The 63660-nt window shown below is 30.2% G+C and overlaps 2 protein-coding genes across 2 annotated transcripts; both read left to right on the forward strand.

The window, feature by feature from the left end:
* Positions 1 to 28167: 28167 nt before the first annotated feature.
* On the forward strand, positions 28168 to 30863 carry LOC150037377 (U-box domain-containing protein 16-like). The gene has a single exon (XM_090311518.1). It carries the CDS (start codon positions 28490 to 28492, stop codon positions 30548 to 30550), a length of 2061 nt encoding a protein of 686 aa, XP_090167644.1. The 5' UTR covers positions 28168 to 28489; the 3' UTR covers positions 30551 to 30863.
* Positions 30864 to 46551: 15688 nt separating this feature from the next.
* LOC120084808 (beta-glucosidase 18-like) lies at positions 46552 to 56349 on the forward strand. Its single transcript, XM_090312480.1, has 12 exons — positions 46552 to 46811; positions 46911 to 46977; positions 47071 to 47129; positions 47412 to 47487; positions 49225 to 49299; positions 49961 to 50048; positions 50771 to 51023; positions 51969 to 52084; positions 53939 to 54191; positions 54870 to 54972; positions 55069 to 55177; positions 56021 to 56349. The coding sequence occupies exons 1-12, from the start codon at positions 46644 to 46646 to the stop codon at positions 56253 to 56255; spliced, it is 1602 nt and encodes a 533-aa protein (XP_090168606.1). The 5' UTR covers positions 46552 to 46643; the 3' UTR covers positions 56256 to 56349.
* Positions 56350 to 63660: the final 7311 nt, after the last annotated feature.

Here is a 63660-nt window from a genome sequence, read left to right on the forward strand (position 1 = left end):
ATGAAATGAAACAATGATATTTTTTTTTTCATGTGGTGTTAGGGAAAAAAAAATCAAATTAAATATCAAACAAAACATTCCCTTAAATATCAATCTCAGATAAGATATTTTAGCTCTTGTTTTAGACCAAAAATAAAAAAGGAAAGAAAATTTTAATTTGAAAAGTGGTCCTTTAGGGTGCAAATTTTTTAATGGGAAATTAATGACCTATTAGCTGTTTGCTGTGACAATCATTTAATATATTTGCTTTCTTATAATAAGAGAGAATGACTTATATTTAAAGACAAAAAATCATGCACATTGCTCAATATAATGAAAATATATTTATTCTTTAAATATTAGAAATGATTAATATAGAATCTAATTCAACGGTAATTGATTTGAACTACTTCTCTAAAAGTTGGTAGTTCAATCTTTCATTCTCCTTAGTTTACTAAAAAATGGTTAATAAAAAATAACTATCCAATTTGTTAAAAAATTTGAACTATAATTTTTTTTTAATTAAATATAAATTTGACAATGCGTCAATGAGATATCCAACCATTAGAGTATTAAATTTTCATATTTAATAATACTAGTACCCACTCAAAAAATTAAACATTTAAAAAAAAAAAAACTAAACTAAACATTTTTATATCTTTTTATATTAAAAATTTTCATCTTCTTTTAATCTTTGAATTTCATGAATAAATTTAAATTATTTGTTTTTGTATATCTTATCCTTTCATTTTTAAGACAAATTTCACTACCAGGTATAATTAGGGATGAATACACAAATTCCATATATATATATATATATTTTGAGAGGATATACAAATTTCATAATTATAATCATCAAACTTAAAGTTTTTTTTTTTTTTTAATATCATGTAGAACAATCCTTTTATTTGTAAAATTCTCACACAACCTTCGAAAAATAAAAAGTGTGAAATAAGTTGTTGGCCTAGGATTTAAAATATTTAATTATTTATTTATGTTTTTATTCTTACATTATTAACTATTTTAAATAAATTCTAACAAACACGAAAGAAATAAAAAATAAATAGTTAAGAAATATTGTATATGCTTGTACCAATTCGTTATATTTTATATTTATAATGAGTTTTTATCATTTGCAAAGTGTACGATCAATGATTATTCAAGATTAATGATTAATCAATTGAAAATATATTATTAGATTAATACAAATTAGAAAAATACAAAAAATAAATAAATAAATTCATATATATCTTTACATCCCAACAAATGTTTTTTTTTTCAAATAACATTCCAACATTTAAGATTTCATTATAGTTTTTTTAACTTCTCAAATTCTCCATTTTTCCAAAATTATTTTGAAGCCTAAATGTAATTAATCACAAATGAATACTATAAAACTGAAAAAGTAAGTTCCTTTTAGTAACCATTTGGTTTTTTATTTTTGTTTTTTAAATTTAAGTCTATTTCATTTAAATTTCTTAATCTTTTTTAATTACAATGGTTGAATTTTTAGTCAAATTCTAAAAACAAAAATAACTTTTTTTAAAGCACATTTTTCTAGCTAAGAAATTTAGAAGTAAAAGTAGTATCAGACTTAATTTTCAAAAACAAAATGATTACCAAACGGGACCTATATAAATTGTGCAATGAGGTGCTGAAAGCTTTAATGGATTTCTTTTATGTTATAAAACTAAGAATTCAATATCAACTCATTATTTGTTTTCAAAATCGAATTTTTTAGTGTAAAAGGACAAAGTTGCCACTACCATAATAGTTTAAATGTGTTAATAAAAAGGTAAAAATGACAAAAATTTCCTCCTCATCTAAGCTCATATATACACTACATCGAAGGGAAAAAAAAAAAAGAAAATATTTATAAAAAGGGAAAAAAAAAAAAAGAAAAAAAAAAGCTTTAAGAGTTATAGCTGCTGTTTTGCGAAGCAGTTCTGGCCCAACATCAGAAAAGGCTGAAACTCATTATGTATAGAACACCCCAAGCCCAAAGGCCATCAGTGAAGTGTTCGCAGCCCATTTAATTGGGCCGCTTTCTCATTCATTGGGCTTAGAGAGAACATCGTTCACTTTTCTTTTTTAAATCAATAAATATGCCATTAAATAGTGATTTTTTTATTTTTGAAAGAAAAATATCGAAGTTGAATTGAATGTATCAATTAAAACGTCGATATAATTATATTATATTTACCACAACCCATCAGTTTAATCTTTAATTTTGATCAATTAAGTTATTTAACAACATCAAATATCATATTTAAAATATCTATTCAAACTAGATATTTTAAATTAAAGTCTTGGACGATGAAGTAAACGAATAAGTGAATGGACATAACAAATATAAATTATTGAATGAGGTATTTATGACATATTATATATTGTTGTAGACTTTTGGGATTGGGGAGATAACGTATGAATGGGATCAACATTTAATCTAAAAACACTTTCAAAGAAGAAACTTCTAAAAAAAATAGGGAAATTTGATTTGTTCTCTTTTCAAGATTATGACTAATCTAGATATTTTATTCAGTCAGTGCGTTTTCATATGACAACTGATTTTGGATTCCATACTTTTATTTTTCTTTCCATTTTATTGATTAGGATGAACTCAATTGATATTTGTATAATATTTATTTCAGATTCTAATTAAGTTGCTACCTCAATATGTGCTGCAATAAAGTTCATTTTGTGTCTTCAATAGTTTAATTAATTTTGTAAACTTTTTTAGGGGTGAAAAATGAATATATATCCTGAAAAGTACGTCGGAGTGTAGCAGTTAAAATTTTAAAATTATAAGTGTATTAGAAACCATTAAATAAATTTAGAATTTTTTTAAAAGACATTTATAGATATTTTCATATGTATTATTTGACATCTTACTTAAAAGAGATCATGGAGCTCGATAATTCAGAGAGAGGTAATAATCATAAGAATATATATTAAAAAATTCTCGTATATAATCTGGAAGTTGGTACAAGGCTGGAAAGAGAATCTCTTCTCTCTCAGTGATGAAGAGATTCTTATCAAGGTCATTGTCCAAGCAATTCCAAATTATACAATGAGTTGTTTCAAACTGCACTATGAGTTATGTGATGATATTAATAGGGCTTGTGCTCAGTTCTGGTGGGGTTCTTTGGAAGGAAAGGAAAAAAAAAAGTCCATTGGGTGAGCTGGAAAAAGGTATGTGTCAGTAAAGATGCGGGAAGACTTGGTGTTCAGGATCTTCAGTTATTTAACCATGCTATGCTTGCTAAACAAAAGTTGGAGGATCATTAGAAATCCCGATTGTCTGCTTCCGCAAGTGCTCAAAGGTAGAACTTCAAGGATGACGACTTTCATAATGCTTCATTAGGAAGCAACCTCTCTCTTACCTGAAGATTTATTCTATGGGGTAGGGAGCTGTTTCTTAAAGGTTATAAATGAAAGGTGAGAAACGGGGCCAGTGTGCATATCTTTCATGATCTGTGGCTCCCGAGTATCATCTTATGATGCCTATTTTCACAAATGGGAACTTGAATTCCTTGCGGGTCTAGGATATTATTAACATTGATGATAGGAATTGGAATTCTGACTTGATTAAAAGCATTTTCCTCCCCAGTGATGCAAAGTATATTCTTAGTGTTCCTCGGCAGGGACACGGGGGAGCGGATGAGATCATTTGGGGCCTTGATCCCAATGATTGTTTCTTTGTTAAGAGTGCATACACCTTAGTGGTGAATTTGAACACGGCGCTTCATTGTAGCTTTGACTTTCTGAAGAATAAGACCTTTTGGAAGTACATGTGGAGTTTGGGGTGCCCTCGAGGTTAAGTTTTCGGTGTGGAAGTCTATCTCAAACTCCCTGTCCACCCTTGAAAACATTATCAAGAGAGGAATTGTTACTAACTCCCTTTTATCTATTTTGCAGGAAATTTATTGAATCTTCAAGTCATGTGTCGTGGGAGGGTGCAAGTTTACCAAAAGTATTTAACTCTCTCTCTTTCGTTATTTACTTGGTTTTATGTCTGGTTTCTAGAAATATTGGAATCCGACAGATGCTGGATCATACTTTTTTTTTTAGCTTTCAAAATTTAGCTTAGTTTTTCAAAACATGGGAGGAAAGTAGATAACAAAACAAAAACTTATGAGTGGAAGTAACGTTTTTATAAGCTTAATATTCAAAATCAAAAAACCAAATAATTATCAAATGATTACCTACAAGGATCTTGGTTTTTAAAATGTATGCTTGTTTTTATAACAAATATTTAGAATAGTTTTCATCTTTCTAACGAATATATGGTTTTGAAAATTATTTTAGTTTTCAAAATTTAGTTTGATTTTTCTTAATGCATTTTCAAAAGTAGATTACATTGCAAAGAAACTCAGGTATAAATAGTGTATATAAACTTATTTTTCAAAAACCACATCGTTATAAAAAATGGTCCTAAAAATGTGTAAATTAATTTCATCACATCCAACCTAAGTATATGGATGAGTATTATAATAATAATTATTATTATTATTATTAGGTCTCGTTTGGTAATCATTTGGTTTTTTTGTTTTTATTTTTGAAAGTTACTTTTTCTAGTTCTCAAAATTTGACTTGACTTTTTAAACCATCTATGAAAAATAGATAATAAAAGAGAAATTAATTTAGAGATTGAACGAGTGTTCATAGACTTGATTTTCAAAAATAAAAGTAAAAAATAAAATAATCAACAAACGGAGACTTAACCATGAAAAATTAAAGATACAAATTTAGGAAACTGTAAGTTGCGTTTACACAGTGCTCTGAAAACAAAATTTAAACAAAAAAAAAAGAGAATCCATCCCATATGGATTTGTAGCAATAAATTTAAAAACTTGATCATAATTTAAGCCACTCGTCAAAATATGTGTAAAAGTATACTTATAAACGATACAAATAACCATACTTACCAACTAATTATTAGATGTCCAACTCATCTATTATTAATTAATAGTTTATCAAAGTTGAACCATGTTTTATTTTAGTTTTTAAACTTTTAGAAATATCTACTTTAGTATTTGAACTTTGTATATTATTTTATTTTGGTCTCTAAACTTTTAAAATTGTTCGCTTTAGTTCCTAAACTTCTAAAAAATATTTATTTTGCTCTCCATTTGTTAACTCTTTAACAAAATGACGAGGTGATTTGTATTTTTTTATGACTATGCTACTAAATAAGTTTGCTATGCTAAAAAATCTAGAGTTTCAATTTTGAACAAGGTGATAAAGTGAGAGAATTTAAAAGACATTTTTAGTTTATAATTTTGGTCCTTCAGTATTTTGGTGTGCTGTTATTGACATTTTACTTCACCTTCATCTTGTTCAACATGGTAGAACATAGTCATCCAAAATACAAATCTCTCACTTTTCTATTAAAGAGTTAACATAATTTTAATAGTAAAGACTAAAATAAACCATTTTTAAAAGTTTAGGGACTAAAATAAACGTTTCTTAAAATTTAGAGACCAAAATAGAACCAGATTCAAAATATAAGGATTAAAATATGATTTAAATCTTAATTACTTTATGAAATTTTTAATGATATAAATTTCGCATAGGTATTATTTTAGAGTATCATACAATTTATAATATATTATATTAGGCATATTTTAATTTAAGAAAAATATTTATAATAGAAAATACTATATTTATATTAGAAAAAAAATATCTAATTATGTTATTAGAATTTTCATTCAAAATTTTGATATAATAAATATATACCAATACTATTTTAAAAGTTTCTACTATTTAGATTTCGTTTAGAAAAAACAAACGAATATTCATTCAATCTATTTAACGTAGTGCATCTAAAAAAATTCAAAATTCTATATAGACCGTTTAATATGTTACATTTATACATATATATTTTCTTTTTAAATGTAAAGCAAATCCTTAGTGGACAATAGCCCCCTCATCCCACCTAATACATGCTCAAATTTAGCAAAAAAAATTTATGTTGAAAAATATAAAAATGAGGACAAATATCAATTTATATTCCTAAACTTTGAGTAGATGTGTTCAAATAATCCGATAATTCGAACTACCCAACCCAAAATGTAAGGATTGGGTTGGGCTAGTTTTGTTATTGTGTTGGGTTGTGTTGGATTAAATTTTTCTATTTTTTGGTTGGGTTATGGGTTGGCTAAAAAAATTTGGGTTGACCCAACCCAATCCAAATTTTATGTATGTGTGCGCGTATGTGCGTGTGTACATGTGTGCGTGTATTGATTAATTTGTGAATTTTTAATATTTTCTTTAAAATTGTTATAATATTTGTCTATGTTTAAAGTTTATAATAAATATCATAGATATTAAATATTTAACATTTGAATTTTATGAGATTTTAGTATTAGTCATATGTTGTATAATAAATTTACAAATTTTTCATTAAAAATAAAAAATAAGTTATAACTCGACAATCCAATTCAACCAACCGAGTTTTAAGGGTTGGGTTGGGTTGGGTTGGAAACTTTATTTGAATCATTTGGGTTGCCAATCCAACTCACCCGAATTTTCAGATTGGTCTAAAAAAAACACCCTCAACCCAACCCAACCCATTTACACCCCTAACTTTTGGGGTTGTATCAATTTAAACTCTCAATTAATAGTTGTATTGATTTAAATTTCAAACTTAGAGTAATATCCATTTAAACTCAAACTAATAATTGTATCAATTTAAATTCTAAATTATCATAAGTATATCAATTTAAACCTCAAGTTTTCATACATGTATCCAAATAAAACAAAATGGATGATTTAAATTTATATATTTATGAAAGTTCAAGATTTTAAATTGATATAATTATTAGTTTGAGGTTTAAATTGATACGATCTCAAAGTTAAGGATGTAAATTGATCGTAAGGAAAAAAAAAAGACTAAATATTTTAATTAAACCATTGAAAATTAAAGGAAGATATTATTTAGTATTATTATCAATTAAAAGAGTAACAAACTTCCAAAAATCAGCTCAACTGCTACAAAGGATAAAGATAACACATGAGATCATCAAAGGATAAGATATCACATCAGCATAATTAATTTTAATTAGGACAATACAACTTTATTGTTTACAATTTTAGTATAAAAATATAAACCACCCACTCTCTCCTCTCAACTACTACATCAGAATATTTCTCTCTTTCCATATCTTTAAATATAGAGAAACATAATTATTTGATGAAAAAAAATTATTATGCATTCAAAATTCTTACTTATTTGAAGAATTTTTGTAATAAAAAGTTAAAATTCTAAAATTATATTGCAAAATTAGTCTATCCCACAAGCCCATCTCTTAAAAATATATCATATTTTTCTTTGTATAAGTGGTGAAAAGAACAAACCACAAAAAAAAAAAAAAAAAAAAAAAAAACAAAAAAACAACTTTTTGAAGGGGAAAACCTTAGTATAAGTTTATTTTGCTAGCAAAATAGAAACAAAGCTTTATATTTAAGTGGGATAAATTTCAAATTTTTTAAAACTTATAAATTTATCGATGTAATTTTACATTTTTACCTTTATCTTGTATTAACGCATGTTCTTTTTTCCTTGTGGTTAAATTTTAAGTTTCGTGAATAAAGTTTGGATAAAGTATAATTTTCATTTAAAATCATACTATATACGGGAGTAACATAGAAGTTATTTGGAAAAAAATCAAAAGCACATTAAAGTGCTTATGTAACAAAGCACTTTTTTTATTTGTATTTTACAAGTAATAAAGCAATTTAGAACCAATTACCAAACATAAAAAGATTTAGTTTAATAATAGAGTATATAATTGGAAAAAAAAGTTAAAATGCCACTTCCATCCTCGTTTTTTTTTTCACTCATTCTATTTTAATCCTTATACTTCTGAAAAATGTCCAAAATGTATTCCATGAAAATTCAATAAATCTTAAAAATAATATCTACTGTTAATTTATTGTTGAATTACCTAAAGTATAGCTAGAAAGTCTCTATCGATTTTTTTCTCTATAAATTTGAAAGTCTCTATCGACATGTTATATATATTTGATAATGTTTCCTATTTTTGGTTTTTATTTATTGTTTATCAATGTTGAGAAGTAGAAGCATTTTGTAATCTTTTCTCTCTCTTTGTTTCCCTTTTTTTATTTTAGAAAGTTTGAAACAATAAAATAATCTTTTTTCAAACTTATAAATAATGATGGTTATTATTTAACCAATTTTAATTAAAAAAAAATACTTTCAAGAACCAATTTTAGAATTAATTGAAATTACATGGATTAATATAGAATAAAACCCAAATTATCCTGATCAGAATAATATTTTAACAAAAATATATATATGTATATTATGGAATCACATTCAGACACTATTTTTTAATTTCAATAAATTTAAAGACATGAGACTAAATTTCTAATTTCGGAGATATTTTAAGTACAATTAGGGATGTTGAGGAAATAGAATGAGAATAAGGTTGAAAATGTACCCATCCCCTTATTTACTACAAGTTTTGAAGCTTGAGATATGCGAATAAGTTATTCTCGTGCATTCCTTATACTTATGGATGATACTCATCTAAAAGTGTGAGTTTTCTTGATGCCCACTCTCTCTTTTCTTTTGATACATAAATTTATTCTTTTATTTTATATTATTAAAATTATTTAATATATGAATATTAAATTTATAATTTATAAAATTATATTCAAAGTTTAAATTATAATATTTGAATTTACTATTCCATATTCATAAATAAATAAATTAATTATATAATACACCATAAAGAACCGATGCATTAATACTATTAATTCATTAATAAATTATTTATGTTGTTAACTAATTATCATTATGATTAATATTTTATGAGATTATTTTTAATAATTATAATTAATTTATCATTGATTAATTATAATTCATTTTTTATCACAAGATATTATATTTATTTTTCAACCAATTTTGATTGTTTTATCAACTAATATATTATAATTATATAAATTCATCAAATTTATACATTAATTATGTAATTAAGTAACTTTAATTATAAATTACTCATTTTACAAATACTTGTAATTAATAATTTACTTAATTATTATTTGGCAGGTAAATAATTAATTTTGCTCAAGACTTTTAATTGAATTTATTGTTTATCAATTAATCTATCGATATTTTATAGAGTCATCCATGATTAATTTTATAAATTAAATACAAAGTTAATTTGTTACCATAAAATTCTGATAGCATTCTCATGTACAACCAAATACAGTCATCATTGATTCCTAGGAATTTTATTCTTAGACATCCTTAATTTCTAGGCATTTTAAAACCCTAAACCAAACGGCCCCTTAAGAGTAAGGGAGATTTGAACTTTAGATTTTGTGGTTACTAACACACTCATATGTCAATTGAATTAAGCTGTATATTCCTATTAACACCTTAAACATATTCATTAGTCTCCATTATATAAAAATTTGAAAGTAGGGAAAACAAAAATTTAGAATGAGTTAGGGAAGAGTTTGGGAGAAGGCCAATGATTGAAGTGGTTAGAACTAGACATGATAAGTGTGGGAAAAATATTTGGTGGTATCATAATCACTTTGTCTGAAAAAAAAAATGCATTAATAATTTTAATCCATGAGAAGGTGTTGGCCATTAATTAAAAAGCAAATTGCTGTTCACACTTCCCCCAATTTCCTATTCTTTAATTGATTCTTCCCACCAAAAAGGAGAGTTGTATTGTCCCTATCAATTCAAAAACTATTCATACATATTGTACCTATAGATACATTATTTATTATCATTTTGGATTCTTAATTTCATTAGGGTTTGTGTTATCTATCTAGGTCAAGTTATAAAAAATAAATAAAAAAATAAAAAATAATAATATGTTATATCCTTATTCTTTAAAAAGTTGAATATTACTCTCCGACTTTTTGTCTATATTTTGAAACTATCATTGAAAATTGAAACAAGTTTGATAGTGTTTGAGTTCCTATTTTCATTCTAGTTCATTGTGACATTGTGTTAAATTTTAATTTTAATTTAATAGTTTAATAAAATTGAATCATAATCTAATAGTAGTTTTAAAACATTTATGAAATGTGAAGGATAATATTACAACTTTTAAAAGAATAAAATGTCTTTTTGAAACAAAGTACAAAGTTTAAGAGCATTTTTTGTAATATACTTTTTTTCTATTTAAAAATGGATTTTGTATTTTCTAAATACTACTTAAAAATGGATTGAACATATTTATTATTATTATTATTATTTATTTTTTTATTTTTTGTTAGGATATAGAATTAAGACAAGAATTGGTTTGAAAAAAAATGAAAACAAATGTTGAATTAATGTAATTAATGTAATTTAAAGTTGATCTTAATCGTTTAATACATATTTTTATGGCAGTTGAACTAAGTTGATTATGTAAACCGAATAAATAAATAATTAGACTAATCTAAACCATTCCATTCTAAATATGTAGACTAAAGTATCGACAACAATGAATAATGGACTCAATTGGGTTTTATCTTTTTGCCCTTTGTCAATTTTTGAACTTTTATTTATACCCATATTTTGTACCAAGTATTTATGATGATGGGAAAAAAATAATTTTTCCTTTTTTAAATAATAATTATGCAAGTAGTTATTTTATGTTTAAAATCATCCGCTACAAAATCTCGAGTTTTTAACTCGAGAATATTTTTGTAGCTATCAATCATTTTATTAAAAAAAAATAATTATAATCGTTAAATAATTGTCAATAAAATGTTTTTAGATGGAAAAGAACAAAAAGGAAAGAAAAAAGACAAACGCAATGGAGGAAAGCGAGCTATATTTACCCTGAAAAAAATTTGAATTATTGAAATATGTAGATCCGTTTGGTAATTATTTTATTTTTTATTTTTGTTTTTGAAATTAAATCTATGAATTTCCAAATTTTTTCCTTTGTTATCTACATTTTACTAATGGTTTAAAAACCAAGTTAAAATTTGATAATTAAAAAAAATAGTTTTCAAAAAGTTATTTTTTGTATCGGAATTTGACTAAGAATTCAATTATTGTACTTAAAAATGCAAATCATAGTAAAAAAATATAGATGATATAGATTTAAATTGAAAATAAATAAATAAAAATCAAATGATTACCATAGTCTTAATTATTTATTGGGCGAATTTCTGATTGGTTATGAGTTTCCTATATTATCATACACAAGCAATATCTTTTCTAAAAAAAATTATACATTTATTTTCATGGTTTATTAGTTTTCTTTTCATGGAAAATAGAACAAGAAAATTAATTTGATGAACTAACCAATAAATGAATATAACTATTTTGTGCATTTAATTCGACTTATATGTCTACGGCCTTTTTATGGTACCCTTTTTTTCTATTAATAAATCTTATTCCTAACTACCTTATTTATTATTTATATATATTTTAAAATAAAATAAATGTGTATTGCATGCTTCATTATTTTTATTTTGTATTTACATATTCAATGAGATTTATATTTTATTCTTTCAAATACAAGTTTGTATTTCAAAGTAATCATCGTTCCATGTAAAAAATAATAACAACAATAATAAGTCAAAATATGACGTTTATTTTATTTTTTATGACTATAGATTGTATTTCTAAAAGTTAAATATATATTTAGATTTAAATTTTATTTTAGTACCTAAACCTTTAGAACTACTTTATTTTGGACTTTAAATTATGAATTAATTAAAAATAATTGCTAATATCATTATTTGTCCATTATTTAACACACACAAAGATAAGGTCGATATTCAGTGTCAAATAGGAACAAACTAGATAAGTTTTGATGATTAAAATATATGTTTTGAGAGGTTATAAACAAAAATAATCATTTTTTTCAAAAACTAGTTTTTTCTTTAAAAAAAAACATTTGGAAGTTTAAAATAGATCTATTAAGAAGTTCATAGCATTAAGATAAAAAAACCTAGCATTATTGAAACCAAAACGGTATAATTAATGAACACAAAATCTATTCAAAGTTTATTAAAAATTTAAACAGAATTGAAAACAAAAGTCGTTTCTCTTTTTTTCTTAATTCTTAAAAGCACCATCCTTAAAAGTATTATTGATAATATTATTATTTGTACGATTTTAAGTTAATTAGTAACCCAAGGAACCTAATAAAAAAAGTTAATAAATTAGGATAAGTTAGATATATAATCCAATCAAATCCCTTTTTAATACAATAAAAGTGTAGGTATTAGAATCATGTAAGGTTTTTTGGTCGCTAACACATTAATATATCAGTTGATTTATGCTCATTTTGCCATCACATAAACTAGATTTATATTGATATTAAAATTTAATTTAATTATTAAATTGGTGAAGTGAAATAATTCTAAAAAAGCTTATGAAAACCAACTCAAAACGTTAGGGTGTTGCCACACTGCATTTTCTAATTGTCAATTTTGTATAATTATCCAAAATTATAAAAAGCATAAAGACATATTTAAATAATAATACGTTTAGTTAAAATATGAGTTATGTATGTGGACTAATAATTTATTATATTGGTTTATTTTATTAGGTTGGATCATATTATATGATATAATTAATTAAGGCCCTAGATTCCTAATTGAGTAAGGCTTAATGGGTAGAAGCAATTCTTAGTTAATTACGGTTAAATGGGAACTATAATTGAACTACTATATAAAGAGACCTTAGGACTATCGTCTCCAACATATTAAAACAATTTGGCATGAATGATCCTAGGTTTATCTATTTAATATAGATATAAAGTAATTATGCTAATAAGTGGTATAAGAGCATAAATTTCATGTTAAATTGTTGGTTTATATTGGCTTTTCAATGATTTTGTGATTCAATTTTGGTTTGGCTTCATGGGTTTTCAATTAAAAGAAATATATATATGTTCCTATTTATTTTGTGAAAAACACATTCAGTGGCTTGCGGACGGTAATATAGGGGTGGAAAACCCATTTGATAGTTTTTTTGTAAGGGAATATTAATTTTAATTTGATGAAATTATGGTTTTCTGGATACTGGTCAAATGTCGAGTACTGTGCTGCTGGCATTATGTATTTACATTACCCATTAAGGGTTTGGAAAACCAATATGGCTATATCCACATATATGTAGCATGTGTTTCTGCATTATCCACATATATGGAACACCATTTGAAAAAAAAAAAATCTTTTAACAATTTGTGTTGTTACCTCTGTGTTCTTACCGGTGTTTCTTGGCAATTTTGTCACTAATTATTCTAATATGCCCATGAAAATTGAATCATATTGAACTAAATTCCAGTTCGAATGAAAAATCATAAGATGTGAGTGGTGGATTAAGGGATTGTTTAGTTGATAACTTCCGTTAGGTTTGATTGAAAATCTTGCATTCGTCAAGAATCAATCAATCCTATCATTAATTCCTATTTAATTAAGAATTAGTTGATAAATTAGGAATTAAATCAATCAAATTATGAAGTTAGTTTTAAAATTGATTAATCACATTGTAAATTTAAGTTTAAATTTGATTGATCATGTTGTGGATTCAAGATTAATTAATGATGTTGTGGTTTAAATTTAAATGTGATTGATGAAATTTGGTGATATTCACTATGTTGCTTTAAATGTATTATGTGTATGTAACGATTGGGTATTTTTTGGTAAAGATTATTTGTGTTATTTTCACATTTTTTTTTCAATAATATTATTATATTGTTATGTCTTATATTTTTAGATTAGATTGGTCAAAATAATATATTACCAATATCTAGATTAGTTTAATTCTAAAATATAAGATGTGCATATTCATGGATTTATGCAGATAATTATCAGCCCAAAGGAAGATAATTATTTGGCCAAATTGTAGGTATGCATGTGACAATGAGTATGTGACAATTATAAGGATTGCTTATGTGAAAAATAGGTGGTCCAAAGAAAGTCTATTTTTTGACAGAGTTTATTGTCAGTATTTTGATTACTGCATTGAAAGTACCATGTACAGTGGGTGTTTTTGTCCAAAGGCTGGACATCAATGTTATGCTAGGTATCTTGTTAAAGGGACTTGCCACATATATGAAATTATTTTGTTATATTTTAGTTGTGAGTATATGTTAAGTTGAATGGATCGAACTTCAAGATTTGGAAGGAAAGCCTAGAGATACTTCTCAGGTATATGGATTTGGACCTTGCATTAAGGACTGATAAACCTACTTCTACTAAGAAACAGCCGAATACAACTAATATAGAGAAGTGGGAACGGTCAAATCGTATGTGTCTAATGATCATTAGGCACTCCATTTTGGAGTCTTTTCAGGGTTCTATCACGGAAGTGAAAATGTCAATAAGTTCCTAGCTCAAATTGAGAAATAGTTTGCTAAAAATGAAAAAGGGGAAGCAAGTAATCTTTTGACTTTTTTAACTTCCATGAGGTATAAGAGCAATGGGAACATAAGGGAGTACATCATGGAAATGTTCAATCACGTAGGTAAATTAAAGTCACTTGATATCGAGATGAATGAAAATTTACTTGTACATCTTGTACTTATCTCTCTTCCTGCACAATTCACTCAGTTTAAGATTATCTATAATACTCAGAAGAGTAAATGGAGTATTAATGATTTTATCTCACAATGTGTGCAAAAAGAAGATAGAATTAGGAGAGAAAGGACAGAAAGTGCTCATTTGACAATTGGCTCTCATGATAAGAAGAAAAGGAAATCTGTGGATGCTGCAAAAGGGACATTTCTGCAGAATAAAAACAAGAAACAAGCTACTGAAAATCCTTGTTTTTTTTTTCTTATGCAGAAAAGAAGGTCGCGTCAAAAAAGATTGTCCCAAGTACGCCAAGTGGTGTGTAAAGAAGGGTAAACTTATTACTTAGGTTTTTTTCTGAAGTTAATTTAGCTTCTGTACCTACAGATACTTGGTGGATAGATTATTGTGCTACTACTCACATAAGTATATCTATGTTGGGTTGCCTGTAGAGTCGACCGTCAAGTGATGTTGAAAGATTTATCTATATGGGCGATGACAAAGCAGTTATTGGGAATTTTAGATAACGTTTAAAAACTTATTGTTATTTGAATTTGAATGAGACTTTTGTTATACCGTCATTTAAACGGAATTTAGTTTCTATTTCCAGTTTGGACAATTTTGGTTTTTCTTGTTCTTTTGAAAATAATAAATTTAGTCTCTTTCAAGATTCCAAGTTTATTAGTACCGGTTCTTTAATTGATAATCTATATATGCTTGATTCTTTTGCTTCATTTAACAATATCATGCTATCTAATTCATGTGGTACAAAGTGTAAATTAAATGAGAACTCCGCTATGTTATGGCACAAGCGTTTAGGTCACAACTTTGAATAGAGAATTCAGAGACTTGTGTCAGGTGGAATTCTTGATTCCCTTGATTTAAGCAACTTTGACATTTTTGTGGAATGTAGTAGGAGAAAATAGATAAACATAAGAAAATTAGGTGACAATAAATGCTCAGATGTCTTAAAACTAATACATATAGACATTTGTGGTCCATTCTCTATGACTTCTTGGAATGGACGACAATATTTTATTAAGTTTATAGAGGACTATTCAAGATATTGTTGGGTTTTATGTCCTAAAACTCGTGGTTTGTAAACATTAGAACTTATTCTGAGAATTCAATAAAGTTGTTGTTGAATATATTGTTTTTTTTAGAAATTCAATAAACCTAAGTCCCTTGACTATTATATGAGTACTTGAACTTTATGTGGAGACATACAAGTGGATCAGGTTCGAGTATAGTGAAAATAATATATAGCATATGAATAAGATTGGGTACCTTATTCTGGTAACACTATTGGATATGGCCTACTCTGCAATTGTTACAAAGAGTTGTAAAGTGCTACATACGAAGTAATCCTAATTCGTGCATGTTGAGACATGAGGAGTGGGGGTGTCCTATGCAAATGAGTTTTGTGCAAGATCGGACCATGAAACTTGTCACTCTTACTTTATAACGCTGTTTACTGTTTAAGACTGACAATTTCGAAGCAATAACCTAGGTAACTTTACTTTAATCCTGAGCTAACTATGAACTCCTGTTTGTTCGGGATTATCCTTTGATCTGCAAACTGTGAGAGTAGACCAATTGCCTTTGCTCAATAAGCTTACCATTTTGGGGATAAGACCGGATGAATAGTTGGGAACATAGGAAGTAAGAGGAAATTCACTCCTAACCAATTAAGGTTAGTAGAGAGGTTGTTCCCTAAGTGTTGATTCTGGGTCTTGAACAAGAGGCCTCACCCTCTCATTGGCCTGAAAGGGATTCGATTTGTTGATTGGATCACAAATCAATTGTTCATTAGGGGATCAGTGGAACTTAAAGAACAAGAAGTAATTTCGGGGGTAAAACATAGATTCGATCCAGCCGTTATTACAAGCAACTTGTGAAGGGTTAACTTACTAATCATGGTTATATCGAGTGGACATAATATATCTATGGATTTTAGTGTAATCACCCATTAGTTAACGAATGGGGGTTAGATTGGTCTAATGAATTTAGCCGATTAATCTCGGATCGTTGGAGCCCATGATCTGTAGGTCTGCGAGGTCCCCCTACTAGCTCGTAAATGAGTACGCTTTAGGGTAGCTTGAGAAATTAATTTGAAACGTTAAACAGAACAAGAGAATAAATATTTAAATATGATTTAAATATATAAAGATGATTATTGTGCAAAAATTAATTTAATATTTGATATTAAATTAATTAATTTTTTAAATTGATTTATGAAATTAATTTAAGAAAATAAAATTTTAAATTAAAATGATTTAAAAGTCATTTTGTATTTTAAAAATGAAATGGAAAAATCGTTTTTGCATGGCACATAATGGAAAAAGAGTATTTTCCATTATCATCATTTTTTATGCTCACACACAAAGCATGAACTTTTCTACCTTGATTCTCCAAGCATGAGTTGCAAGCCATGCACTCCATCTCTTTGCATGTTCATCTTGATATATATAAAGAAGATTGGAGTTGTTGGAGAAAGAGATGAATATAGATTTTTGAGAGAAAAATCGCGGTGAACAAGAAGCTGTCTTCTTCAACTTGCTGCTGTGAGCTTCCCTTATTTCTTCACATCTACAAGTTGTTCTTGAGTCCCATAACTCTGCCTAAAGCTCCAAGAATATAGTAGGGAAGGCTTTGAGGTGGTTCACTTGGTATCAAGTGAAGACAGCAGCTGTACAAACATTTTCTTGAAGAGTTATTCAAAGGCATGTTTTAAAAATCCATTTTTATGAACAACATGCTTTAGTTTTGTCAAAATTAGTCAATTAGAATGCTTATGGATCCTTGATACTTCCGCTGCATGTTGTTTAACTCTAACAGATATGAGTACCTATATTTAATTCATGAGAAGTCTTGACCTTTGGACGTTTTCAAGTCTTTCAAAGCTGAAGTTGAACTTCAACTTGGAAAGAAAATTAAGGTTGTCAAATCTGATCGCGGTGGTGAATACTACAGTAAATATGATGGATCAGATGAGCAATGTCCAGGGCCCTTTGGCAAATACCTAGAGGAATGTGGAATCTTCCCGTAATACACTATGCTGGACAAACCCAACATGAATGGTGTAGCGGAAAGGCGAAATAGAACACTTAAGGACATGGTAAGAAGTATAATTAGTCATTCTTCTTTATCAAAATCCCTTTGGACTGAGGCACTAAAGACTACAGCATATATCCTTAATAGGGTACCTAGTAAAATGGTAGCTAAAACCCCTTATGAGTTATGGACAGGAAAGAAGCCTAGTATTAAGCATCTTCACATTTGGGGTTGTCTAGCTGAGGCTAGGTCTTACAAGCCTAACAAAGAAAATTGCACTAAAAAACTATTAGCTACTATTTTGTTGGGTATTCTGAGTGCTCTCAGGATTTCAAGTTTTATGATCTCACTTTTAGATCATTGTTTGAGATGGAAAATGCTAGATTCCTTAAAGATGTTGAGTTTTAGGGGAGGGGGTATGGGGGAAGGAAGATAACATAAGGATGTTGGGGTTTGTGCCCTAAAGTCTCATGTCCAGTAGTTTGAAAACAACTTTGTATGAACACTTGTGATGTATAATAAAAATGATATTTACTTCACTACTTGACTTTACACATTTAGATTTTACCACAAACCAATAAATATAAAATCCCTGGTTATCTGTATGTGACTCAAGCATGTATGTGGTGACATACAAGTGGATCACGTCTTGAGTGATAACCAAAATGGTCTGTAGTATATGAATATAGGAGGGAAACCTTATCCTGGTAACGCTATGGATATGGCCCGCTTTGTGGAATGGTCACAAGTGTTATGACTTGTCACAGATGATCTGATCCTGATCATTCGTGTATGGGACATGCAAGCGAGGGCGCCCTATACAAAGAGTTTATATAAGACTTGACCACGAAGTATTAACGTCTCGTTATATAGCACTGTCATAACTAAGACTTCACTTCACTAGGATGACCATAGGTAACATGACCTTAATCCTGAGTAAGTTGAGAGCTCTTGTCATTGAGGGCGGTCCTTTGATTTGCATGGGTGCGAGTGACTAGAACGCCGACTCAAACCTACCTTTTGGAGATTCGTCTGATTTGGGAGCTAGGAACTCAACTACACAAGATGGAATTCACACCTTCCCCGAGGCAGGAGTAAGTAGATAGATAGCTCCTTTAAGGGTTGATTCCAGGGCTTGAACGATGTGGCGCCACGCACCTTCTCATGGCCCGAGAGGTGTTCACACATAGTAGGACTATGTTGTATTGTTCATTAGAGGAATCAGTGGTACTTAAGGAGAAGATGTAATTATAGGGCAAAACGGTAAATTAGCCTGTTGTAATTACGAGAATCTGTGGAAGGTCATCGTATTGATGATTAGTTATATCCAATTGACATAGAAATATATTTATGGCAAGAAGAGTTCGGTCTTTAGTGGAATGCCTAGCAGTTAACAGATGGTGGATATCGTGACTAAAGAGTTTAGTCAGCTATTCACGTACCATTAGAGCTTCGAGCCATAAGTCCATAAGGTCCCCTTGGTAGCTTGGATACAAGTTAAGAGTTAGTTTTTGGGTCAATTTGAAATGTTCAAATTGACAAAAGGGAGTTCGATTATATATGATATAATTGAACGAGTTAATTAAATATGATATAATTAACTTTATGTATGAGATACATTAATTTGGAGGAAATTTGATATAAATATGATTTATATCTAATAGAGGAGAAAAATATATAATTAATATTTGATATTAATTTATAAGTTATGAATGTGATAAGATCACATTAATTGGACGGTTATAAAGGAAATGGGAAGACGCCTCTTCGTTTAAAATAACGGATGAGTGCATTATAAATAGCAGACAGTATATTGATCTCGGTATGCGCGAATATTATGAAGAAGATAGTGTCATCGTTTAGAAAATCAGTGCCTATATGATAGAACTGCACGATCTCTTACATATAAGATATTGCTAAGTGATCGCATATCGATTACACCGTCGCGCGCTATTATCTAAACATCGTTTACCTTTTTCCTAAGCGATTTTTGAGCTCTCGGTATTTACTAAACGATCGTATAGACGATCGCTTAGTTTTTCCTACGCGATCGTTTTGGACGATCGCTCACTCTTTTCCTACACGGTCGTATAGATTATCGTTTACCTTTTCATATACGATCGTTTAGACATCACTTACTTTTACTATACGATCGTAAACTTTACCTAAACGATCAAGCATATTGTATATACAATAGACGACCGCATCTCCCACTTGCCTGATTATTGTGTACTGTCGTTCTTCCTCTTTTCCTCTACCAAATCCGAACAAAGCCCACACTTTGGATTCTCACTCCAAAAATACTGAGGTCTCTAAGAGGTGTTGTCTTCTTCGTTTCCTTCTGTCTGAGTGGTGACTGTTCGAGGTAGATGGTTGGGCTTCAGACTTGCTATGAAGAAGAAATCTTCATCTGGTATGATTTCTTGATCCCTTTAGTATTATGAAAGTATGTTTGAATGTATATGCGGTAATTCTGTCACAATGAATTAGAAAGATCTACTTCCGCTCATAGGTACTCTTGAATCAGAGTTCCTTTAAAGGAAAGCTATCTTTGAAAAGGAATTAGTTTCTTTTCCTAATGTGGTTATAAATGATAATCAGACTCCAATTCTTGACTTTACTATTGAACCAATTATAGAATAAGACAATATTGAAGTTCCCGTTGTTGAACCTGAAGTTCAAACTTAACAACTTCAAGAAGTGTCACTAAGGAGTTCTACTAGAGAAAGAAGAAGTGCAATTCCAGATGATTATATTATATTTCTTCAAGAACATCAGGATGATATGAGCATAGTGGAAGATAATCCAATCAACTTCCAATAAGCTCTACAAAGTTCTAACTTTCAAAAGTGGATAAATGCTATGAAAGAGGAATTAAAATCCATAAAAGATAATGACGTTTGGGAACTTGTCGAATTTCCATCAAGAGTGAAACCCATAGGTTGTAAATGGATATTTAAAACCAAAAGGGATTGGCACGGCAATATCGAAAGATATAAGGTTCATCTCATTGCAGAGGGTTTTACTCAAAAAGAAGGTATTGATTACAAAGAGACTTTCTCTCGGTTTCCTCAAAAGACTCTTTTAGAGTAATCATGACACTGGTAGCTCACTTTGATTTAGAGCTACACCAGATGAATGTAAATTCTGTGTTTCTCAATGGGAACATTGACGAGATGATTTATATGGTGCAACAAGAAAACTTTGTGTCTGGTAATGCAAAGCCTATAGTGTGCAAATTGAAGAAATCCATCTATGGTCTCAAGCAAGCCTCTCACTAATGGTATAAAAAATTCCATGAAGTAATTACCTTCTTTGGTTTTGAGGTGAAAATAGTAGAAGATTATGTATATCACAAATTCAGTGGGAGTAAATCTATCTTTCTGGTGTTATATGTGTTGGGTTTTATGCTCTAAAACTCATAGATAGTAAATGTTATTAATTAACCGTCATCAATAAAGAGTTATATATGTTAATTCAATAAATGTTATTGTTTGTGTTGTTTGTCTATTTTGTCTCAATAACCCTAAATCCAATAAACTAACATTCAAGGCTGCCTTATGAGTCTTGAACTATATGTGGAGACATACAAGTACCAATATTCAAGATACAACCTGAAGGGTCTATAGTGTACGGATAAGGCTAGTACCTTATCTTGGTAACACTATGGATACAATCTACTTTATATTTTATACAAATGCAATGATCCAACGCGTTCTTATAGTTGACATGCGAGAAGGTATCCTATGCAATGAGTTTGCATAAGATTGGACTGCGAAATAGTAACCACTAGATGTAACATTGTTAATTAGTTAGGTTCTTATTTCAATAGGATGACCTAAGCAACTTAGTCTTAATCCTAAGTATATTATGAACTCCTGTTCACGAAGGATTGTCCTTTGATTTATATAGGTGAGGGTGGTCAGTTCGTCGACCCAATATGTCTACCATTTTGGGGATAAGACCAAGTAGGGAGTTAGGAACATAATAATACAAGATGGAATTCACTCTTTTCTGCCTTAAGGGTAAGTAGATTGAGTGTCCCTTAAATGGTGTCTCCGAGACTTGAACAAAAAGGTCTTACCTTTTCATTAGCCCGAGAAAGTTTCTGTTTATTGGTTGGACCATAACCAGGTTGTTCATTAGAGGAGCACTGGTACTTAAGGAGTTAGAGGTAACCCAAGAGTAAAATGATAATTTTATCCAGTTAGAGTTATGAACCCTCGATGGACTAACTTGTTGTTATTGGTCTATATCCGTGGACATAGAAATATATCGTAGTAAGAAGAATGCAATTATGGGTCTTTAGTGCAGTGTACCCACAGTTAACGAATATTGATTAACTTGGTTAATGAGTTTAGTCAATTAATCTCATATCATTGGAGCATCTGATCTACAGGTCCACCAGGTTCCTTTGTTTGCTCACTAGAGGATATTTAAAAGGGATGATTTTAATTGTTCGAATTAATTTGAGGAAACCATATACTAATGTGATTAATATATAATTGATTATGGTTATGATCTATAATTCAAATTAAATTGGAAATGAATATTTGAATAAGATTCAATTAATTAACTCAAGTAAATTAGATTCACAAAGAATTAATTAATAGAGAGGTATTGCATATATATATATATATATATATATATATATATATATGATGTTTATGATAACTAAATATATATACATTAAATTAGATTTAATGTATAAATAGTTATTTAATTAATGTGCAAATTAAATTAAATAAGTGTTATTTAATTGTGTTAATTAATTAATTAAATATTATATAATTAATTAAATATGTGTTATTTAATTAATTAATTGTGGAAAAGGGAAATAGGAAAAGGATTAGGAAAAAAACTTGACTCTTCTCTATATAAAGACCTCTTTGTGACCCCTTTGAGATACATTGAAACTGATAATACACAATAAACAAGTGTTATTGTACAAAATTTTTCCTACGCCACAAAGAGAATCCTCTCTACTCTCCAAAACCATTTTCTCCTCTCCCCCTCCCAATAGTTGGATACCACCTATCCCTCAGTGTTCGATATTGTTCAAGAAATCATTCGTGATCAAGATCGTTGGAGGAGTCGTTCGTTAGAACTTAAAGAGGATTGTTCATGAAGCTTGGGAATCTAAGGTAAGAATAGTTCTAAACTTTTTCCTTAAAGCATGTTATATTACATGTTTATATTTTGTTTTATTATACTGAATTTTTTTATGTAAAAATCGAATTGATGTATGCAAGGCGTTCACAACGCTTTCACTGCAGGATTCAATCTCTTCAATATGTCGATAACATACTCATAGCAAGTAATGATGTAGGTTTATTGCATGACACTAAGAGGTTTCTCAAAAAGAATTTTGAGATGAAAGATCTTGGTGATGCTTCTTTTGTATTAAGAATTGAAATATATTGAACTACATTGTCACAAAAGAATTACATTGAAAAGATTTTGAGTAGATTTGATATGAAAGATTGTGCACCAGGTGATACCCTGGTCGCTATAGGTGATAAATTTCATTTAGGTCAATGCCCCAAGACTATACTCGAGACTAATGAGATGCAGAAGGTTCCCTATGCATCGGCTGTTGGAAGTCTAATGTACGCTCAAGTATGTACACGTCCAGATATTGCATTCATAGTTAGAGTGTTAGGCAGATATTTGATCAACCCAGGGATGGATCATTGGAAAGCAGCCAAACAGGTTATGAGTTATTTACAGAGAAGAAAAGATCATATGCTCACTTATCAGAGATCAGAAATTTTTAAGTTCATTGGGTATTCTGATTCTAATTATGTCGAATGCCAATACACTTTGCGATTCACTTCAAGCTATATCTTCATGTTAGCTGGAGGAGCTGTATCTTGGAAAAGTGTTAAAATAAATACTTATGGCTTCTTCTACCATGGCTGCAGAGTTTATAGCATGTTATGAGGTATCAAATCATGGAATATGGTTGCGAAGTTTTGTCACTGGCCTGTGGATAGTGGTTGGCGTAGAAGTTTTGTCACTGGCCTGTGATTTATTAGTCCAAGATCCACATGGATCTACTTTATATTCGAACTATATTTTATCCAATCAGCCATTTAACTCAAATAATTATCTAAATATAAAAAGTAACTTTTCCGACATATAAATATCAAACTATCATGCTATCTGAATGTTGTGACTTCTATCTAGTTGTAAAAGATTATTTATATGATTCGTTACCGTATTCTAATTCTTAAAATTATAAGGCTGAATTTATATTTTACATTAGGTTTTCCAATCTCCCCAATAGAATTCTTCAACATTATTATTTTTATAAAGAAAAAAAGAAGTAACAAGTTAGATTTTACAAAATCCACTTGGGTGGAAAATGTCCTAAAAGAGGGGGAAAAAAGCGGCTGATTTAAATATGTGTTTATATATATATAATTTAATTAATGATTTAAACATATGGGCGACGGCCGACAATCCTCCAACTATCAATCTGCAGTCCTTTCTAAATTAAAGTGGAAATTTTCCGAACAGCCCATTGTATTTGAATTACCTATTTAAAACTTATTTTAAAATAACATTATCCATTTTTTTGCTCCATTTTTTTTTCCGAATGGATAAAAGTCAAATTAATTCCAACTTTCACACCCTTCCAAATGCATCCGTCCTTAGACACTATTTATCACAATTTTTTTTTAAAAAATTTCTTATTCAAAGTTAATAAAGTTAACTTATGTTTATAGGGTGATTGGAAAATATCTAGATTTTCTTAGAAAAACAAACCTCCAACATGCCTCGATTAAAAGACAATTAATAAGAAAATCATTTCATTGATAATGAGATTCGACCTCATCTACAAGTTGGCAAAATTCTTCATGAGACCCGTCTTGCCCCTAGGGAATCCCCGATTTGACCAGGGATGGGGTCAGACCGGAAAAATTTTTCGGGACCCCGTCCGGGGATAGGGATGGTATCCCTGCCCCAACTCCGATTAATTTCCAACCCCGATTTTATATATTTATAATTTTAATATTTTATAATATATAAAATAACTTATTTATATGTATGTTTATAATGTATACTATAGACTTATAGTGTTGTGAGCCCAATATTGAATATATAAATTCTAAATTTAAGCCCAAAAGTCAAGCCGAATCTTAAAAAATTAAAAGAAAAAAAAATGCGAATCTCCGCGGGAAAGGGATCTCGTTTCCCGACGGGGAATCCTCGCCCCATGGTGGGGACGGGGGCGGGGATGGGGGAAATTTCTCCCACGGAGTCGGGGACGAGGGACCCTCCCCCATCCTGGCCCGGCACCATTGCCAACCCTATCCACAATCTAATGAGATATACCAACTGCCACATATCTTGAAGTAGTCAAATGTGACAATTGGATTTGTCATTATGCTTCTATGTCCATAATATTTTTCACCATTGATTTCACCAAGGTTAACATTTCTTTCTCCTCTGTCAATAATCGCACTACTATCTTTGACTCTAATACCAAAGGCGGATGTGCGGATGCATCCACCCCCATATAGACTAGCCGCTATCGCTTATACCTCTAAAATGACACATTAAAAGATCCTTTAGTCGCTTCTACTTGCTGCAATAAGCGCATCCCTATGATCCTAAAGCAACATCACGTCATAAACGGTAACCACCAGTTAGAGGGACAAACCCAACCAACCCGAGTACCATCTCCTTGCACCCCCTTCCATTGGGTTCTGATTTCTGTCAATCAGGCCGACTTTCACACTTGTTTTTCTTCACAACTCTGTGAGGATCTTTTGAATTGAGGCAATCAAGAACCTCACAGAACCATCTCCCTTCAAAAGATCACTTGATTGCAAACCTGCCAAATGCGCCACGACACCACGATGAATGTCTCTATCTTATCTCACTTACGCACTCCTATACCCACTTAAAGTGATCTACCTCCCATAAGTTAAATTATACTTTTTGCCCCTCAGTTTAGATTGTAGTGTTTATTTAGTTATTAACATCTAAGAGGTAATTTGAATGTGACATCAAAAAAAATTTCAATTTTGATTCTATCGAATCTTTTAATTGATGACAAATAGTAGTTAAACTAATTAGTGATAATTTGACCTAATACAACAAAGATATTATTTAGATAAAATCAAATTAATTAATCGACTCTATATATACCATCACTTTTCATGTTTAGTTATAATTTTTTTTAGTTTAATTAGTATATTACATTAATATTGAAAGTATAGTATTACTTGCAATGTAATTAATAATAAAGTTTTAATTTTGCACTTAATAAGTTTGTGAATCACTTAATCTAAAAAACATAAAATAGAATCTATTTTAACTTTTTTAAAATTTTTAAATAAAATAGTCAACCACTTTATATATTTTTAAAAAGCTAGAAATAAAATGATGAGAAAAGTAAAATAATAAACACAATAATAAATTGATTAATCAATTATCCGACCACCGACCAACTCATTTCCCAATAAATCCCAAGTCAACCACATGGATCATCCTCGCATTTTACACAAGGATCTATTATCCGATAAAAAAAAAATTAATAACTTTTCAAATTTTACATAAAAATCAAAATCAATTCCACAAATTAGAAAGGAAAAAAAAACATTAATAAAGGGGAAAAATCAACATGTCAAGTCGTGTTATTTGTTTCTAAAATTTAAATTTTATCAAATTATACCATAATATAGGTGTTGGATTAATACTTACCTGTTTGTTCAATTTTTGCCAATTCATCTATTATTCTCGTTGATTTCAATGATATCAAATTTTAAAATACACAATGTTACTATTGAAATTTTTTTCCAAAACTCACAAATTTCAGATATTATTATCGTTTTTCAAAATATTTTCTCAAATTTTATGTGAAAATTGAAATATTTTCCCAAATTAGGTTTAAACTTGCAACATTAAGTGAAAACTAATACGACTTTATTAGTTTATAGACAAAAATTGACACTTTCAACATTATATATGAAGAAAAATTCATAATGAAAGAATAATAACAATAAGTCGCCAATTGTAAGAATATGGCCTACGTCGTAAATAAAAACACATGTAACTGATTCCAAATCGGCGGCTCTCCTCTTATGTAATTGCCGTCTTGGATACCCATTCTTTTAAATTTAAACAACTAAAATTCTCATCTAATCCCAACTTAATCCCATTCATTTCCTTCCTTTTCACTATTATTTTTATACATTAAAATATCATTTTAATCACCCTGACTCGTTTAATTTTAAAAGTCGTGGTTTATAGTTGATTTTTTTTTTTAAAAAAAGATTAATCTATATTAATTAGGATTCCTTTTTATAAATTATGAAAAATATTTAATTGCTTTTAAACTCATCATTACTATTTAACTAATTTCCACCAAAATTAACTTTTAATCACTCCAATTTATCAAAAGTATGCGTACTAAAATGAAAAACATTTAGAGGTCGTTTGGATCGTAGATGTTTCATGGATATAGATATTAAATATATGGGATTTGAATGACTTTATTTGAATATGCATGATAGTTAATGTTTGGAAGTTAAATATATGTGTTTAATTTACTAATTTAGTATATAATAATCAAAATTAAATAACTACTTAATTAAATGAAAGAATCCAATTGATGAAGTAACATTATTTAATTTATTGTAATATTAATTAATGAAAATAAAAAAATATATTTTTATATTAAACATAATCAAGTTATTTAAATAAATTACTAAAATATTTAAATTAATACAAATTAATTATTAGATTGATAATTAATAATGATAATTTCTCTTAAATAGTTAAGATAATATAAAATATTATTTGTAAAAGTATTAGTTGAAATTTATTAAGTCTAAATAATATATTTATTTTATAAATTAATTAAAATTAGTAGTAATGAATAACCAATATTAATTTGTTAATTAATTATGTTATATTCTTACTGTTCAGCGAATTGTGAGTGGGCGCGAAGAAAGAAAGGCCAAACATTCAGGCCTAATGGGAATGAGCAAGGACTCAATTCCAAGATGAGGAACTCTGGGCACCCCCCATCTTCTGATTCTCTATATGGAAACTTGCTTCCTTGTGGAGTTTGAGCTAACTATGCCACTAGCCTTTACACAACTGATTAGCCTCGAGTCAGGCCTCGGAAGTGCTTTCACTCTCAACTCTTGTTTCTTATGCCCGAAAACTAGAATCTCTCTGGTTCCATATGGGGAGAATTTGGAATTACCTAGCAACCCCTATCCTTCTCCTTAGTTTCATCTCCGAAGCATAAAAATTCTACCATTTTGTAGAGTATTAAAAAGTCCATGTCAAATGGGGTTTTAAATTTACTGGATAATACTACACCTATCAGTATACATCTACTTTAATCACAAAGGAGAAAAAATATATAATTTTTTTAAAGATTTATTACGTGACAACTCGTGCTAGCTCTTGATGAACTATACAAACATAAGTGTAGATCAATGCCTATATTTATGTAACCCAAACTACTCAGAATACACGTATTATTATTATTATCTAACACTTAGGTGCAAGCCACCCATCATCATCCATCCACTTCAATTATAAAAGAAAAAAAAGTAAGAGATTTGTCATGTGACAAATGAGTATACAAAGATACATAGCATTCAAAATGTAACTAAGTATTTATCTTATTATTAAAATCCCTTTACAAACGATTGAATTTTTTATAATATTCGCCTTCGCGTCAGCCAACTTGGGAAGGACTTTTCTTAATTCAAAAGACAAATTAAAGTCAAAAACCAACTATCATATTTTTTTATTAAAAAAAAAAAAAAAAAACCTCTTAAAACCCCCAATTTTTATTTCTCTTCATTGTTTGGATCACCAAAAGCAAAAAAGAAAAAGAAAAAAAAAAAAAAGAGATTAATTTTCCTTTTCTCTGAGTTTGTTCGTACTCGATTCTGTTCCATCCTCTTCTCCAATGGCGGTTTCTCCCCACTCTTTTCCACCGCGAAAACGCCGGCCGTCCGCCGCCGCCTTCGTCTCCCCCAAACTCTCCGCCCCAATCCTCCTCGAATCTCTCCTCTCCCTCTCCCAAGAAATCTCCACCATGAAACCACTCCAATTCCTCCTCAACCGTTACTCCAATTCCATGATTCGCAAATCCAGATTACTCGAAATCTTCCTCCAAGATCTCCGCCGAAACCAGATCCTTTCCCTCCCCTCAGCCTCCCTCTGCCTCGAAGAAATGTACATCGTTTTACAAAGAATCAAAACATTGATCGAAGATTGTTCTAGCGGAAGCAAGATGTGGTTACTCACTCAAAACGAATCCATCGCCAATCATTTCCACGAACTCACTTTGGATTTGTCGACTCTGCTCGATATCTTCCCTGTCAAAGACGCTGGATTAACCGAAGACGTCGAGGAATTGTTTTACCTCTTGAGAAATCACTGCTCTGAATCCACCGTTTTCCTTGATCCAAGAGATGAAACTCTCAGATTCAGAGTATTGAAGATGATCGATCGAATCAAAGACGAAATCGTTCCGGATTATTCCGAGTTATCAGAGATTTTCTCCATGATTGATATACGCGATTCGTCGAGTTGTAGAGAAGAAATCGAGAATCTCGAGGATGAAATTCAGAATCAAACCGATGAGAAATCGAGATCTGATGTGATTTCTTTGATCGGATTAGTTCGTTATGCGAAATGCGTATTGTATGGAGCGTCGACGGCAGAATATAGTTTCCGGCGGAAAGATTCGATTTCCGATTTGGCTATACCGGCGGATTTCAGGTGTCCGATTAGTTTGGATTTAATGCAAGACCCTGTTGTCGTGGCAACAGGACATACGTACGATCGTGCGGCGATAATGTTGTGGATTGAATCTGGACACAACACGTGTCCGAAGACAGGTCAGACTCTGGCCCACACGAACCTAATTCCGAACCGAGCATTGAAAAATTTGATTGCGATGTGGTGCCGTCAAGAGAGAATTCCGTTTGATGTAACGGAAAGTAATAAAGAGGGAGTCAACGACGTTACGTTAAATAAAGCGGCGTTAGAAGCTATGAGAATGACGGCAACGTTTCTCGTTAACAAACTCGCTACTTCGGTTGACTCTTCCGTGAACGACGTCGTTTACGAGCTTCGTGTTCTGGCTAAAACAGATTCCGGAAGCCGTGGATATATCGCTCAAGCCGGAGCTCTGCCGTTACTCGTCCGATATCTCAACTCCGACAACCCGATTCTCCAAGTTAACGCCGTCACAACGGTTCTCAACCTATCGATTTTTGAAGCGAACAAATCGCTGATAATGGAAACCGACGGCGCGTTGATCGGAGTAATCGAGGTACTCCGGTCTGGCGCTACCTGGGAAGCGAAAGGAAACGCCGCCGCCACCATATTTAGCCTCTCCAGTATCCATTCTTACCGGCGGAGATTGGGGAGGAAGACACGTGTCATAAGGGGATTGCTTGATTTGGCTAAAGACGGGCCGATTAGTTCGAAGAGAGATGCTCTGGTTACCATTTTGACATTAGCCGGCGATAGGGAGACCGTTGGGAGGTTAATCGAAGGTGGGGTTATGGAGACGGTGAGTCACCTGATGAACAGCCTGCCGGAGGAGGCGGTGACGATTTTGGAAGTGGTAGTGAGGAAAGGGGGATTTGTGGCGATTGCTTCGGGATTTTATCTGATTAAGAAATTGGGGGTTGTGTTAAGAGAAGGCTCCGATAGGGCCAGAGAAAGCGCCGCCGCGGCGCTGGTAACAATGTGCCGGCAAGGTGGGTCGGAGATGGTGACGGAGTTGGCTTCGATGGCTGGGATTGAGAGAGTTATTTGGGAATTGATGGGGAGTGGAACGATGAGGGGGCGGCGGAAGGCAGCGTCGCTGTTGAGAATACTCCGGCGATGGGCGGCGGGTTTGGATGCAATTGGTGGCGGCGGAGGAGATTCCATGACGGTTACTTCGTCGAGAATCGGCGGCGATTCAACCACTATTGTTAATTCGTCAAGAGGAGCAATTGTGCATAGTTAGAAGAGAAGGTTTCATCCTAAATTCTTTACCACATTTGTTTGTAAATTAATATGTTTTTTTTCAAAAAAATTATTTCTTTATTTTTATCCTGTTTGGAAAAAAAAAATGAAAAAGTCCCAAAATAGAGTTTTCATCAGATTGTTTTAATTTGTTTGCACATTGCCACATTCTAGGATGAATCTTTGATAAACAATTAATAGAAAGGTACAAATCATCAAAAATCTTAAGATGATTTCTTATTTGTGTAATTTTTATCATTTTTGTGTATGTAGTTCAATGGTGAAAACAAAAATATCCATTCATTTGTAAAGCATTCCATTCTAGGATTACCGTTTGAGTTTTTGAGTTGATAAATCTTATTTAAATATCATATTAAGAAAAAATCGAAGAGAAATAGAGGGGCTAAATTGAAACCAAAACACTTCCTCCTTTTTCTTCAATAGGAGATGTATCTCCTAAAGCATAACGAGTATAAATCTAAAGTTATAACAGTAATAAGTTTAGTTATTGGTGAGAATGTTACAAGAAAATTCAAACGGTCTGTTGTATTATTTCTAAATATTCCATCTCAACCTTTGTAGCTAATTGCCAATGTTCAATAAGTAGAACTTTATGTGATAGAAATGAGGCTCAAAATAAGTAGAAACATTTAGGAGTAAGGCTCAGTGAGATGGAGAAAGACGAGAATATAAACTCAGTGAGTGGAGAAAAATGAGAATATGAGACAAATGTTATTAAGTCATACTTACAATGTTTGAGCATAAAATTCAAATATAAAATGTTAAGTCATAGAAAAATAAGATTGAGTAGCATAAAGACGTGATGAAAAAACTTGAGCAATGTCAAAAACAACCATACGAAAGATCATGAGAAATTTGATTGTATAAAAGCATGTAATGTCAAAGAACAATCTTAGATTGAGAAATTAGAAGGAGAAACAATGGATTGAATTGTAGCAATAGAAACATTGCAACACATTATTTACTTGTTGTAGGGACTATGGGATAGTCTAATCTTCTCAATCAGATCCTCAAATTGAACTTATCTTGAATTATACAAAATTAATTTGGTAGAAAGTTGAACAAACATAGGCAATAGAACAATGAATTTAAAACTTGGAAATGAAATAATACCATGAAGAGTTAATGAATAAAAAGGACAAACACTGCCAATAGACTTAACAGAGACACATTTATCTATATGCCAAGGTGACTAAAGTAGGAAACATAAAAATAAATATGAAATCTTGTTAATTATAATTTATTATTTATAATGATTTTGATTATTGTTGTTGTTTTTTGGGAAATTAATGTTAGTATTCACTTCAATAACTAAATCATAGCTAGAATCTAATACTTCTTCCAAGATAGTTAATATCCAAAATTCACATTTGGGCACTAATGGAACAAACCAAAAGTTGGCAACTCTACAAGTTTAGTAAAGGTATAAAAATAAATTAGAACTGTGATGATTGATGTGAGAAGTTGAGACTAGTTAATGTTACGAAATCAATAATTAAGAAATATAAAAATATATATATAAAGATTAGAGAATCAATATACAGATTTATGTGGTTCATTAACAACGTATTAATTGCCTGGACAAATCACAAATTGTCACGTCATTTATTAAATTTATGACGAATTTACAAGTAATTGAATTTGGGACTAATTAAAAGTTGCCATGTATCCCAAGTAAAAATTGAAGTCATAGATTGATGAATCACGATGCCTAGTGTTGTTGCCTTGACCAGTTGGATCAAATTAATCATTTTGGTCTAAAGTTAAATTGAACTCAAGGATATGCTTAATTGGACCAAATATCAAATAAGGCTCAAATTCAATTAATTGGACCCAAGAGCCAGATCCATTGACCAACCAAGTCCAAGCCCACAAAGTTCACCCAAGAATTCTATAGATAAATAAATTCTCTTCATTTATGGGGTCAGAAATTTTAGACTTCAGAGAGCCTAGACATAATTCTCTATAATAGAAAAAACTCATTAACTCAATTCTCTATGATAAAAAAAACTCTTGACTCTTTAAGCTGTCTACACTTGAAAACTGAAGTCCTTAATGGCTCGGTTCATGAGAACGTTTGGTTCATGAGAATAAGAGATGGGAATGAGAAATGATATTCTATCATCATATTTGGTATAAATTTTTAACTTTGGGAATGCGAATATCTTATTTCAAGGCATTTCATATTCTCATCCATAGATAACCACCCAAATAGATGAGTTTTTTTCATTTCCAATGGTTTCTCTCTCTTATTTTTTTATCTTTTCATTTTATTTATTTTTCTTCTTAGTTATTAGTGATTAATTTATTTAATTTTTATAAATAGGTTTAAATTAAATTTAAAATTGACATATCTAATTAATTTTGTAAATAATAATGTTAATATAATAATTTATTCAATAATTATGAATTAATATGAAAACCCATAATTTTTTTAGAAAAATATGAATAACCATAATTATATTTGCTTAAATCCCTTTTTATTGGTAATATCTATTAACATTATAAAAACATTTATTAAAATTATTAATTAATCTTTAAAAAAATATTAATTAATTAACTAATAATAAAATAAGTTAATTTTCTTTATTAAACAATCTTGTACATTTGTACTTCTAGTTTTAATCTATAATCATACTTATTTTTTTAAAATTAAAAACATTGTTTGATGATTTGAAATCGGTTAGTTTATATCAACTTCTTTTGTATATATATGGCTTATAATTAACATTAAACACTTAGTTAATTAACTCTTCAATTAACAAAACTACAGAAAAAAATAGATATTTAAATTAATTACGAATATTTTTTTTTAATAAAAATTGATAATATAAATGTGCAATATAAAAATTTTAATTGATAATAAATATATTAAGATGGAGGGTGAGTGGGTAAATTTGGTTAAATATTAATGACTTAAAATTGATTTAATAACTTAATGTAATAAAAATAAATTAACAAATGAAAATTAATTATTGAAATTAATTATTATTAATTTCATACTTTATAATTGCATAAAAAATATAATACATTCCTAGATATCCTATTCTCATTCCCATATATAACCAAACACAATAATATTTGATTCCTAAACATCCTATTTCAGGCATCCTTTATTTCTAGACATCTATAAAACCTTAATCCAAACGGCTCTTTAGAGATACAAGCATTCTTCCATGACTCCCACTTTAAGAAACCCACATGCATTGCTTCCATATATCAAGTGTACACATTCAACCGAGAGAGAATCAGAGGATCAAGTACTAGAGATCAGACCATATCTGTATCAAATCTACACAAGTTTAACTCTACGAAATACGTTTCTCTGAAAATCTTGTACGAATACTGAACCTCCAAGAAGATCATCAAACCCAAAAGTCGATCATCCAAGAAGGTCATCAAGTTCGAAGGCCAATTGTCCAAGAAGATCAACAAGCTTAAAGGCCGATCATCCAAGAAGATTGACCAACTTAAAGAATAAAGTTTATTTTAAAAGTATCAAATGATTATGTATTAGAGATTGTACTCACTATACTGAAATTAATACAAATACACAAGTTCAAATTCCACAAAACAAGTTTCTCTAGAAACCTCGTGCGAACAGTTGAGTCCAGGGGTAGAGGAAGAATAGTTTTATTAAAGAGAATGTTACACAATATAGAATAATAGACATTTTTAGAGTTAGAGAGTTTATATAGTGCACTCCTCTAAATTTTAGGGTCATACTCGTAAATAACCATAATCGTAAACTCTAGATCTCATATTTGATCATTTGAAGCATCATATAGCAGATTCAAGACTAATCAACAGTTAAAATAATATCAACCTGGTACATAATTAAATAAAAGTTTCACTAGGACTTTTGACAAATAAGGAATAGTAAGCTTTCTTTTTTACCTCGAAAACCACTGGTAAATAAGCAAGTAGAAATTTTAGCAAACTATGGAGAGAAGCTTCCTTAAATAAGACCATGTATAGATTTATACGACTTTCAAATCAAGCACCCCTTTTCTTTCAACATTAACAATAGGTCTATCTTTCAAAGACAAACCAATATAAATGTTTTCGAACACATCATTGTTTAAATGATACAACTTAATGATAAGAATCAAGAGGCTCAAAATAAGTAAAAACATTTAAAAGTAAAGCTCAATTAGATGGAGACAGACGATAATGTGAGACAATGAAATGTTGTGAATAGTGAGAAGATGTGGCAAATAGAGAAGCACAATAAACAAGACTATAATGATAATCTTGGATGAAGGCTTGATAGGTCGAATAGACCATTAAACTATAAGGAGAGATTAATATTTGAAGAAACCAAATCAATAGCATAAGTAGAGTTATAGCCGACCATTTCATTCATTACAAAAATCAAAATATCGCTTCCACATAAAAAGACATTAAAATCAAGTTCAGGTGCCTTTTCAAACCAGAAATTGTTTGATGCATTTACTATATTTTATATCAACGACTTTGAAAAAAATGAAGAATCACTGTTAGAGCATCAAACATACATTTGAACATAAAACTCGAATATAATGTGTCAAGTCATTCACAACTAGCATAAAGATGTGTTTGAAAAAAAACCCTAGAAATGACAAAAACATTAGAAAGAATGATTATGAGAAATCAGATTGTATCAAAGTTTGTGGTGTCAAATAAAACAATTAAAGATTGAGAAATTAGAAGGACAAACAACGGGTTGAATAGTAGCAATAGAAACATTTCAAACACATCAACTTTGAACCGCAAATAAGTAGGGGACTATGAGATAGACTAGTCTTGTCAATCATTCTCAAACTTAACTTATCTTGAATTGTACAAAATTTGGTAGAAAATTGAACAAACATAGCCAAATCCTTCAACTTACAAAATAGAACATTGAACTAAAACTAAAACTTGGAAATGAAATAATACAATGAAGAGTAAATGAACAAAAAGGACAAACACTGCCAACGGACTTAACAGAGATGTTTTGTGTATTTTATTGAATAATTAGTCTAATTTTAGAAAGGTGGATGGAAAAATAAATAGACACCAAGAATACAAGAAAATAAAATAGTAGAAAAAGAAAAAATACAAGAAAGAAAAATACTAGACTCATAAACAAAACCATAATTTACGTTAACAAGAGAGACATTATTTATTATGGCAAGGTGACTATAACAAAGAAGAGAAAAATAAATATAAAATCTTTTAAATTATCATAATTTTGATTTATATTTATTTTTTCACAATTTAATTTATTCAATTTGATAAATGTATTCTAGACTATCTTGATAATTTTGAACAATACATGATTTATATACATAAAAATCATGTTCAAGAAATAATCTAAAGAGTCTATAATAGTTGAGTGCTTTATATCCTAGTAATAGTATTAATTAATACAATTTAATTTGTAATAATTACAAATGATTTAATCTAAATATAATTTATAGATACATGTGAGTTGGGTAACGTAGGCAATGAATTTTTTTAAAACTGGATCACGTTATATATATTTTCTCTCTCTTTATGGATCAACTTACTAAGAAGATAAATATTTTAGTCTAATTAAATACAATAAAATTTAATTCTGAGTGAGTAATGAACTTCTTTGTGAGACTATGTCTATTGTTTCAATGAGTACACTACAAGAAATATGGGCTTTGATGTCGGTTGCAAAAATTAAAAACAGATATACAATGTCGGTTTCTAAAATAATGGATCTTTAATGTCGGTTTTAAACTGACATTGTAGGCGTACCTATAATGTCGGTTTAAAACCGACATTAAAGATCCGTATTTTTATCCACTAACCTACTCAATTTTTTAGGGTTTGAAAAGAAGTAAAGGTGTCATTTTTTTATTTCTCAAATTCCAGTCGCAAACCTCATCTTCATAATCTCTCTTGTTGGGGTTGATGCCGTAAATCTCATAAGGTCCTGTAGTTTGTAAACACTTGTATGAACAAATATTTTGTGATTTATAATATATGATATTTTATTCACGTCAGTCTATAAAATATTTATTACTTTAGTTGCATTAACCACAAACCAATAAACTAAGATCCATGGTTATCATTGTAACTTAAACATGTATGTTGAGACATACAAATGAATCGTGTTTTAAGTGATAACCTGAATGGTCTATAGTATATGGATAAGGAGGGATACCTTATCCTAGTGACATTACGAGTATGACCCGCTTTGTAGGTGTTACAAATGTTGTAAAGTGCTACCAATGATCTGATTCTGATAATTCATATATTAGATATGCGAGGGGGATATTCTATACAAAGGAGTTTGTATAAGATCAGATCACAAAATTTTTAGTCTCGTTATATAACGTCGTTCATAATTAAGATTTTAATTTCACTAGGATGACCATAAGTAACACGACCTTTATCCTGAGTGAGTTGTAAACTCCTGCCTATGAGGGCGGTTCTTTGATTTGCATGGGTGAGAATGGCCAGATCTCCGACTCAAAAAGCCTATCATTTTGGGGATTCGTCTAATTGGGGAGCTAGGAACTCAGCTACACAAGATGAAATTCACTCCTTCCTCGAAGCAATGGTAAGTAGATAAATTTCTCCCTTAAGAGCTGATTTCGGGGCTTGAACAATGTGACGCCACACACCTTTTCATGGCTCAAAAGGTGTCCACTCATAGTAGGACTATGATGTATTGTTCATTAGAGGGATCAATGATACTTAAGGAGTGAGATGTAACTATGGGGGCAAAATGGTTAATTGGCTCAGCTGTACTTACGAGCAATATGTGAAGGGTTATCATACTGTTGATTGATTATATCTGATGGACACAGAAATATATCTGTAGTGAGAAGAGTGCAACTATCGGTCTTTAGTGGAGTGCCCGACAGTTAACGGATGGTAGATCTCGTGACAAAAGAGTTTAGTCAGCTATTAGGTACTGTTGGAGCTTCAAACTACAGGTCCATAAGGTCCCCTTGGTAGCTCAATGGATTCAAGTTGAGAATCAGTTTTTGGGTCAGTTGAAGTGTTCAAATTGACAAGAGGAAGTTTGATTATATGTGATATGATTAAACTGGTTCAATTATATGTGATATAGTTGACATGATGTATGAGATACATCAACTGGAGGAATTTGATATAAATATAATTTATATTAAGTAAAGGAGAAAAAAATTATGGTTTAAATATTACATATGATGTGATATTAAAACTATAGGTTATAAATATAATATGATAAGTTAGTTATTATATCTATTTATAATTAAAACAATTATACGATAATTTTAGGAGGTTTCTCCTGTAACCGTACGTGAAGTGGGAAGTCTTTAGAAGAAGAGTTCTTCAAAGGTATGTCTCTCGTTCCTTTTGTATTCATTTTCTAAGGCATGCCGTAATTTGTTAGAAGAAACATAACTGGTTTGTATGTTTGTGAATGCATGTAATTCTGTCACAATGAATGTAGATCGATCGTGCTTCCGCTCATGGGTTCTCTTTGATAAAAGTTCCTTCAATTGGTATCAGAGCTAGATTGTGAATTCCAAATCCATTGATGTATAGAATAGCATTTACATTCTTGGTGGGTGTAAGCATGTCTGCATTCGTTTAGTGTCAAATATGTTTATGGATGTGGATTAATGAAGTTTCTGGGATGGTTGCCTCTGGTTATCAAATTCTTTTACATTCAAAGTTAATTGTAAGGGTCCATGTGTTTTTGGGCATATTAACTTGCTATCGAGTCTGTAATTCAAAGTGTTTAAGTTAGTGTGAGTCATTTGTGATAAAGCTTCAAAGCAAGGTGTTGCGTATTACTTCGAGGAAGAAGAAGACCAAGCGTTGGTCAGATGGTGTAAACGATGGGGTAAGCGATCGTTAAGTATGGGATACTCGGCAGCAAGGTAGATGCGCGCGCACTAAATGATTGTATAGGTCAGTAAGCTTCATCGCTTCATCACTGACTACACGATCGCGGGGTAAATGTTACTTAGCGCTTGTTGTTCTATCGTTTAGACAATCATGCCTCAAAGGAGAGTAGTCGTCTAGACGATCGTTTAGCCTTGTGTATTTAAATTAGTGCGCTAAACGATCGAGTGGCCTCATGATTCATCGCATAGTCAAAGGTATTCGATCGTAGCTAAGCGATCGTGGTTACATGCCCAATTTACTAAACGATTAAGAAGAAGTCTTCGACCGGGAGGTTCAAGACCTAATTCACTTGTGAACCGGTTTGCTTGATAGTTTTATGTAATAGATAGATTTTATTTCCAATTTTTTAGGCTAATCATCCCGGTCCATACATTTTGTGAATGTACATAACATGTATTTCTATTATATGTCATATAATATGCCATATAGTTGAAATCCCACCTTAGGTTATGCATTGGTCATGCATCATCTCAATATTATAAGGGTTATGATATAGTAGTTTGCATGATTAAATTACATAAGCGCGTGTTCATGTATCATATAATATAAGATTTATATTTATGCATGCATTAGACATATTGATGAATCATCTTTATATGATAAGTGTTATAGTATAAGGGTGTATGAAAGATGTATGATTAGTTCATTACTGTTGGGATTGGTGTCCTAATTCTCCCGGAGTCTCGTTGTTTTGTAAAGATACACATTGTTTAATGAATAAAATAAATGTTATTTAATTCTGGCATTTACTCATATCCAATAAATAAAGCTTCTTGGTTATCTTATGTGAACTTAAGCATGTATATATGATATACAAGTGGATCATGCCTCAAGTGATAACCTAAATAGGTATGTAGTATAAGGATTAAGGTGGGATACTTGATCCTAGTGACACTATGGATATAGCCCGCTTTATAGAAGTTTACAAGTATTGTAAACTACTACAGATGATAGATCTTGACTATTCACGTGGAGACGTGCGAGCGGGGGTGCCCGATACAAAGAGTTTGTATAAGACCTGAACTACAAGATGACTAGACTCTGTATATAACGTCGTTGATACTAGAGACTTACATCTCACCTAAACGACCATAGGTGACACGACCTCAATCCTGAGTGTTTTGGGAACTCCTGCCTTTGAGGGCGGTTCTTTGATTACTATGGGTGAGAGTGGCCAGATTGCCAACTCAACATGCCTATCTTTTTGGGGACTTGTCTGATCTGGGAGCTGGGAACTCAATCCACAAGATGAAATTCACTCATTTCCCAAAGCAGGGATAAGTAGAGAGATTGCTCCCTTGAGGGCTGATTCCGGGGCTTGAACATAGTGGCCACAACTTCTCTTTGGAAGAGAAGACTCAGTCATAGTAGGACTATGACTTATGTTCGTTAGAGGGATCAGTGGTACTTAAGGAGACAGATATAACAACAGGGGCATAACGATCATTGGCCCAACTGTACTTACGAGCGAACTGTGAAGGGTTATCGCACTACTGATTGGTTAAGATGGACACATAATATATCTGTGGTAAGGAGAGTTCAACTATCGGTCTTTAGTGGAGTCTCTGGCAGTTAATGGATGGTGGATCCCGTGACTAAAGAGTTTAGTTAGTTATTCACGTACCGTTGGAGCTTCAAGCTATAGGTCCATGAGGTCCCCTTGGTAGCTTAATGGATTCAGTTGAGGATCAGTTTTTGGTGTTGATTTGAAATGTTTAAATTGACAAGAGGTATTTTGATTATATATGATATAATCAGTATGATGTATGAGATACATCTATTGGAGGATTGATGTAAATGAGATTTACATTAAGTACCATAGAGTAGAAAAAGAGCTATGGTTTATATGTTTCACAAGATGAAATATTAAAACTATAGGTTATAAATATAGTATGATAAGTTGATTATCATTTATATTTATAATAATATTAATTATTGAAAAATTAATTCTTTTTCTTTTAATAATCAATTGAATGGGTGGTTATTGGATTCATGGTAACTGTGAGATAAAAAGAAAATGGTTTTCCTAATTTTAGTAAGATTTACAAACTGTCGAAAAGTTTTTCCAAAAAAAGTTTTTTAGATTTCTCTCCCGTGTAAAAGGATCTCATGGATTCATCAAGTAAATATAGATTTACTAAACGATGGCTTGAACGAGCTAAACGATCGTGCAGTGGCGAGCTAAATGATCGTACAATATTTACTAAACGATCGTATAGTTTTGCTAAACGATCGCTTACCCAAAGTAAATGATTGTGTAGTGTCTATAGGCGATAGACCGAGCTAAGCGATGAGCTAAACGATCGCATAGCTTTTGCTAGAAGATCACTTAGCTTTAGCTAAACGATTGGGCATCGACCTATACGATAGGTCTCCGCCATCTCCCACTTGCCCAGTCGTGTACACGATTGGTGTTTCCTCTTTCGTCTGCCTCATACCAAGTCCGAACAGAGCCCATCCTCTGGATTCTCACACCGAGAATACCAAGGTAGCCTTGTTGGTGGTGTCATACTCAACTCGACACCGTCGAGGTTCTGTGGAGGCCATTCGTGCTATTGCTAAGGAGTTTGTGGCCGAGGCGATCATTGAGGACGAGCGTGAAGTGTTCATGCTGTGTTGCGGTCGTGTAGATCGAGCGTTCGAGGTTGCTGTTGTTCGAGCGGTCGTGCGCAAAACAGAGAACTGTTGGGGTTGATGCCCTAGAGTCTCGTATCCTGTAGTTTGTAAACAGTATATATGAACACCTGTGATTGTTAATATATGATATTGATTTCACATCTTGTTGTTTTGCCTCATTTACGTGTTTTATTTTCTTTACCACAAACCAATAAACATAAAATCCCTGGTTATCTGTATGTGACTCAAGCATGTATGTGGTGACATACAAGTGGATCATGTTTTGAGTTATAACCAAAATGGTCTATAGTATATAGATATAGGAGGGAAACCTTATCCTGGTAATGCTAGGGACGTGGCCCGCTTTGTGGAATGGTCACAAGTGTTGTGACTCGCCACAGATAGTCTAATCCTGATAATTCGTGTTGAGGACATGCGAGCGGGGGCGTCATATACAAAGAGTTTGTATAAGACCTAACCACGAAGTGTTAATGTCTCGTTATATAACACCGTTCATGATAGAGACTTCACTTCACTAGGATGACCATAGGTAACATGACCTCAATCCTGAGTGAGTTGGGAACTCCTGCCATTGAGGGCGGTCCTTTGATTTGTATGGGTGCGAGTGGCTATGTCGCCGATTCAAACCTACCATTTTGGGGATTCGTCTGATTTGGGAGTTGGGAACTTAACTACATAAGATGAAATTCATTCCTTCCCTGAGGCAGGGGTAAGTAGATAGATGGCTCCCTTAAGGGCTGATTCCGGGGCTTGAACGATGTGGCGCCACACACTTTCTCTTGGCCCGAGAGGTCTTCGCACATAGTTGGACTATGTTGCATTGTTCATAAGAGGAATTAGTGGTACTTAAAGAGTGAGATGTAACTACAGGGGAAAAACCGTAAATTGTCCCAGCTGTACTTACGAGCATCTGTGAAGGGTCATCGTACTCATGATTGGTTATATCCAATGGACACATAAATATATCTGTGGTAAGAAGAGTTCAGTTGTTGGTCTTTAGTGGAATCACTGACAGTTAATGGATGGTGAATCATGTGGCTAAAGAGTTTAGTCAGCTATTCATGTACTGTTGGAGCTTCGAGCCACAGATCCATTAGGTCACCTGGGTAGCTTGGATAAAGTCGAGAACCAGTGTTTTGGTTAATTTGAAATGTTCAAATTGACAAGAGGAAGTTCAATTAGATATGATATAATTCGACTGGTTAATTATATATGATATAATTGGATAAATGTATGAGATACATTATTTTGGAGGAAATTAGATATAAATATGATTTATATCAAGTAGAGGAAAAATACTATAGTAGATATATGATATCAAACTATAGGATATAAATATAATATGATTATATTTATTAATTAAATTAATTGATTAATTATTTAATAATTAACCAATTAATTCACGTTTGAACGTGGGATCATAGGGTCGCAAAGGTTAAGGTAATCGGTGGGTTAAAGTATGAAAATCGTTTTCATTTTGAGATATTAATTCAGTCCTGTATTTGATATCCCGCGCCCAAAAGAATTCGTGAAAGAGCGATCGCGAGAGCCTATAGATAGAATCTCATTTGTCTAAACGATCGTCTAGTTCACGCGTTCTTAAAACGATCATATACCACTTTCCTAAACGATCGTCCAGTTTTTCCTAAACGATCGTATAGCTCTACTATACAATAAGCGTCTCTGTTATACGATAGCAGAGTTCTTCTCGTTCGCGCTTATTGTCTACACGAAATCTTTTCATCCGTCCTCTACCAAACTCACCAGAGCCCACTCTTTGGGTTTTTGACGCCGATGATACTCGGGTTTCCCTTGTGGTGGTGTTGTCCCCATGGCCTTATTCATGTACATTCGGATCGTGTAGTAACAGTGGACAGACTCGTCGGGTGCCGGTATATCAGTGGGAGTTTTCCGCTGCTTTGGGTTCACACATACGAAGACCGTCTTCCTCTAGTATGAACCCCTTTTCTCTATGTTTTATTGTATTTTGAGCATATTGTTGATGAGTTTAATATGCATAACTAATGTATATCGTTTATGTTCTGGTCACTGTGAAATCGGAGCGATCTAAGGCCACTCATGGAACTCCCGATATGAGTTCCTTCAATTGGTATCAGAGCCAGGTTTCTGATACTCCGATTTCATTTGTTGCAACGAAATAATGTTTACATTCATGGTGGGTGTATTTCTACGTTGTTTTAAGTGTTAATACTATTGTGGATGTGTCGGATTAATGGATGTTTTGGGGATGAATTGCCTCATCTGTTTAAATTCCTTTTACATTTCTGGTTGAATGTAAATGCCCCTGTGTTTTTGGGCACATATAATCGTAATCGAGTCTGTATTCAAAGTATTTGAAGTTTTGAGTCGTTCGTCGAAGTTCTGGGCAAAGATTGCGGCTTTTCGAGGAAGGAGATGATCTAGGGTTGATCGCATCGTGCAGAAAAGGTTCTATATGATCATTGTCCAGCATCATGAAGATGAAGGACTATGCGATCGTGGTTGAACGCATCGGTTGAACGATGGGGTATGCGATCAAGAGTTGGTCGTATCGAGAAGATAATTGGGCACGCGATCGCTGAGTATTGTTTAATACGCGGTGAGCTAGACGATCGTTTAGGTCAGCAAGCTTCATCACTTAGTAACTGACTAAACGATCGCTTAGCATCGCAAGGTAAATCGTTTACCAAGTTGTACGCACCAGATAGACGATCAGACGCTTGCGTATCGTTTAAAGCGCGTTAGACGATCGTTTAGATCAGCAAGCTTCATCACTTAGTAACTGACTAAATGATCGCTTAGTAACTCAAGGTAAATCGTTTACCTATCGTCGTGCTACACGATCGCATGGACGATCAGACTTCGCAGCCTCGTCATCGTCTACGCGATCGTTTGCTAAAGTTTCTATCGTCTAGTGTGCACTGAACGATCGTCTACCTGCTAAAGATTGCTACACGATGGAGACCTCCTGGCGGTTCAAGACCTGGTTCGCCTGTGAACTGGTTTGCTCGATGACAAATGTAATAGATAGGGTTTTTCATTCCGGTTCTTTTTGGTTTAAAGGCTCATCCCGGTCCATTAGGTTATGCATTGATCATGCATCATCTCTTTATTGTAATTGTTATAATTTAGAGAAGCATGATTTTATTATGTAAGAGTTGCTCATGCATCATTACTATAAGAGTTATATTTATGCATGCATAAAAAGCATTGACATGCATCATCTTTATATTATAATTGTTATAGTATAAGGGTGAATGATAGCATGTTTGCTTGGTTATTATGTGTTATATAAAAGTTATATAGTAATGATCGAACATTGCATGAAGCATGACACATAGGTTACTTTATAATTGTTATAAACGCCTCGTTATGCACAATGTTTTTAGTTGTTTCTTTTTAAGAGTTAAAGAGAAATTAGAACTAAAAGAGATAAGAAAGACATGCATGCTCACTTAGGTTTAATTCATGGTTTTAAAATGTTTAAAACTTGGATCACATAGACCTAAGATTACGGTTCTAATATGATTAGCAACCCTAAGGCTTTAATCTTTTAATCAGTTTAATAGGATTAAATTGGCTAATAAAAGGTTAAAGTGTAGCAAATCTATCTATAAGGGACCTTTTGTCTAAGGCGGGTTCTGTCTAGGCTGGGGTATTTAAGTTAACGGAAACGTAACACCCCTACCTAGTAACTTACCTGGAAAGGTGAATTGGATAGATTTGATGCATGCATGCAAGTTAAGGACAGTCCATTAAAGTGTTTAAATGTGACTGCTTGAACTTGTTTATATTTCATAAACAAACGTTGTTTATGAGCAGGCTTTAAAAAGACCACTTAGACTAAAATCAGTAGTCGGATGTCTAGGTTAATGAATCCCTAGGTAGAACATTCAGTGGGAGGTACTTGGGGCATAAGATGTTTCACTTAAACCTTTAACTTTTCTCCTTAAGATACTTGGGGCATATCTAATTTCAAATTGACAAGAGGAAGTTCAATTATATATGATATAATTGGATAAATGTATGAGATACATTATTTTGGAGGAAATTAAATATAAATATGATTTATATCAAGTAGAGGAAAAATATTATAGTAGATATATGATATCAAACTATAGGATATAAATATAATATGATTATATTTATTAATTAAATTAATTGATTAATTATTTAATAATTAACCAATTAATTCACGTTTGAACGTGGGATCATGGGGTCGTGAAGGTTAAGGTAATCGGCGGGTTAAAGTATGAAAATCGTTTTCATTTCGAGATATTAATTCAGTCGTGCATTTGATATCCCGCGCCCAAAAGAATTCGTGAAAGAGCGATCGCGAGAGCCTATACGATAGAATCTCATTTGTTTAAACGATTGTCTAGTTCACGTGTTCTTAAAACGATTGTATAACACTTTTCTAAACGATTGTCCAGTTTTTCCTAAACGATCGTGTAGCTCTACTATACGATAAGCGTCTCTGCTATACGATAGCAAAGTTCTTCTCGTGCGCACTTATCGTCTACACGAAATCTTCTCCTTCATCCTCTACCAAACTCACCATAGCCCACTCTTTGGGTTTTTGACATCGAGGATACTCGGGTTTCCCTTATGGTGTTGTCCCCACGGCCTTGTTCATGTACGTTCGGATCATGCAGTAACAGTCAATAGACTCGTCGGGTGCTAGTAGATCGGTGGGAGTTTTCTGCTGCTTTGGGTTCACATATACGAAGACCGTCTTCCTCTGGTGTGAACCCCTTTTCTCTATTTATTGTATTCTGAGCATATTGTTGACGAGTTTAATATGCATAACTGTTAGTATAGAATGTATATCGTTTATGTTCTAGTCACTGTGAAATCGGAGCAATCTAAGCCCACTCATGGAACTCTCAGTATGAGATCCTTCAAGAACAACGTGAAGTTCAAAAAGAAAAAACATCCGTACACATACTAGATAAGACCAAGAAGGTCAACCCGCTAGGAAGTAGCACGCGCACAAACCGTAGAGACCATAAGGTGAACAAGAGCAGACACCGACCTCGGCCGACCTCCATGCAGCCGCCGATTACGCTCCTGCCAGATGTAGTATATGGAAGCACACCAGAAAATACGGAACAACTTACTATGCACCCTCTTACCCGACCCCATTCGGCATAACCACTCAACTCAACATTCCAACCAGTCATCCGATGCGTCGAATCCAACTGATTGAAACAAATTTTCATTAAGAGTAGATACGAGTAGTTAATGCATCTTAATTAGATTAGAATATGTGAAAGTATTTGTCCTCATCATTATATTATTTTGATGACCGATTAAATCATTAGTTTCTATACTTAAAAAAATCAATCTTTATTTCTATTTCCGTCCATATGAAGTCATGATAGGTAAGTAGAGCCTCTAAATAAAGATATAATTAATAATTCAATCTAATAAACTAACAAAAATACCAAACTAATCATACATTTTTGTTGGCATTCAAATCATTTCAACTCAATATATTTGATTTGGGAATTGCAGGCCCCAAAGTCAGTATTATGGACACCAAAACCAAAATACTTCCATTTTTCTCATGTTTTTTCTTCCTCCTTTTGCTTTGCTCTCATCAAAGTTTTGGCCAAAATGAAGAAGAAGAAGCAGAAGAAATCAAAAGATCAGATTTTCCAGAGCATTTCTTTTTTGGAACTGCCACTTCCTCTTATCAGGTATATTCATTCATTTCTTAATTATCTTCTTCATTTTTTCTATTTGTGGGTATGTTTTATCTTAGGGCTTTATTTATTATTTGTTTTTATTGAGTGTAGATTGAAGGAGGTTATCTTGAAGATGGGAAGGGATTGAGTAATTGGGATGTTTTTTCCCATACTCCAGGTTCCAACCTACCTTCTGATTGTTCATTCCCATTCAGACCCAACTTCCCCATTTTTCCTAAAAAATATTTGTTATATTTTTGCAAATTTGCAGGAAAAATTAAGAACAACGACACCGGAGATGTGGCCGATGATCACTACCATCGGTTTTTGGTACTCTGCTTTATAACATATTTGAGAATGATTCTAAAATAGTTAAAATTACTTTTCTCATATTAAAAATTACTCAAAAAATATTTTTAAATTGCTTAAAGTCAATCTAATAGGTATACAAAATAAAAATCTAAAATTAAATATTGAATTGATTTCAAGTGATTAGAAGTGTATTTTAAAATAGAATGGTTTTAAATATGACAAATGATTTTAACTATTTCAAAATTATTTCTAAATATATACTTGAATTGAGTTGATTTTTGATTTTTTTTATTATGACAGGAAGATATTGAGTTGATGCATTCAATGGGGATGAATGCTTATCGCTTTTCCATTTCTTGGACGCGAATTTTGCCTAGTAAGTTCCTATTATCTTTTGAAGAAATCAATTGAATTAATTTATACTCTCAATTAAGATTTCCTTTGAAAGTAGTTTACGCATCATCGTTCGTTTTCTTAATTTGATATTTGAAGAAGTCTACACATATTTAAGAATTGAATACATAAACGATTTTTCAGTGTAATCATTTATAAAGTATTTAAATTCATTCACTTATAATGAATTAAAAGTATAATTGAAACAATAATATGTTTACATTATATATATCTTTTTTTGGAATAAGTCTAAATGAGTGTATGGTAATTTATATATTTATAAAACTTTATATTTAAATTGATACCATCATTAGTTCATGATTTTAAATTGAGACAATCTCCCAAATTTAAAGGTGTAAAATTTATATTTTTTTTCAATTTTGAATGTCAACCACAAACTTTCAATTTTGTGTTTGGTAATTTAGTTATCTTTTTTTAGAAAAAAAATTAAATAGGCCAATGACCTATTAGACAACAAATTGAAAGGAAAGGAGTCTATTAAATATAGAATTAAAAGTTGAAGGCTTATTAGACACTTTTTAAAGTTAGGAGCCATTGAACAAAAGTTATAATGACTTATTGGACACTTTTTAATGTTGAAGGACTAAGTTATAAACATAAAACTAAAAGTTAAGGTCACCTTTAGTAACTATTTGATTTTTTATTTTTAGTTTTCAAAAATTAAATCTATAAATACCTCTTCTACCTCTAAATTTATTTCTTTGATATCGACTTTTTATCCATATTTTCAAAAACCAAGTCAAATTTTGACAACAAAAAAAATATTTTTAAAATTTGAAATTTGGTTAATTCAACTAATTTACTTAAGATTGATTCAAACAATAATAATGAAAATAAGAAGAAATATGCTTAATTTTGAAAAATCAAAAACCAAAAAGGAAATAGATAACAAATGATATCTAAGTTTATGACTAACTTTTAATTTAACCAAAATTCTTGATGTAAATGGAGAATTGATTTTCTATCTATTAAGCTTATTTTCAATTTGGTTCTATATAGTTTTGAAAGTTGCAATTTAATCTATATAATTTGCTTAAAAGCACTAGGTTTTTTTTTTTAAAGAAATGGAATTCACCTCTTTTATATAGTTTGTTGATTAAGAGATAGAACCATCATTTTTTAGAATGATAATAATCATCTTATTCACATGGTTGTACTCGAATTACTTGTGAAAAATGTACCTTTTGTATTTTATTTACTCAACTTAAAGCTCATACAATTTTGTTTTTAATAAATATGAGGTGGGATTAAGCAATAATGCTGCCTCAATTATGGTCATGTGTTGGAACTAAACTTTTAACTCATTTAATTAACAAAATTAACTAAATAAAAATAAAATATCAATATACTGGATTAATTTTTACTATTTTTTTAGAATTATAAGGTGGAGGAATTGAACCTCTGACTCCAAGATCAATAATAAAGTACTATGCTCATTTTTATTTATAAAGATAATGACGATATTAATATTTATTGATGTTGATTTTGTTTAAAGGGGTGGGAATATAAAATTAGTAGTGTGGACAACATTTTTTTTTTTTTAGTACAAACGTGGATTACATATTATTTTAAGAAAAAAAATCCTTTATTGCCAAATAAAAAAATAAACAATAATGTTGATGATTGATATGGTTGGAATTTTCAAAAGAAGATATTAATAGTTGTGTTTTGTAATAATTAATTATATATATTATTATAGAAGGAAGGTTTGGTAAAGTCAACAGAAGAGGGATCACCTTCTACAACAAAATCATTGATCATTTGTTGCTGAAAGGTACTTCTTCCATTTACTTTTGTTACTCTTTTTTTTGTTTTTTCTTTCTTTTGTCCGATTATAACTTTTATTTTTCATATTAAAATTTATAACTTTTTATCACATCCATTTTTATGATATCGATGCCGAACCCTCTATTTATAGATGTATAGACAAATATATCATCGTGTTAGTAGATATTTTAATTGTCGATTAAAACTCTAAATTTTTTTACAAATAAATCAATTTAGATACACAATTAGAACTTTGCTTTGAAAGTCGTTAGTACATAATTTTTAAATATCTATTAAACTTCTTTAAAATGTAAAAATTAACATAATATTAGAGAAAAATGTTAGAATCAAATAAATAGTAACACCTTCTCATTTATAGGAGTTTTTCTTTTACCATTGTTAGATTTTTTTCACTATTATTCACTATTAATTTGTCATATATAATCTTAGAACAAATAATGTAAATTAAAACTATTTTTAAAATTTTTAAAATACAAAATAAATTTAACTATCTATAAATTGGTTTAAGAAATTTCTAAGATTTCTAAAAAAAGTATAAATCTCAAAATCCTTGAATTAAATTTGTAATCTAACTGTTTTAAAAATAAAGTATATTGATGTTAGAATATTCTCTACAATATTTGAGTAAGAAAAATTAATGGATACAGACATAAAGCCATTTGTGACGATTCACCATCACGATCTTCCGAGTGAACTCGATAAAAGATATGGAAGTTGGATGAGTTCTCGAATGCAGTAATATCTCTTTTCCCTTTTCCTGTTTTTGGTAAGAAAAAACACTATTGTTCTTAAACTTTAATAAAATAATAATTTAGTCCTTAAACTTTAATTTATAATGATACAATCCTTATAGTCTTTTTTAAATCTGCAACTATTAAATTCTAGAATTTCAATAAATAATAATTTTAATCTCTATCTTTTACAAATTATAACGATTTAGTCTCTTTATTTTACATTTTGATACTATCTAGTTTCCATTGTGAAAAATATGTTCAAGATTTCATGAATTTGTTTACACTTGTAGCAAGGTGTTCATAGGTTCAATTCTGTCTCGAATTCATTTTCCAAATCTAAAACAAAATCGAATCGAAATTTTTTATTTTCATATAATTTTAAATCAAACTAAACCAGTGCTTCAGCGAAAATAAATTTTCAGTTCAATTTAGTTTCGTCAATTATTTCAGTCGGGTTGGTTTTTTAATGTGTACCTCTTCTTGTAGTTTGATAAACTGTTATGGATCAATTTTCATAAATAAGCTACAAAGACTATGTCGTTACTTAATAAAGCTCGAAACTTAATTATTTTTTTTATGAGTTTATACTATAAGGACTAAATTGTTACTTCTATTTAAGTTCAAGGACACAAAGTGTATTTTTTAACCCTTTATTTTTCTTCTTTTCTCTCTTGTTTGTGTGCAATAAGATAATATTTGGGACGATGAAATGGTTTATTTTAGGGAGGATTTTGTATATTTTGCAAAAATTTGTTTCAAAGAGTTTGGTGATAGAGTGAAGCATTGGATTACGATAAATGAGCCAAATGTGATAACGTTGATGGCTTATACAAAAGGAGTTTATCCACCGGGCCATTGTTCGCCACCATTTGGAAACTGCTCTATTGGGAACTCTGATTTTGAGCCTCTCATTGTCATGCACAACATGTTACTTGCCCATGCAAAGGCTGTTCGTCTTTATCGCACCCATTTTCAAGTAGTTTTCTTCTCCCCTCCTTTTAATATTTAGTGTTCTCATTTCTTCTTTCTTGTTTTTATTTCTAATTTTTTAAAAAACAAATTTATCTTAACCACTTTCTGTTTATTATTTCTAAAATTTAAGGAGCATTTCTCAAAAAAAAAAAAAAAGATCAAATTTCAAAATCTACACATTATAGTGAATTCTCATAATTGGGGTAAGGAGCACAACCTTGTCTCTTTTTCTTATTCTTCTTCTTATTCTTCTTTTTTTTTTTAAAAAAAAAAAAGACAATTGTTTTTGTTGTCAATTCTTTTTAATGTTTTTTTATTTCTTTACTTTGTAATTAATAAATTAATATATTATTTTAATTTTTTTAATTTTGCCAATATATATATATATATATATAAATTATTTAAATAATAATATTTTTCACCTTTTAAAATATATAGATTAACCTAAATGAAGTAGTAGGTATAAAACCAATTTTGTGGTCACTAGTACACTCTTGTATTAGTTAAGCTATGCTCCCTTTCATATTATATATATAATATATATATATATATAAATATTAGTTACTATTGTTAGTAATAAACATAAGTTAAGAATAATTTTTAAAAATTTCAAGAATATTTTTTAGTTTTATTAATGAGATTCAAATTTCTAGCTTCTCGATTGTCAGTACAAACCTTATATTTGTTATAAGTAATTGAAAACTTAATTTTCTAGTGATCAAAAAACTATAGAAGATAATATAATTATTATTAATGGTCTGAAGTATCCAATTCTATCCTCTAAATTTAAGACCCAAAAAACAAAAATCATTATAAATCCCCTTCAAATTCAATAAGCATTTTCTTCAATTCTGTTTTAAATATGCCTTATTCTCTGAAAATAATTATAAAAATTTCATTTGTTATTATTTAAAAAAAAATGTATATTAAGAAAAAGTCTATTTTATAGGAAAAACAAGGTGGATTGATAGGAATAGTGGTATTTGGGCACATGTATGAACCACTAACAGACCATCAATTTGACATACAAGCTGTGGATAGAGCCTTGATTTTCAACTTTGCCTGGTTAGTTTTTTTTTTCTCTACTTTTAATTATTCACTTTTTTACTAATTTTTCCAACAAAATTTTAATGTCACAAATATTAAAACTTATTGGTAAAATAATAAAAATTACATTTTTACTTAATTTAATTAGGTTGAAAATAATGGATTAAGTATAGTTCAACAAATTAATATGATTCCAATTTTCCACATTCAAAGCCATCAAGTTTGGACCCTTTTTCTAAATTTTAAAATTTTATTAGACTTCACAATAATTGAATTCGAAAAAGTTGAAAATGATATTAATTAAAAAAAAAAAAAAATCATGCCCAATTTGATCTTATTATATTGTCATCCTTGGCTAAATAAGTGTCTAGAGAATAAACCTCATTAAAAAAAGTGTTTGCATAGTTGTCATCTAAGAATATCATTTTTTTGAAATTTTACACATCATTTATTAATTTTAGAATTTGTGCTAGGAAATTTAATATATAAGTTTAAAGGCTAAGTATATTTAATGGTCTCCTTTATTTTGGGTTATTTGTATTATCATTGTTTACTAATATATTTGGAATAAAAAAATAGGTTCTCATAGGTTACTTAACAAATGAAATTCATGCAAAGGATAGGTAGATTTTCATGTGTTAGGTTAATAGAATAAATATAGAATAATTCCTATGGGGACAATTGGAAATATAAATATTAGACTTAAATTATTAGCAGATATAATATAACTGTAAAAAAAATTTACAAATACGACCAAAATTTAATATCTATCAATTATAGACATATTTATTGAATGATAAACCATATCACAGTTAAGAGTCTATCAACAATAGAAGTTTATCGTGGATAGACTTAATTATATTTATAATTTTTTTAAAATGATGTTATACACTTAATTATTATTTCTAAAAATACTAATAGTTTCCATTATCTTTTTTCCAACGTGAATGATAGATTGTACATATAGGTCAAAGCCAAACTGCCCCTAATAAATAATAATAATAAATCAGAATTATTTTTTTATAAATAATAATAATCACGATTGGAGCATATAGATAGAGTATTAGGCTAGACAAGTGCAGGTGAAGTCGGATCCAGCAGTGCAATAATTTAAAATGTTATATTTAATAAATAGAACATTAAAAGCATGCTTTAAAATAAATTAAAATATCTAAAACTCAACATTGCTCTCTTTAAAACTTGGTAGGTTAGATTCTTTTAAGTAAACACTTGGCATCACTGATTTTCAATCAAGTATTTCTATAGATCTTCTCCATCAATTATTTTAAATAGCATCCATACAAGTCAAGTTATTAATGTAATAAGCCAATATAATGGTTAATTTTATCATTTCTTTAGTGTGATAATTTTGTGTCTTAGTTCTACAGTTTGGTATAGCTTTATATTTGTTTTAATGTATTAATTATTAATTGATAATCCAATCATGTTCACCATGAAACCATATGATTTGGTATTTACTTCCTACTTTTTTTAAGTTTTCATTAGTGAGACCAAATGATGTTTCAACTTTGATACTCTCTTCCTTTGAACATTAGTATCCTTTTATTGAGATAATAATGAATGTTAGTGGAATCGAGTAGAATGTTCTTAATTTAGGTCTAACGGTAAGTCGATAATATTGTTTGACATAAAACTATATACCTTCATAAAAAAGGAATTTTTTCCCTTCATGTACAAGATAATGTTTTCAAAAACATAAGTTGAAGAAAAATTCAAATATAATATTTGATCATTTTAATTTGATAGTTTCTTCTTACCATTCCCTCCTTCCCGATTTTTTACAAATACAAACATATTTCAAACAGGTAACTAGAGGTACTTATACAAAGTTTTCTTTTTAAACCTTAATAGGGTGTATGATCCTATAGTATATGGAGATTATCCTAAAGAAATGCGAGAAATTTTAGGAAGCCAACTTCCAAGTTTTTCAGACTTAGAGAAAAATATTTTAAGAGGAAGCTTGGACTACATTTGTGTCAACCACTATACCACATTTTATACAAAAGATTGTCTTCATTCGGTTTGCTCTTACGGTGGAGATCATCCTATTACAGGATTTCTTAACACCACAGGATATAGAGATGGTGTTGCCATTGGAGACCCAGTATGCTCTTTTCTCCTCTTTAAAGTCTCCTCTATTTTAATTTCGTCAAAATTTTAGAGTTTTATTTAATCCTTCCTGCTTTAATAAGTTCCAATCCTTAAGATTAAAATATAATTTAGGAACTAAGCCAAAAAAAAAAGAAGAAGAAGAAGAAAGAATCGTGTTCTTATAATTATATGAATGTATAATATAAACATATTATATGAACGGCTAGAGAAATGAGTATATTTTAATGATAATTGATATATATTTAAGGTCAAAAGTTTAAATTCTTCTACATTTGTTTGTTGTGCTAAAAACAAAATATATAATCAAAATGAAAATATATTATACAATATATCTCTAGAAAAAAAAAAAGGGTTAAAACATGTTCAATAATAATAATAATAATAAAAAGTCTTAAAAATTGCATAAACAAATTGTTTGGAAAATGTGAATTATTTGAAGAAAAAAATTCTGATTTTTTTATTAAATTTTGTATATTGTATATGATAAAAAAAACTGAATAATAATTTAAAAAAAAAAGTTTAGAACAAGAGATTAAGTAACATGTGGATACGAAAGTGATGACATTTTGATAAATTGGGAACACAATTTAGTGATAATTGATATGTATTATATTATTTGAAGTTAGTTGTTTAAAATTTTCATTTAGCTACTTATACTTTTATCTAACAGACAGGAATAGACATATTCTTTGTTGTTCCAAGAGGTTTGGAAAAAATTATTAATTATATCAAACGAAGATATCCCAAGAAACCCATCTTTGTCACTGAAAATGGTAAGCTAAGCTAAGCTAAAAGCATGTCTATGATTTAAATTTTCATTTTAATTACCCAAAGTTAATTTCAAGTTTTAAGATATTATTTCTTTTTAGGATATTCTATGCCACCGGGCGATGGTAACACAGTTGAAGACATGATAAATGACACAAAACGTGTTAATTACCACAAGAACTACCTTGCTTCCTTGGCTAGAGCAATAAGGTAAGTACAACTTCAAACAACATTTTTATCCATGAACTTCTAATTTAATCTTTGAACTATAGTTAGTAACAATTTAGTTCTCGCACTTTCAAATATGTAATAATTTAATCACTAAATTTTAATACGTAACAATTTAGTTCCTATGCTTTGAAATTTGTAGTAATTTAGTCCTTATCATGAAAAATATCATCTAAATTAACCATAACTTTTTATTGCATAATAACTATTTCTTTATTGTTTATAAAAAAAAAAAATGCTCTTCAATTATAGTTTATTGATTTATATGATTTTTTTAATTAAATCCTACCAATTTTTTATAGCAAATTATAATGTATAAAGACTTTAAGAGACTAAAATATTATAAATTTAAAAATACGAAGATTGAATTGTTATTAAGTAAAGTTCAAGAACTAAATTGTCAATCAAATGAAAGTTTAGAAACCAAAATTGTTTTTCAACCTAAATAATAGCCCACTTTATCTTTTCCTATACAACTCCATTATAGTTTTAATATAAATTTTAGACATAATTTTTGTTAGAAAAGTTATTTTTAATAATTTAGAGGTAATCATTGGTTTATCCATTGTTTCACTTTACAAAAATTTGCCCTTTTATATATAAATTATGAGCATATTCTTACAATCATATAATATAATATTATGAGAGATACAATTCTTAACCATATCTCTTTTATCAGATATGAGAATTTAATCAAGCTTTAGCTAAGACAAATAAGAGAAAAGATTTGGATTATATTTTCAATTAATTTAGATAAATAAGTACTACAAATAATGAATGTAATCCATTCATTATGTTATAATTTGTAATGACATTTTATGACAGGAATGGAGCTGATGTGAGAGGGTATTTTGTATGGTCTTTAATGGACAACTTCGAATGGGCCGATGGGTACGCCACCAGATTTGGGCTTTTGTATGTGGACTTGCACACACTTGAGCGACGACCCAAACTTTCGGCCCAATGGTTTGCTTCTTTCCTTGGCGGCAATCTACAACAGCTTACTAAATCTTCGTCCATTATAAATAAAAATGCCTTTGATTCTCTCATGGAGGATTAAACAGCGTATCCCTTTTTTAAATTGTTGTTGAATACTTGAATGTTAAACATATTCTATTATCAATAAAAGATATTATAGACATTATTCAATAAAATTGTTGTTGAATATGTAAATTGCACGTGTAAAGTCTAAATCCAATAAACTAAGATCCATGACTATTACATGAATACTTGAACATTATGTGGAGACATAAAGATGGATCAAGTTCGAGTTTATAGCCAAAACAGTCTATAGTATATGAACAAGGTTGGGTACCTTATTCTGGTAACACTATCGAATGCGGCCCGCTTTGTAAATAGTACAAACGATGTGATCCTGAATCGTTCATGTGGAGACATGAGAAGTGTGGGTGTCCTATGCAATGAGTTTGTATAAGATCAGACCAAGAAATAAGTCATTCTTACTTTATAAACGTTGTTTACTGTTTAAGACTGTGTTTCAAATAAGATGACCTAGGTAACTCGACCTTAATCCTAAGCTAACTATGAACTCCTGTTTATTCGGGATTATCCTTAGATTTGCATAAATGAGGGTTGACTCAACAGCGCTGGCTTAATAAGTCTCCCATTCAGAGGTAAGACCGGGTAGATAGTTGGGGACATAAGGTGCAAGATGAAATTCACACCTACTAGTAGAAAAGTTGTTCTCTTAAGTACTGAATTCAAGTCTTGAACAAGGGGCTCCACCCTCTCATTGGACCAAGAGGGATTCGATTTAGTGATTGGATCACAAACCAATTGTTCATTAGAGGATTAATATAACTTAAGAAACATGATGTAATTTTGGGTAAAATAGCATTTGACCCAACCGTTATTACGAACAACCTATGAATGATCAACTTACTAATTATGGTTAAATCAAGTGTACAGAAATATATTTACAGTGAGGAGAGTGCAACTATCAAGCTATAGTGGTGTGTCTCGGTAGTTAACGAATATTGATTAATTCGGTCTAAAGAGTTTAGCCAATTAATCTTAAATCGTTGGAGCTCATTATCTGTAGGTCCATAAGGTCCCTCTGCTAGTTCGTAAAACATGATCACCTTGGATTAGTGAATTGAGTGATTTTGAAATGTTCAAAATCAAAATTAAGTTTTCAAATTAAAGTGCTCAAATTGAATTTTAATTTGAAATGTTCAAATTGAATTTAGGGTTTCAATTTAAAATGTTCAAATTCAAATTAGGGTTTGCATATCTATATTCGATATAATTAAACGTTTAATCTATTGAAATTAAACGAAATTGAAGAGTTCAAAATATTTAAATATTAAATTACAAGAATAGGATTCATGTTTAAAACTAGGTATTTGATTAATTTAATATTTGATATTAAAATATTTGATTAATTAAATTTATTTAATTAATTAAAATCAAATTTATTTTCAATTTTCAGAATTCAATTTAAGAAATTGAATTTTAATTTTGATTAATTTTAAACTGAATTAAATATAAAAAAAAATGAAAATCTATATGATTTAGTGGAGAAATCCACAAAATTATTGTTGCTTTGTGGCATAATCTCTATCAAACACTTATCCCACTTTCTCATTGTAAATTGAAGTGGTAATGGCTGATATCCTTGAGTGGGTGCATATATGAGTTACATAAAAGTTGAGAATTTATGAGGTTGAGGAGGATGTGGCTATAATTTTGGAAATTCTGCAAAAGTCTCTCTCCCTCTCAAACCTTCTCCATCTCCCTTCTCAATTCACTTCAAATCAGAGTTCTACCATTCAATTTAAGGCCGAGAATAGTAGAGAATACACTTTTGATGGTCAACTGTTAGTTTGAAGCTGAAATTCGTGGAGAGCAACTCGGATTTGGAGGATTCTTCAAAGGTAATAATTCTGAAACCCTCTTATTTTGTAAATTGTTATTGTACATGCTTTTAGAACTCAAATTAAGTGTACTTAGAATGTTTATTGATTCTGATTGCTTCCGTTGCATGCTTGTACATCCCTTCAGATTTCTTTTTGATTAACTAGAGAACAATGCATTATCAATTGTAAATTTTTTTCCTATAGACAAAATAATATTTGTTTTTCCAAAACCTTCGATCAAGTTTGCAAAACCTGATATTGTATTTACTTTTTCTTTCAACATTGTCAATTTGAAAAAATATTTTTTATTTGTAAGTATTGTGTGTGTAGTTGCACTGTCTATCAGACATAGATCTTCTTTGCTCATTTTTTAAATACCCAACATATGAAAATAATTCATGTTTATTCACTAAAAGAAAATATTTACAATAAGAAAAACAACACTTAAAATAAAATATACAAAAGTTACTAAAAAAAAAAAAACATGAAGATATATAAAAGAAAACAACAACATAAGTCTAAATATTTTCAAAGTCAAAAGAAACACTTGATGTTTCACCAGCTGTGGCAAACTTCTTTGAATCTCCTGAAGAGAAGATTAACAGAAGTCTGCCACATCCAAATTTGTCATGTGGGATGGGTCAAATATGTCATTATCCTGGTATACAAAATTTGCTTCCACATTTTTCTCTTTTTTCTTCATGGAGGCTTGATAGAGGTTAACTAAGTGTTTTAACGTACGACAGGTACGTGACCAATGCCCAATCATTCCACATCGAAAGCATTTATTTTCAACACTCTTTGAACTTTTATCTTGTGGAGCTTTTCCTTTGTGATCATTATTTTGTGTGGTTCTTTTGAAATTTAAATGATTAGAACAACCACCACGAAAATAATAATTACTTCTTCCTCTACCACAGTCATGACCTCGACCACGACCTCGACCACGATTATTAACATTCACAACATTCACTTCAGGGAATGGTGTTGTTCCAGTTGGTCGAAATTCATGGTTCTTCATCAATAACTCGTTATTTTATTCGGCCACGAGAAGATATAAAATTAGTTCAGGATATTGTTTAAAACCTTTCTCTCGATATTGCTGTTGCAGGAGCATATTCGAGACATGAAATGTAGAAAATGTCTTCTCTAACATATTAGCATCAGTAATTTTCTCTCTGCATAACAACAATTTCGAACTTATTTTAAATAATGTGGGGTTGTAATCACTTATTGATTTGAAATCTTGTAGCCTCAACTGCATCCACTCATAACGAGCTTTAGGAAGAATAACTATTTTTTTATGATCATACATCTCTTTCAAATTTTTCACAAGATACATGGATCTTTTGTTGTAAGATACTCCATTTTCAATCCCTCGTGGAGATGAAGATGAAGGAAAATCATAGCTTTTTTTTTTTGTCCTGACTGGATATTGTATTTCCTTCTTTAATAGTCTCCCCAAGATTCATAGCATCTAGGTGGATTTCGGCTTCAAGTACCCATGATAAATAATTATTGTTGTTAATATCAAGGGCGGCAAATTCTAATTTTGTGAGATTTTTCATGGAATCACTATCATAAATATTGTACTTATGTTAGAAATTTAATAGATATTAAATATCCAAAATAACATTAAATTTATTCATTATAACGAAGAGGAAAAAACCGACATACCTTTAGGACCTACCTTTAGTAGGAAAAATTATAGGAGCTCGTGCTGATAACGTGTTGTGAAATTGAGGAGCACAACAGGAATACGGATATGGAGAAAATACAATATAATAATATCTTTATATAATAATAATAAGTAAATAAAATATAAAATAAAATAAAATAACTAAAATCATAAAATAACTAAAATCATAAAATAACTAAAATTATAAAATTGGATAAAATGAAAATTAATGGAATTTTGAAGTGGATTTCTCATCAATGTGTATTTTTTCGAGATCCACCAAATGTCACTATTTATAGGTAAAGTGACAAGTAGGATGTGAACTTACATGGACACCAAGCATGATTTATTACAAGGCACGTGGACAATATGAAAAATGATACATGGCTTTTAGACACTAAGTGTTGAACATCTATTTTTATAATATTTATAATAAAACTGACATAAAGAAAAAAAAAAACTACAAGAATCTCAATAAATAAGATGCACATTGAAATATCTAAGTTTTTTTTTAAAAAAAAAGGTTTAAATCAAAATTATCTCTATTTTAATTTTTTATAGAGACAAATGATAAAGTTTAAAAATAAAAAAAAAATTTACTTTATTATCAACTTGATTACAACACTATAGAAAGGGAAAAAATAAATAAATAAAACTACAAGAATCCCAATAAATAAGATGCACATTGAAATATCTAAGTTTTTTTTTTTAAAAAAAAAAGGTTTAAATCTAAATGATCTCTTTTTTTAATTTTTTTTATAGAGACAAATGATAGAGTTTTAAAATAAAAAATTAAAAAAAAAAAACTTTTGTTTTATTTAAGAAACAAAAGGATTCCATTTATGTTCATTATGATTGTGACCTTTTATCTAATATAATTAAAAAAAATATCCTTAATCATGAAGTGTTGAGCAAATTAAATTTATTATCAAACCATTTTCACAAATCAATTATGAATTTACATTATTTAAATATTTTTTGTTCTATCGTTTGTTGCTAACTCACAACTTTATTTCTAATTAATTTAGTTAGTCCTAATTGAGTGCAAGCAATCAAAAGCTATTTATATTCATTATATTTTAACTATAAATAAAGTTAGAAGCCAAGCATTCTTTTTAGTGAAACTTTTTATGAGATGCTATTTTGAAAATTTAGTTTAATAACTTATTTGCTTAGACTTTTGTAGTAATTATCCAATTAAATGGCATGATACCATTATTTAACTTTCATGTATTACACTAAAGATTGATATATGATCTCATATTTTAATTTGTTTATAGAAACACGGTCTCATATTTTAGTTAAATAGTTATTGTTAAGAAAGAAGCAAATTGACGACCAAAAAAAAAAAAAAGAACTATATAAGAATGATCAAACTAAAATGAACGAATATATAGAGCTAAAAATGGTAAACCAGAGGACTAGTAATTCTAATTCAACCAAATAATATTCTTTTGGAAGAAGAAAAGGAAGCTAAATATGTTTAATTTTTAAAGTATGTTATTTGTTCTAAACGTTTCAATTATTGAAGCCCCGTTTTTAGTTTCCTATTTTTCAAATTTATGCGAATTTCCTCTCTATATTAATTATCACATATCTTAAAAAACACTTAAATTTTTAAGTAAAATTTAAAAATAAAAAACAAGTTTTTGAAAATTACTTTTTTTTTAAAAAAAATTTCAAAACTTAATTTGACTTTTAAAAGGTCAGTAGAAATTGTATAACAAACTATAAAACATAATAACTTATGAAGTAAAGTAATGTTTACAAGTTTAATTTTTAAAAATTAATGGCAAGAGAACTTATCGAGAGTTTTTATAATCAAATAAATTTATAGTAACAACAATAACTACTAAAACTTAAGAGTATTGATAGCAAAAATAGGTTGATCGATAGAAAACCTGAAGTAAGTTTTGCACAAATTAAGATCTAATTAAAGTGAAAAAGGGGGAAAGGGGGATTGGTGTAGGGGATGAGAAGTGAACGCATAAGAATAAAGTGCAAAAAATGCGGGAAAGTAAGAGTGCAGAAAATAGAGTGCAATAAATATAGAAGCAGCCTAGTTTAGGAGTTCGGATCCACCCAATTGTTCGATTTATCGTGGGATACCTAAAGATAGTTTTTCGTTCATGCAACTGCTTAGCCTAACTGCCAGCAAACATTGTCAGGGCGCCCAAATTCATCAATTAAGAACTTAATTAAACTAGATGTTTAATTGATTTAAACTAAATGTTTGATTGATTTGGTTTGATATGCAGCATCCATAAAAATCTAACATTGGCATTAAGATTAGACTTTTGTTAAGACAATTATAGTCTGGCTAGCCAAAGTTACTAACCGATTTCATTTTTGAATTAAATCAATAATGCAATATTATAAATTGGTCTATTCACATAGGCTATCAATTGACACACAATCATGCTTTGATTTGTGCTACATAATGATTAATATTCGAATAAATGTCACATATCATGTGCTTCTTCTTAGTTTTCCTAAACTTTGTTTTGAATGTTTGTTAAGTCGGATTTCCGTCGTCAATAAACCCAAATCCTAACATATAAATTTATAGTACTTCGTTCCTTCAACTAGTACTTAAAAAGGTAATAAAAGTGGAAAGCACGGGTCGATCCACAGGAAACCGATTGAACAATCAAATCAAACAAAGAATTCTTTAGAAAAGGGGGGTTTTGATTTGTAAAAGAAATCAAAATAAAGTAACTTGAAAATCTTTATTGTTTTGGAGACACAAAAAAATATAATTGTAAATTCTATGGAAAGAATCTTGGGAAGTTTGGTCAATAGGTATAGTTGTATCATCGAATTCAAAATTATTATGAATTTTACACAATCCCACAATAGCCCAAGTAGTTAATCAAGAAATTGAATTCCAATTAACCCAAACTAGTAAAACAAAACACTTCCTTGAAAGAAATTATCATGTTTTTATCCTAATTTGCATTAGATTCTAGGGTTCTTTGTTGTGACGTGTTTTAAGATGGAAAGCCTATTCTTAAAGACCGATTAGTTCGATAATTCTAAACTAGATTAAAAATGCAAGAACTTAGAAAAAGCTTCATTCAATACAAGAAAATCTATTTTTTTCAACCTAATCTACTATTATGCAATTGCTAACAAGAAATTAAGAGTTTCGAGTTGTCAGTTCATCACAATTAATTTCTATTTAAGATTTCATGCAAGAATCAAACAAAATTTCAAAAATTCATAGAGAAGATACAAAAATTCTCGAGAACTAACCTAATTGATAAATTCCCAAGAAATAGTATTTACCTAGCCTTGCATAATGTTGGATTCTTCCATCAATCCAATGAAATTACAAGTAAAAAATCAAAGAATACAAAATAATGGAAAGAATGATAAAATTTAGGTAGAAATTCCCTAGGTTCTCTGAATTTTTCTGGAAATTGGTCTCTCTCATGCAAAAATAGAAAATTGGCTTTTATATTCAGGTCGCAACTGCAATGCCAAGGAGAGTGTTGCAACTCCCTTGTCGAAATCAGACCTTGAGCATTGGGGTAGGTTGCAGCTCTAGTACGACAGTGGCTTGCAATAAGGTACACGCACGGAAGTTTGATTTTTTCGTGAATGTCCGTAACGTTGCGACGCCTCAGGTAGCATTTCGACGCTGCCCTGTTTTGAAGTTATTGCCTTCAAATGTTGTATTGAAGCATTGGACTAGGGTTGTGACATTGTTCCTGATGCCAGATGCTTCAATTGAGTGATATTTTTGTAATTTTGGTGACTTCTTTGATTTATATACTTTTAGGCTTCATTTTGACATTAATTTGGGGTAGTTTTCTTCATTCGTTCTCGGGATGAATTTTACCTGACAAGCATTTTATACATAAGAATTGTCTCAAAATCACAAAACATCAAAAAACATCAGAAAC

The sequence above is a fragment of the Benincasa hispida genome, chromosome 3 (assembly GCF_027475165.1).
Source record: "Benincasa hispida cultivar pf3 chromosome 3, pf3_genome.v1.1, whole genome shotgun sequence".
Lineage (NCBI taxonomy): Eukaryota > Viridiplantae > Streptophyta > Magnoliopsida > Cucurbitales > Cucurbitaceae > Benincasa > Benincasa hispida.

Coding starts and splice junctions, on each gene's coding strand:
- LOC150037377 (XM_090311518.1), top strand. CDS start 28,490: ATGGCGGTTTCTCCCCACTCTTTTCCACCGCGAAAACGCCGGCCGTCC.
- LOC120084808 (XM_090312480.1), top strand. CDS start 46,644: ATGGACACCAAAACCAAAATACTTCCATTTTTCTCATGTTTTTTCTTC. Junction 46,978..47,070: donor TGTTTTTTCCCATACTCCAG/GTTCCAACCTAC, acceptor GCAAATTTGCAG/GAAAAATTAAGAACAACGAC. Junction 54,192..54,869: donor GTGTTGCCATTGGAGACCCA/GTATGCTCTTTT, acceptor TTTATCTAACAG/ACAGGAATAGACATATTCTT.